The 72,089-nt window shown below is 35.9% G+C and overlaps 1 protein-coding gene across 1 annotated transcript; it reads left to right on the top strand.

The window, feature by feature from the left end:
* The first annotated feature begins 51,594 nt into the window (after positions 1-51,594).
* On the top strand, positions 51,595-65,814 carry LOC134385592 (sulfotransferase 1E1-like). Its single transcript, XM_063107289.1, has 7 exons — positions 51,595-51,742; positions 53,576-53,701; positions 54,484-54,581; positions 56,751-56,877; positions 58,487-58,581; positions 63,614-63,794; positions 65,702-65,814. The coding sequence occupies exons 1-7, from the start codon at positions 51,595-51,597 to the stop codon at positions 65,812-65,814; spliced, it is 888 nt and encodes a 295-aa protein (XP_062963359.1).
* Positions 65,815-72,089: the final 6,275 nt, after the last annotated feature.

Raw genomic sequence — 72,089 nt, 5'->3', positions numbered from 1 at the left:
AAGTCATCCAAATAAGAGAAGCTAGTGTTTAAACTCAAGGGTTGGTAGGGATGCAGATAACTGGACAGATTAAAGAGATTTTAGAAAGAAAAATACATGGAACTTTGTAAAAATTCTGACATGCAGGGTAAGGGAACTAATGCACACTGCATTAGTTCTCTAATGCATAGAGAACTCTGAGGAGAGGGTCATGGAAGTCTCACAGGCATCTCAAATTCAGCTTGTCTAAAAGGAACATACAACTTTCTGCCTTGTTTCCCTAGATCATCCCATGATTACTCATCCTGTGACTTGCTCACCATCCTTGACTCCTCTGTATCTCTTTCCTCAGCAGCCATTCTAGCATTAAATCTTTTTGAATCTATCTACAAAATGTCCCATTTCTAGTTAAGCCACGGACAACTTGCAACAACAGCCGAGTCCCTCACAGCTTTCACTGCCTCCAATATTGCTCCTAACTAACCTGTGTCCCACACTTCAGACCAAGCTTTTTCTCAAAAATGCACAGCTGGTGTGTTATTAGTTTTACTAAAGCACTTTTTTCCATTGGCTCCCCATTGCCTGTAGAATAATAGGCAAATGCCTAAACTCTCATAAATCCCTGCATGATAGGACCTTGCTTACTTCTTTAGACTCACTTCTTCATACCCTGTAGCATCCATCCCTTGTCAAGAATACAATCACAACGAACTTCTTTCAATTTCAAAAATGCATGAGATTTCTGTTTCTTCAGCCCTGTGCATGTGCTGTGCCTTTCTCCTAGAATATTCCTATTTTGTATTACTCCTTTCCACCTCTGCTCTTGCAGAGAAATAAAATAGATCTATTATTGCCTACCAAACCTTCTCAAGGCTATAGGGTCTGAAGGGAATTGTTAAGTCTCCCCCAAGTTTGTGTGTGTGTGTGTGTGTGTGTGTGTGTGTGTGTGTGTGTAACAGAGAGAGAGAGAGAGAGAGAGAGAGAGAGAGAGAGAGAGAGAGTGGAGGGGAAGACACATGGTACTTTGTAGTTTTCCTTAGTCCCTTCATTAACATTGCTTGGCCACTACAATTTTTCCCACATGCAAAATTCAAATATTCCATTAGGAATGGTCAGAAAACACATAACCTAGAAAACAAAACATTTTACTTTTGTAAGACTTGGAGTATGTCTGACAAATGTGTTTGGAATTAAAATAAATCTTAGAGTCTGGGTTTCCTCTTAGCCTTCAATGTTCTAGTTTGCTTCCTTTAAAACTCATTAGGTTTTGCCTCCTCCTGCTGGAACTAAAGAGAATATCACTTTTAACACCATCAACAATTTTAAAACATCAGCAATTCTTTTTTCTTTGAATATTTAATAACTTCTCCTATAAAATCATCTTGATCTGATATTTAGTTTTTGAAAATTAGCAAATTGCTTATTAAATTTCTTTGAAAGCTATAGTATTATTTGTTTATTAAATTATTAAAATTTATTAATGGTTATGGTATTATAGTATTCAATAATCATTAATGTAATTAAAGCAGTGTTTTTGATTCTTTTCTTGATATCATTGTGGATTAGGGTTTTGTTTTCTACAGGCATGTTAGTTTCATCTATTTTTTAATTTATTGGCAAAAAATGTGTTCATCAATGTTTTTTATTCTTTTCATTTTATCAATCACTTGTCATTTCTTTTTTTATTAATATTTTTTTTTACATTCTAGGATGTTGTTGTAAAGCAGTTGAGAGAGGGGGGGGAAAGGGGAAGGAAATGGGATGGAAGAAGGAGGAAGGAGGAGGGGAAGGATTGAAGCCTGTGGCAACCCCTCATTCCCACAGGGGAGACCAGGAGATTTCCAGTGGTGGCTTGGTCATTGCCGGGCTGGGTGCAGATGGCAGGAAGTGTGGCAAAAGCCTTCATCCCCCACCACCGCTGCTCAGGAACCCAGTTCCCTTCTTGCTGCAGCTCAGTGGTCATTGCTGGGCTGGTTATGGGTGTTGGGGGGAGCATGGCTGAGGCACTTGGACCCCAAAACCCTGGCTTGAGAGAGCCCAGGGTGCTTCCTGTGGCCGCTCAGTGGTCATTGCTGGGCTGATTGCAAGTGTTGGGGGGTATGGCTGGGGCCCTCAGCCCCCACCACCCTGGCTCAGGAGAGCCTGGGGCGCTTCCTACGGCAGCCCTGTGGTCGTTGCTGGGCTGGTTGTGTGTGTCAGGGGTGTGTGGCTGCAGGTGTCAGAGGGCATGGCTGAGGCCTCCAGCCCTCCAGCCTTTCTGGGTTGGTAGTCCAGGGGACTTCTGGTCATTCTACATGTTACAGGTATTCTTTGGTGAAATGAGACCTTTACTAGTTAATATCAAACTTTGTCTCTATTTGTGGGTACTTTGTTTTTTCTTTCAGTTCTGTGTTGGATTATTTGCTGTTCTCACCACTTAAACTCTGTGCTGGAACTAATTTGTTGTTCTTTGCTTACTTCTAAAATAGGGGGACTTCCTGGGAGGATCAGTACTTGAGCTCTGTGGTTGAGCTAAATTGCTGCTTTGCTGCTGATTCCCTGGGGAAGCCTTTTTGTGCAGCTCAGGTTTTGATGGTTGACTGTATAGGTACTTCTTGCTCTCTTGAGATCTGGTGCACCTGGATTATATAGAAACTCTGGTCTGGGTCTGAGATTTTCAGCAAACCACACCCCCTCCAGTTCTATATACCTGACCAGTCCCCTCTGAGTGGTCCTATGCTGATTGGGGGGGCAGATCAGCAGTCCTTGCTGTGCCCCAGTTTTTCCCTCGTGGGCCCATCTCCCCCATCGCTCATGCTCCAAACACTTCCCAAGGGGCAGGCTGTGCCCTGGTCCCTTGCAATGACTCACTGGCCTCTCAGTGGCTCCTTTTATGCAGTTGTTGTGGTTTCTCACTCCTATGTGGGTCCATGGGAAACCTATTAGTATCTTGCTGTCCTGGGGACCACCAAGGCCCTCTTCTCTCCTGCTGCCTCCAAGCAACTTCATCCAAAGGGCACAGTTGCGGCTTTTGCCAGCTCCTGCTCTGTGCACTCAGCAGCTCTAGCCTGGAAGCAGCTGGGGCTCGAAATGGTTGGAGCAGTTTTTTCTTTCTCTCATTGTGACTTCTCCCACCTTCATAAACTCCATATGTCTCTCCTCCTCTTCTCCTGATCTTTAGTGGCCCCAGCTTGGCTGTCATTGCTTTTTTATAGTTGTAAATAGGTTGATTTGTAGGAGACAGTGATGCTGGGGACCATCTATTCCACCATCTTGACTGGAAGTCTCATTTCTAATATTGCTTGTATGTGCCATAGTTTTTCCTTTAGTCTATTTTACCTAAATATCCTCAATTTTAACATTTTAAATTTTTTGTTATTTATTTCTAAATTATTTCTGTCATGTTTATGTTATACAAGATGATATTTTCATGCATATATACATTGTAGAATAGTTAAATCTAGCTAATTAACAAATTCATTACCTCACAAAGTTATCGTCAGAACTTTTCGATAATAAAATACGTCGTCATTAACTATAGTTGGCATGCCATACAATAGATATCCTGAACTTATTTCTCTTACGTAATTGAAATTAGTTATCCTTTGACCAACATCTACTCTTCCCTCCCTCTCTCAGACCATCCCAGTCTCTCTTAATCACCATTCTTCTCTCTACTTCTATGAGATTAACTTTTTTAGCTTCCACATGAGGGAGATCATGCTGTATTTGCCTTTCAAATATTAAAAGTAGAACTTCCATATGATCCAGAAATTTTAATTTTTACTTAAAAAAATATATAATGTTGTTTTTCTTCTCTAAGTGTTCTTTTAATTATTTTCTGCTCTTGTTTCTAATATTGAGTTCTGTATATTTTGAATTTATTCTGATATACTACTCTTTTTTCAAACTTTTAGATTGAATTATTATCTCATTATTTATTTTAATAGATTTTTAATTTTAGAATAGTTTTATATTTACAGAAAACTTGTGAAGATAAGACAGGAAGTTCCCACATACCATCCACATCCAGTTTTCCTATTATTAGCATCTTATATTGCATAGTAAACTTGTTACAATTAATGAACCAGTATTGATATACTATTAAATAAGTCCAAACTTAATTCAAATTTTCTTAGTGTTTACCTTATGTCCTTTTTCTGTTCTAGAATCCCATCTACAATATCACATTACATTTAGCCTCCACGTTTCCTGGGTTCCTCTTGGCTTTAACAGTTTTTCTTGTTTTCAATGACATTGATAGTTTTGAAGAATACTTGTCAGATATTTTGTAGAATGTCTCTTAATTATTTTTTTGGTTAACAAAAAGAAAATTACACAGTAAACATGTTAACTAAATGCCTGCAAAAATAATATAACCATATTTGCTAAAGTTAACCCCATTAATTGTTAATAAAAAAGTTTTATGAGTATTTATAAATAGCCAATTAGATGTGAAATCAGTAACAAGCAAAACTCTGGAAACTATACAAATACTTGAAAACTAAACAGGCTCCTGAATGACCTATCGGTCCAAGAAGAAATTAAACAGGAAATTAAAAAATTTCTTGAAACTAATGAAAATAAAGACACATCATACCAAAACCTGTGGGATTCTGCAAAAGCAGTACTAAAAGTGAACCTTATTGCAATAAATGCTTACTTCAAAAGAATAGAAAGACTTCAAATAAACGACCTAATGCTACACCTCAAGAACTAGAAAAACAAGAACTATCCAATCATAAAAGTAGTAGACAGAAAGACGTAATTTAGATCACGTTAATTACTGAATCTATTATATGAGAATGCAGATGGTTCCTGTCTTACAACTGTTTGACTTAACAATTTTTCAATTTTATGATGGGATTATCAAGGCAACCCAGTTAAAGAGCATCTGGGCTTATGATGATTAGACTTTCAACATTTTTTTATACCTTAGGATGTGTTCGTTGGGGTATTAAATGCATTTTCAACTTATGATATTTTCATCTAACAATGGGTTTATGGGTATGTAACCCATGGTAAGAAGAGGAACTTCGGAATCATAGACTGGTGGCCTTTCACATATTTCTCTTTGTTTTCCCCTACTATAATGCATTCATTTTCACTAAACGGACATTGATAGTAATAAACTTGGCCATATTATGAGGTTTAACATTACAATGTGACACGGAAAAATTGCAGCCAGAAATAAAATAGTACTTCCAAGATTTAAAAAAATGCACACACACATAAACATGCACACATAGGAAGAATATAACCCCATTACTCTGTTCTGTTTTCTCAAAACACTTGTCACCTTCTACCTACTTTATAATGTACTCTTTCAATAGGCCCATTGTTTACTGTCTCCCTCTGGCTGAAACTTAAGCTCCACGAGGGCAGAGATCTTTGTATTTTCACAGGTGTAATCCAAGCTCTTGGAATAGCGCCTATGCATAGTTAATATCTTTTTAAGGAATTTTAATTGACACATGATAATTATACATATTTATGGGGTACTGTGTGGTATTTTAATACCTGTATACATTGCATAATGATCAAATCAGGTTAGCATATACTTCATCTCAAACATTTTTCATTTCTTTCTGTTAGAAACATTCAAAATCCTCTCTTCTAACTAACTGAAAGTATACAATAAATTATTGTTGATTATACTCACTATAGAATGATATATACAACACTAGATCTTATTTCTCCTATTTAGCTATAATTTTGTACCTGTTAACCAGCCTCTCACTCTACCCCTTCCCGCCTTCCTTCCCAGCTTCTGGTAACCACTATTCTACCCTCTACTGCTATGCAATCACCTTTCTTTGCTTCCACAAAGAGTGAGAACATGTGATATTTCTCTTTCTGTTCCTGGCTCATATTACTTGGCACAATAGTCTCGCTGGATTATGTTAGTTCTATTTTTAGTTATTTTGAGGAACCCCCATACAGTTTTCCATAATGGCTGTACTAACTTACATTCCAACCAACAGTTTATAAGAATTCCCTTTTATTCACATCTTTTACTGCATTTTTTATATTCAGTCTTTTTGCTAATAGCCATTCTAACTGGAGTGAGATGATATCTCACTGTGGTTTAGAGTTGCATTTCCTTGATGATTAATGATGTCTCACCATTTTCTTTTTAATGTGCCTCTTGACCATTTATATTTCTTCTTTTCAGGAATGTTTGGTTTTTTATTGTTGAGTTGTTTAAGTTCCTTATGTATTCTAGATATTAATCCCTTGCTGGATTAATGGTTAGCAAATATTTTCTTTCATTCTGCAGGTTGTCTCTTCACTTTATTGATTGTTTATTTTGCTGTGCAGGACTTTTTTTAGTTTGATATATTTCCATTTGTCTAATCTTTTGATTTTGAGGTCTTCTACATAAAGTTTTGCCCAGGCCAATGTTCTGAAATATTTTCCCTGTATTTTCTTCTAGTAGTTTCATAGTTTCAGGTCTTAGATTTAAGTCTTTAATACATGTTGAGCTGTTTTTTGTATATGGTGAGAGATAGGGGTCTAGATTCATTCAACATTTTGTTTTCTGGATCTTTTGTACATTTTAGGCCTAATATTGATTATTTCTGCTCTAATATTTATTATTTATTTTTTCCTACTAATTTGGGTTTTGGTTTATTCTTGCTTTTCTAGTTCCTTGAGATACATTTTTAGGTTTTTTTATTTGAAATCTTTTTACTTTTATATTGCAGGCATTTATTGCTATAAATTTCCCTCTTAATACTGCTTTGGCTGTATTCCATAGGATTTGGTATGATGTGTTTTTGTTTCCATTTGTTTCAATAAATATTTTTAGTTTCCTTTTATATTTCTTCATTGACCCATTGATCATTTAGGAGCATGTTTTTTATTCTCCATGTATTTGTGCAGTTTCAAAAGATCTTGCTATTGATTTCTCATTTATTCCGTTGTGGTTAGAGAAGATATTTGACACGATCTTAATTTTTTAAGATTTGTGGAGACTTGTTTTATGACTTAACATATGGTCAATCTTAGAGAATGTTCCATATGCTGATGAGAAGAATGTGTATTCTACAGCTGTTGAATGGAATGCTCTGTAAATGTCTGTAAGGTCCATTTGGTGTTTAATGTAGTTTAAATCCAATGTTTCTTTGTTTATTTTTGTCTAGGTGATCTGTTCAATGTTGAGAAGGCGATGTTGAAGTCCCCAATTATTATTGTATTAGTGTCTCTCTCTCCCATTATATCTGATAATATTTACTTTATATATCTGGATGCTCCAATGTTGGGTGCATATGTATTTATACTTGCTATATTTTCTTGCTGCATTGATATCTTCATCATTATAAAACAACCTTCTTTGTCTCTTTTTATGGTTTTTTACTTAATGTCTGTCTTGTCAGATATAAAAGTATAGCTACTCCTGCTCACTTTTGGGTATCGTTTGCATGAAATATCTTTTTTCATCTCTTCACTTTCAGTTTATATGTGTCTTTACCAGTGACATGAATTTTTTGTAGTTGGCATATAGTTGGGTCATATTTTAATCCATTCAGCCTAATTATTTTTAGCAAAAAAAAGAAAAAAGAGTTTAGTTGGTTTACCTTCAAGGTTATTACTGATAGGTGGAGAATTATTTCTGTCATTTTGTTGTTTTCTCGTTGTTTTGTATATCCTTCATTTCTTTCTTCCTCTATTATTATTTATCATTGCAGTTTTGTGGTTCCACATTCCATAATACTCTGGGGCATGAACAGAATGCAGCCAAATTCTTTGCCAGTTCATAGTGAGGGTGATCTTCGACACAGTTTCCAATAAATCTCTTCTCATTTACATCTGAGATCTTCTCATAATAGCCTTTACCATCTATATTTCTATCAGCATTCTGCTCACCACCATTTACTGAATCTCTAAGTTCCAAACGTTCCCTGGTTTTTTTGTTTGTTTGTTTGTTTTGGGGGGTTTTTTGTCTTCTAACCTCCCACCAGTAGCTAGGTTTTTTTTTCTAGCCTGCTCTATTAAATTCTTCCAGCCTCTCCTCAACACCGAGTTCCAAATCTATGTCCATAATTTCAAGTACTTGTTATGAGAAACATTCCAATTCTCTGGTACCAATTTTCTGTGTTAGTCCATTACTGTCATTTATTACAAAACACCTGGGACTAGATAATTTATAAGAAAATGAAGTATATTGCTTCCGATTTCAGAGGCTGGGAAGTCCAAAGTCCACGGAACATATCTGGTGAGGGCATTCTTCGGTGGCAGCTTTAGAGCATGTGGGGGTCTCACATGGCAGAAAGTGGCAAGCAGAGAGAGAAAGACTCTCACATGCTCTCCTTTTAAAGACCTCAAAACCAAGCCCCTGACCACCATTATTAATCCATTCACTAGGGCATGGTCTTACAATCTAATCACCTCTTCAAGACCCCACCTTTCAATTACCACAGTAGGATTTCCCACTCTCAACACTTACAGTGGGGATTAAACTTCGGTGAGGAGGGAGGTCTCTCAATTTACAGCAGCTAATTATCATCTTTTCACTTCCAGATGTAGGACTCTGTTGAGTATTTCTTGTAAAGCCAGTCTAGTGCTGATGAAATCCCTCAGATTTACTTGTCCAAGAAAGACTATTTCACCCTCATTGCTGAAGGATAACTTTGCTGGGTATGCTGTTATTCACTGGCCATTTTTTTATTAAAGCAAGTTAAATACATTATCCCATTCTCTCCTGGCCTGTAAACTGTCTGCTGAGAATTCTGCTGTTAGACTAATGAAGAATCCCTTACATGTGACTTGACTCTTTTCTCTTGCTGTTTTTTAAATTCTCTCTTTGTCTTTGACTTTTGACAATTTAACTATAATATGCCTCAGAGAAGACCTTTTGGGGTTGAATCTGTTTGGGGACCTTTGAACCTCCTGGATCTGGATATGTATAATCTCTCACAAAACTTGTGAAGTTTCTGGCTATTAGTTTATTAAATAGTCTTTCTACACCTTCCCTCATCTCTTCTCCTTCTAGTACTCCCCAAATGCAAATATTTATTCACTCTTTTTTTTTTTTTTCTGACTGGTTAATTTCAAATGACCTTCTTTCCTTCCTTCCTTCCTTCCTTCCTTCCTTCCTTCCTTCCGTGACTGGTAAGGGGATCTCACCCCTTGACTTCGTGTTGTCAGCACCACCCTCTCCCAAGTGAGCTAACTGGCCATCCCTACATAGGGATCTGAACCCTTGGCCTTGGTGTTATCAGCACTATACTCTCCCAAGTGAGCCACAGGCTGGCCCTAAGGTCAGAGATTATTTCTAAGGCTTAATCTAGTCTGCTGTTGAAGCTCTCTATTGCATTTTTATTTTGTTTATTAAATTCTTAAACTGCAGGATTTCTGTTTGATTCTTTTTATAATATTCATCTCTTTGCTAAATATCTTGTTCCTGTCATGAATTGTTTTGCTTATTTCATTTACTTGTCTATCTTTATTCTGTTACAGCTCATTTAGTTTCCTCAAAATCATTATTTTGAATTTTTTTTTCTGGCAATTCAAAGATTTCCTTTCTTTGCAGTCTGTTACTGGACTGGAGAGTTATTACTTTCCTTTGGTGTTGTCATATTGTCTTGCTTTTTACGTTTTTGTGTTCCTGGTTAATTTCTATGCATAAGGTAGAATGATCACCTCTTTCAAACTCTACAACATTGCTTTCACAGAGAAAGTCTTTCACTTACAGATGGGTCTTAGTGTGCTTGTTAGGAAGGGTGTGGTAATTCTGGGTTTGCAGAGACAGTGGTATATTCTATGTGAAGCTTCTCCAGCTATGATAAATGTCAGTAATAACTGTGAGTGGTGCCTCAGTGACTTAGGATATAGAATTTTGTGTCAGTGGTGGCAGTATAGGTTGTTAAGATCTTCAGTGACAAGGGCTTTTGGGGTCCTCCTATTCTCATCTTCCCCACTATGGGGAGATTTTGCTGAGGGGATCCCTCTTGGTGTTGGGTCTGACATGACCTATAAGCAGCTTCAGTGGCCCTGGGTTCTTGGTGCATGTGCTCAGAGTAGTTGTAGAGCTGGGGTCCTGTGCTTAGGGTCTCACAAAACTATTGTATCTCCTATGTCTTAGGGTTCAGGTTCACTCTCTGTGGCAGGGTTGGATGTAGATTACCCACAGAGCCAGGTTCTGTGACTCTGAGCCACCCCTGGTAGCTCAAGTCCAGTATGCTGAACTGTAGCTGTAATTCTGACTTCGGGGGAGCAAGGCACAACATTAACCTACATCTGGGGGAAAAGTGGTGCTATGTAAATTTAGGTCCAAGGAACAGGGGACGGCTGTAATTCAAGGATTAGAGAAGCCATCCTCCTAGAAGCAGACAAGAGAGCACTCCCAGGATCCTAGGCAAAGAGCCAAGGGCCACAGCTTGCTCCACCTGGAAGCAGGCACGAAAGCATTCTCAGGATCCTAGGCATGGAGCCGTGGATTGCAGCCCCCTCCTTCCGGATGCAGGCAAGAGAGCATGCCTGGAGTCCTAGGTAAGAAGCCAAGAGCTGCAACCCCCCCGCCCCCACCCCAAAGCAAGCAAGACAGCACACCAAAAGATCATTTCTGCATGGGTAGCCCACCACAGTCATTGTCTTACGGCAACTGAAAAAGTGGCTTGATACAATAGCAGTAGCCACGGCCATTGTGCAGGTGGCCTGCCAGACACTCAACTGCATTGACACAAGGAGAACCCCCGGCAGAGACTGGAAAAGAAAAAAGATGTCTCTCTCCACAAAGCCTACTCCAGGTTAATAGAAGAAACAACTGTTCTACCAGATGACCAGAAATCAATATAGATATATTAGAAATATAAAAACTCAAGAAAATATGACACCACCAAAAGAGTACAGTAATTCTCAAATACCAGACCCTTTAGAACAGGAAACCCTTGAAATGACTGAAAAGAATTCCAAGCAACAATATTAAGGAAACTCACTGAGATATGAGAAGCCTAAGTTAGGCAATATAATGAAATGAGAAAAAACAAAAAACAAAAAACAAACAAACAAAAAAACCCAGGATGAGAAGGAGGAAAGTTACAAAGAGATTAATACCTTAAAAAAGAATGCAGCAGAACTCATGGAACTAAAAGATTCACTCAATGAAATAAAAAACCCAATCGAGAGCTTAAGCAGCAGGCTAGAATAAGTAGACAAAAGAATTTCTGATCTTAAAGATATTCTTTTCAAAATAACCCATGCAGGCATAAAAGGGCAAAAGAATTTTTAAAAATGAAGAAAATCTAATAGAGTTAGCCTATAATTGTAAGCATACAAACATTCAAATTATGGGTGTTTCAGAAGGAGAGGAGAAAGGAAAAAGCATGGAAAAACTATTCAACAAAAAATTAATGGAAAGCTTTCCAGATATCAGGAAAGACATGGACCTACAGATACACAAGGCTCAAAGATCCCAAAATAGATTCAGCCCAAAAAGATCCTCTTCAAGACACATTATAGTCAAAGGGGCAAAGTTCAAAGATAAAGAGAGAATCTTAAAAGAAGCAAAAGAAAAGTGTCGAGTCACCTATAAGGGAGCCCCTATCAGACTAACAGACTTCTCAACAGAAGCTCCACAGACCAGAAGAAAATGGGATGATATATTCAAAATACTAAAAGAAAAAAAACCTGCCAGCCAAGAACACTACACACAGCAACTTCTATACCTTCAGAAATGAGGGAGACATAGTGTATTTTCCAGACAAACAAAACTGTAGGAATTCACCACCACATGACCAGCCCTACATGAAATCCTCAAGGAAGTCCTGCATCTGGAATCTGAAGAAAAATAAAAATTATTACAAATACACAGGAAAGAACAAAACCCACTGGTAGAAAAAAATGCAAATGAGAAAGAGAAAGAAACTTAATCTTACCACCACAAAATGCCATAGTTATAATGTAATAATGCCCCTATTTTATTTCTGATTTAAGTAATTTCAGTCTTCTCTCTTTTTTCTTGGTCAGTCTAGAAAAAATTTGCAAGCTTTGTTGATCTTTTTAAAGAATCAACTTTTGGTTTTGTTAATTTTCTCTATTGTTTTCTAATTCCCTATTTCAGATATTTCTGTTGTACTCTTTGTTATTTCATATTTATAATTTCTTTTGGTTTAATTTGTTCTACTTTTCCTATTTTTCTTAAGGTAGAAGTTTACATTACTGATTTGAGATTTTTCTTATTTTTAATATAGGTATTTGCAAGTAAAAATTTTCCCCTAAGCTCTGCAAGAGCCCTGAATCTTATAAATTTTGATGTGTTGTTATTTGATCTCTTTCCCAAAGTACTCTATAATTTTTTTGTGATTTTTCTTTCTACCTATTTTTTATTTAGGAGAATGTTGTTTAATTTCCACACATTTGTGAGTTTTCTAAATTTCCTTCTGTTATTATGGTAACAGAACATATTGTCTACGATCTTATTCTTTAAAAAAAAAGGAAAAATTTAAACAAAAAAAGTTCATGAAAATATTTCCATTATTTTCAATTCTATTTTTCCACGAACTTTTTGAAGTTCCCTTCTGTTTATATTCCATTTTATTGATTTTTTTTTGTAATTTGTATTGGTAAACTTTGATATTTAATTTCTATTCTTGATTTCTTTTTATTAAGTGGAGTCAGATTTGCTTAGAAATTAATCTGCCTCTGAAAAGTTCATTCACTTTCTTCTGTTGAAATTAATTTGATATTCGTGTGCTTTTGGAAGACTTTGGAGAGCTATTTCAAATAATTGTAGAGATTATAAAATCAAATATGTAAATTTTAATGTTTTACATCTTCAGTTTTTGTGAAAAATTGAGGCCCTAATTTCTAGAGTATTTTGTTATTCATTTGTTATTCAGTTTATGTATTTATTATTTGAACAAATAAATGTGCATATCCTTAAAAAAAGACAACTCAAAAAAAAAACAGAAAAAAAAAAATCAAACGCAATGCCTTGTAAACAAAATGTGATTCATAAATTTTTTAAAAAAGGGAAATAAAAAAGAATCAGAGCATATAGGGCTCAGTGGTCACTCAGGTCCCAGGACATGACACATTGTATAGTGGTGGTTTATTATTTTCTTTTTAAAACATACAATATTTACCCCCTTATCAAAAGGGGGGGTAAATACACCAAATCATCATAAATATTTTCATGTTTGTGCCACCTTCCGTTTCAAATCTCACGTTATTTTAATGCTTTGATCCTACTCTTTATTCTAATTGATTCTTCCCTTTGTTCCTCACTCTCTTGTAAACAAACCAAATCTCATTATTTTCTTCCTCTAGATCCAGAACTGAAAATCAAAAATTTCAAGTGTACCACACTGAATTTTAAAACATTCTTAGTCTCAATCTTGAGAAACAGTCTTCCCCGGGTTACAAGTACCTTCATTTAGGACTGAAAATATAATAGCCTATCCTCAAATGTTTTTTTATGCTTGTAGATAATCTGTGGTTCAGAATACAAAGAATATGGCCTTTTTATATTATTATTCCCACCAATGGGCAAAGACTCTGTGATCCTGGTACCTGAGAAGAGCTTCTAGACAAATTTATAACTGGAAAGATTCAGCTGAAATATCAAGTTAATATCAGAGCTCTGGGAAAAATGTTTATAGAGGTTCAATTATGCCTTATGGATTAACAAATCTTTTAATGAATAGTGCTCAGTGCAGTTTACCGCTGAGGCTCTAACATAAGCTTAAACAAGACTGAGAGAGCATTCTAGGACATATAAAATCTCAAACACAGCCATAGAATCAGAAAAACTAAAGGCATATGTATAAATAAGAATATACCAAATTGGATGGAGCTAAGATTTTTGGAAAGTAAATTGAAAGTAAAGTTAAAGATTGAAACATGTTACAGAAAGAATTATATACCAATTGAAGAAGATTTGTTAGTTTACTGTGAAAATTTTAAATCATACGCAAAAGTAGAGAATACAACAAATCTCCATCTACCCATCACCCAGATTCAACGACATCAACATTTTTTGAAGCTTGTTTGATCTCTACCACTCCTGACCTCCATTCTCAATTTTCTTGGAGTATTTCAAAGCAAATCTCAGACATCACACCATTTTGTCACTAAACACTATAGTGTGAATCTCTAAAAACCATTTTTTGATATACCTACAATGTCTTATTTACACCTAGCAAAGAAAATAATAATTTATTAATACCATTTAATCTTAACTACCCATTCAAATACTGCTGATAACCTTTAAAAAATATTTTATGTGAATCAGGATTCCAATAAGGTTCATTTTTATTATTTCGTTATTTTCTCCTCTTGAGTCTTTTTTTTTTTCTAGAACAGTATCACCTACCCTTACTGTTTGTTGTTGAAACATGAAAAATTCACTTTTAATTATTAAATTTTTTTATTACAGACATAAGATTCAAGTTTTTTTCTTAAAAATATTATGAGGTTTCTTTCACTGATATCATGACAGAGATACTTATTTTTATGCTGAAATCTTCTTAAGATCTGATAATATTTAGCTATAGTGTAGCTCAGAAATAAAAAATACAAAAAATGGTTTCAGAAACCCTTGTAATTCCACCTGCTAATACATTTATAAATCACACAAAGATAACATTTATTTTAATATAAAGACATTGAAAATACGATCAGTTCAGCAGTGTTGTGGTGTAAATGTGTCCCTTCAAATTCACATGTTGAAACTTAATCTCCAATGTGATGTATTAAGAGGTGCAATCTTTTGGAGGTGATTAAGGACAGAGTCTTCATGAGTAGGACTAGTGGCCTTTAAAAAGAGGTGGAAGGGAGCATCCTAGGCCCATTCTTTTCCCTTCTTCCATGTGAGTACACAATATTTGCCCCCTGCAGAGGACACAACAACAAGGTGTCATCTTGGAAGCAGAGAGCATCCCTCACCAGACACTGGCACTTCCAGGTACTTTCCAGACTCTAGAATTGTGAGAAATAATTTTCTATTGTTTATAGATTACCCAGTCTAAGGATTTTTGTTTCTATAGCAACACAAATGTACTAACAACCACATTTTACCAAGACATTTTTATGGAAAAGTAAAAGTTGAAGCAGAAAAGTCATTTTCAACTTACATTTCTAATGCCTTAAAAATTACCTCAATTCTACAAATCACATTGTTCTTATGCCATATCTGCCATCCTTATAATAAAACATAGAAATGGCTCTAAGCACAATCAATGGAATTTTTTACATTTTAAAGCATTTTCTTAAAATCAAAAATAATAATCTAAATATTATTTTACATCTCTACATAAATTTGTATTGCATTAAAATTATTTTATTTGCAAGAATTAGTTGTATCATGGTATAATACCTCAGAAACATTCTTTGACGTCCATATATCTATACTAATGGATATTTTACAGTTCACTCAAATTAATCTTCTAGTATACACAAACCTTTTAACAACAAGATAAAAAAATTTCTTAATATCTGATAGCAAAGATCTTCATTATTTATTATTACTGTCTTTGGAAAATACATTAAATATCAAAAACAACATAATCACCTGTAGAAGCTGGTAGGAACATTTGAACAATACCTGAAAACTCATTATTTGTGGCTGAATCTCTACATGGCTACTTTGTTTGTTTTGTAGACTTAATTTTTTTAAAATAGTATTTTTAAGTTTACAGAAAAGTACAGAAAGTACAGAGTTCACAAAGTTCTCTCATATTCCTCCCCTCACAGTTTCCCCTATTATTAACATTGTGCCTTAGCATAATACATTTGTTACAACTGATAAACTAATACTAACACATTATTATTGTATTAGTCCATTTCTGTTGCTCATAATAAAATACCACAAATTGGGTGATTTGTAATAAAAGAAAATTTATTGCTCACAGTTGCAGAGGCTGAGAAGTCCAAGGTCCAGGGAACATGCCTGGTGAGGGTTGTCTTTGGCGGTGGCTTTACAGAAATGCTGGGGTCTCACATGGCAGAAAATGGTGGAATAGAGAGAGAGTGACTAACCTCCTCATTCACTCTAATTTTAAAGCCCTCAGAACCACACCCATGACCACCATTAAACCTTCAACTTAATCACCTCTTCAAGACCCCACCTCTCGATTACCACAATAAGATTCCTCACTCTCAACAGTCACAGTGTGAATTAAGATTTAATGACTTTGTGGGCCAATCAATCCACTGAAATTCTTAACTAAATTCATAGTTACATTAGGGTTTACTCTTTGCGTTGTATAATTCAATGGGTCTTGATAAATACATAACGCCATATATTCATCATTACAGTATTATACAGAATAGTTTTATTGTCCTAAAAATGTTCTCCACGTATTGTACTCTCCCTTGTCCCCCCAAACCTTGATCTTTTCACTGTCTCCATGGTTTTGCCTTTTCCCACATAGTTGGAATTATACGGGCTGCATTCATTTCAGACTGGCTTCTTTCCATTAGATATTCATTAAACATTAAGGAATCCTTTGTGATAATTCTAGTTATCAGGCATTTATGCATGAGAGCCCTTCCCTTCATGGCTTTCCCCAGCTCTACTCATCACTTTTTTTTTTTTTTAAACAAATGACTTCATTCTGATTCTGAAAACTTTCACAAAAAAAAAAAAAAAAAAAAAAAAGGAAAAGAAAAGAAAAGAAAAGAAATTAGTGTTTTCTGGGACCTGGTAATATTTAAAATTTTTCATTCAAATTTTTTTTAAAAAGCTTATTTTTACCTTTGGAAGTTTATTAAAGGGGGAAGAGAAATTCGTTTTTAGTCATGGTGGAAAAACTGCTTTGTAAGTACATGTTGTAAAAGCCACTGCTTATGAGGGAATGACATTAACATTATTAAGTGATAAACTAGAATATATAGTAATCTTTCTGGAATTCCTTGGTGTTCATAAACATACTTTATTCATTTCCCTCATGATAAAGTACTTCAGATTCTGGCAGAACAGTTCATAATTTCATTTGCCCACAATTTATGTCAAATTCATGGGGATATAATATGTCTGTACTATTGTTCCAAAAACATACTATCCAGAACAATTCCTGTATATGTGTGTTCCCCTTTCACCTGGACTGCTAGGTACCCTAACCATAGCAACAGAATATGCGCAGGTAATCGTTGCCATTCCTGCTGTGGATCTAGTTATTAATGTGTGCACATGACCAGTTCTGTAGCGGTCAACATTTTATAATGCTCAACGGCTACAAAGTAGATTGTGCTGTAAGAAAAGATTTGAATTACAATTGTGCTATTCCTTTTATACAACCCAAGGTCCTTCCTTTCTGTTGGGGAATAGCACACAATGCAGGAAACACCAGCGGGGAGCTCATTTGGTACATGCCTGTTGCATCACTGGAATGGGGTTGACTAGGGGTGGGGTGGGGCAGAGGGAACAGATACCTCTGCTACCATCAGGGTGCTTCAGTCACCAAGTCACAACCCAAGGCCTTGGCCCTGAGCAACTTGCCCTACTTTTCCAAGTCACTTATGTGCTGAAGAAACCCCTTCTTCCTGAATTTTGAAGATGCCTTGCATTCTGAATTTGGTAGTTTGCTTCTCGTGATGTTAATTCTTCCCTTATTTCTGGCATAGTTTGTAGACTGGAAGTTAGGTCTAAAGGTTAAGTTAAATACAGGTTTATGACTTTAAAAAAAATGTTCATAGATAATTCTATATCTTTCAAATTGCATCACATCAGAAGGCTATATTACATTTACTGATACTGATTGATAAACAGATTCAAGGAAGGACAGCCTATTGCTTTTATCTAATGGCATTGTTATCCTCTCAAAAATCTTTGCTTGAATCATTTGAGAAATAGTGATTATCTTATTCTACCATTCCTATTGCTTTTATTATGGGAAATTTCCTGTAGATCTGAACTTTCCCTCATGCACTAGATCTTTAAAAATCCTGAAATCCAGTATATACATAGGAAAAACAGGACAGTCAAGGGACTAAAACTGTTATTTCTGAGGTGCTCAGAATAATTTGGTAAAAATTGAGATCAAAGGCTGGAAGAAACATAGGAAAGTATTTGATTGACCTGTGAGTTAAAAGCCATCAATACTTTAAACCAAAGACAAATTAATCTTATTATCTTATACTGTTTATAAAATAGCTATAATTTTTAGGACACTGTGATCTTTTATTGAGTACCCATTGGGTAAGAGAAAAAGGAGCATGTACAGGAGGTACTGAGATAAGTGCGAGCAATCAGAGTCATGGTATTTTCTAACGTAGCTTGAAATCAAACTAAAAAAATCTTATCTACTCTTTTGGTAACATTTTTATGCTCTTTAATATAGAAAAATATTTATATAATTCACCTATATATGGTCATTTATTTATTTTTTATTCATTCAATTAATCATTGATTATGGTAAATTATAGTGCTAGGGGAAGGAAAGTTAAATAGAGGTGTCATGGATTATTTGTTGAACATCAGATGGTTTATAAAATATTCTTTAAGTATTCTTATTAAAACTCTAAATAAAACAGACACTAAAAGACAACAAGCCTAAAGATCATCACCTACCTTATTTTGTTTTTCCTCGTAGTGTGTTTTGGTTGCTGACATGACCATGTGAAAGGCTGGGGGAAGAAAAGAATGATTGTGGCATATTTTTCCTGCTCTATGGGTATATGTAAGAGGTGAAGGTAATTCTTAAAATGTGGGAAAATAAGACAGGAATCTGCAGAGGATTTTCCAAAAGTACTGCTAGCAACTGAATTAAATCTATACTACTTTGTAGAAAAATGGAATCTGAAGCCTGGATCTAATAGAAAATTGTCTGGAGAAGCGGTAGCTCTACAACTTATAGAATCTATGAATACTTTGAAGACAATTAAACACGCAACAGAGGGAAAGAGGTTTTAGGAAGCAAACATATTGCACACCTCCTACACTGTTGGTGGGACTGTAAGTTGGTGCAGCCATTATGGAAAACAGTACGGAGTTTCCTCGAAAAACTACAGATAGAACTGCTGTATGATCCAACAATTCCACTGCTGTGTATATACCCAAAGGAATGGAAATCATCATGTTGAAAGGGTACTTTAACTCTCATGTTTATTGAAGCTCTATTTACAATAGGCAAGAGTTAGAACCAATCAAAATGTCCATTAACAGATGACTGGATAAGGAGAATGTGGTATATTTACACAATGGAATACTACTGTGCCATCAAAAAGAATAAAATACTGCCATTCACAGCAACATGGATGAACTTAGAGAAAATTATGTCAAGTAAAATAAGCCAGACATAGAAAGAGAAATACTACATCTCCTCACAAATAAGAGGGAGCTAAAAAGAAAAAAAGAAAGAAGAAAAAAAAGAACAATAATCACAATAATATGGTGAACTTTCAAAAGCAGAGAACAGAACTGAGGTTACCAGAGGTGGGAAAGGGGAAGGTGGAGGAAGGTAAAGGAAGACTTGGTAAAGGGCCACGAAAATTGATTACATTGTGTAATGTTGATTATACTATTTATCCTGATTTGAGCATCACATATTGCATACAGATATTGATCTTCAATGCTGCACCCCCAGATATGTACAATCAACTATGTTCCAATCAAAAATAAATAAAAAATAAAGTTTAATCAGATGCTTGTGGGATTCAAAGTCTTAGAGGCACAGGACAAAAGGGCAAGTCTTCCAGTGGAAATTGAATCTAGCTGCATTATCGTCCTTTTCACAAGATTCTGTAACCAATAGGCTCCTTTCCAAGGCATTGACTCCAAGATTGAAGGTGTTTTCCCTCTGAAGTTCCATAGCTGGGGTAAAGCTTTCCATATGATTTATGTGGCTGGCTGTATTCCGATACATGCAGAATTTATACTGGGAAAGCTTCTGGGTGGATGGTGCGGAGTGAGGCAGTAGGAGTGAAAAACAGCTATTGATACAGTATGGTAAAAATGGTTTACTAAAATGCACAATATAGTTATTTTATTGACTCCCTAATGAATCTGGCTTTTTATCTATTTCTGTAGAAACTGAAGCATGGATTGTTAAAATCATTGCAGTTCCTAAAAAAGGACATTTCAAGCAAAATTATAAATAAAATTATTCATAACATTTCATTCAAAGTGATGAAGGACAATCTACAAACAAATTATGCAAAGCCAGATTCCTTTGCACTGGACCATAAAGTTTCCCCATTTATGAGAAAGCCTGAATCCAACCGTGTAGCATTTGTGCCATATAGAAAGTAGCAGTCTAGAAAAACTTCTTAATATCATGTAAATTATTGATAGAAGAAAGAATTAGGAACTTATTTTAATATTATTTTGTATTTATCTATATATATATACGTATATATATATATGTATATATATATATACACAATGCTATCCTTAAATCTAGTCATATTCAGTACTTTTTTTCAAAAACTGTGCGAGACACTCAGTCATAATTGAGGATGGACTTGAGTTCTGCTTCTCAGAATGAAGGAAAGTAGAAATATACACCTAAGACATAAGTAAATAATCTAAGTGTCTATTTTTTTTTAAGGAATCTGAGGAGTTTGGAAGAATCCCTTCACTGTTGCTCAAAATGAAAGATTTGACATGAATAATGTCAAAAAGATGACAAGATCCACACTGAAATTCTGAATAGATATTTAAAAATCATGCTTTCATATCTTCTTAATATTTAGGCCTATGTTTTTGCTTAATATAAAGCTTACTTTATTTCTATAGTTAAAGAGATTTTATGATTCTTTAGAACTCATTTTTTTCCCCTAAATTTGTTATGCTTACTCAGGATTTAAAAGACTTGAATACATGATTTTGAATCTGCTCTTTAAACTCTTGTTATTCAAAGTGCGGTTCATGAACCAGCAGTATTGGCTTTTTAGAAATGTAGGCCCCATTCCAGATCTGCTAAATCAAATAGAATCTGAACTTTAATAAGATCCCCAATGACGCATATGCCCATTAGCATTTGAAAAACACTGAAAAAAAAAAACCTTGAAATATATTAATTGGCTTCATAAAAAACAATCCTCACAATTTCAGTAACATAATTTTACATTCTCCACCAATTTATGTATCTGCTTAATAGACAGAGATATCAAGTAATCAAATATCTTTGTAATCCCTAGAAAATGATGTTTAAACAATCAGCACCCTTTTTATCCACAATTATTAAAGAAAGTTTTATGGTCAAAACCTTTCATTAAAAATATAGCTGCAACTTAAATTAGAGATTATAAACTTATGTATTCACATTTTCACAGCCAAAATAAATGTATGCATCTACATACTTACATTCCTGTTTGGGTCTTTTATTCTACTCTTTTTTCATTATCTTCTGAGCATAATGGTAATGCTAAGGAAGACTTTGAAATCAAGGTAATAAGTACCAACTTAGACTCATCTTAAAGATGTTACCTTTTGTAATAGGCAGCTTTTACTATTGTTACATAATGTTAGCAGTTTTATATCTATAATAATGTAAAAATATGGGCAAAGTTTCTAACTCATGTTATATAAGGGATATTTTTAATTTCCATTGGTGACAAAGTTTTCTGACTGCTGATACTACTGTGATTTGTTGTTACCTTTGCAATGAAAGAAAGTGCTAAATTTAATTCAGAGGTTAGTGAAAACTAAGAGGAAATTTCCCCCCTCATATGAGTTCACAGATTCCCTGAATTCTATTCACAGGTCCCAGATTAAGAACCTCAGAAGAAATGTTTCCTTTTACCATAGCAAAGGAAGAGAATGTGGGAGTAATGCTCTGTCATTTCATTTTGGGGTATAGTACCTTGTATTGAAAGTCTCATGATCCTGCTTAAGTCCAAGGTAGGTAAGAAACGTAGTCTTCCAAATGTCCAAGAAGGTGAAAAACACTAATTATTAGGAGCACTGGCATTTGTAATCTCTCACACAGAATACTCAGAAAATTTCCTCTGCTTAATAGCCCCCTAGGCTTTAGGAATTCTTACTTACAAATACACAAAAAATAAGTTGTTAAATTGTCTTAAATAAGTCAATGACAAACCATTCAGGTTTTAATTTACTAGTTAAATGAATAATTTAGTATCTAATAATGTTATAAACCTGGGTGGGTGTTGTGGGAAAGAAAATATAACTAATTACAGTTATTTTATCCCCAAATTACCAATACATAAAATATGCAAGCATTGAAATAAATATCATAAATGTCTTGATTCAGAAGTATTTATTTAGCAACGACCATGTACCCAGCAGTGACTGGAGAAACTGCAATTACTAATAAGTGCCTGGTTTTGAAGTCTATATAGATGGTCTCTGACTTATGATGGTTTGACTTAAGATTTTTTGACTTCCCAATGTTACCTGTACAATAACTCTGTTTTTCACTTTCAGTGCAGTATTCAATAAATTACATGGGCTATTCAACATTTTATTATAAAACAGACCTTGTATTAGATGATTTCCCCTATGCATAGGCTAATGCAAGTGTTCTGAGCATCTTTAAAGGTAGTCTAGGCTAAGCTATGATGTTGAGTAGATTAGGTGTATTAAAAGCATTTTTGACTTAAGGTACCTTCAATATCTGATAGGCTTATGAGGATGTAATCTCATCATAAGCTGAGGAGCATCCATATTTTATTCTGACGGAGAGAGAGAAAGAGAAAAAAAAAAAGAATAAAATAGATCACACAAATGTGAAATATCTCATGGGGAGATAAAACTTATGAATTAATACAACAAAGATTAAGGTTCTAAAGATTAGGGGAAAGTTGTTATTTGACATAAATTGATCAAGAAATGCCTCAGGAAGTTATACTTGAGCAGAAAACCGAATAAAAGCTGTACTTCATGAAGAACTGAATAAACTATCTATGAACTGTAGAAGTCTATGTAAGAAACAGAGTCATTCACTAACAGAAAACACCAGAAAATTAATAACATTGACTATTTTTAAACTTTTGTATTATCTTTGATTTCTTTGTGCTCCAAGCCAGAAACTAAAAATATGAAATAATGTTGCCTATTCAATCTAGCTGCATATATTGATGTGTACCACTAGAGAGCAGCAGCAGCCCGTACTGACAGCGTAGTCTAAAGCCTCAGAAACTTTTGGAGTTGATTAGGTGACATAAAATCTTCAATAGAAAATTACTCTACTGATTTATGTAGAAATATGCCATATGGATAAACAAATTTAAATAATTAAATAAATAATTTTTTTCCAGAAGGAGCTAATATATTTTATATTTACATAGCATGAATTTTGTTCAAATCTTTCCCAGACAGTGAGACTTAAACAAGAGTCTAAAAAATAAGTTGAACTTTTAGAAGTAGAGAGTAGAACAGAGGTTACTAGAGGCTGGGAAGTGGAGCGGGGAGCGGAGATAGTGAAAGATTGGTTAATGGACACAAAATAGCAGCTAGATAGGAAAAATGAGTTCTATTGGTGTACAGTAGTGAGTGCTAGGCATCTATAATTAATGATAACTTAGATGTTCTCTAATAGCTAGAAGAGAGGAGCTTATGTGTCCTTATCACAAAGAAATGATAAATTTTTGCAATGATGAATTTGTTACCTGCCCTGATTTGATCACTACACATTATATACATGTATTGAAATATAACTCTGTACCCCCAAAGTATGTACAATGAATGCAATTCAATTAAAAAAATTTTTAAAAACCTCAAGAGCCTAAATGTGCAGAGTTTGGAAGGACTTATATTTATTTATTCATATGCCTTCTTTCTCTACAAATATACTTGAGGTTACATAAAAAAAATTACATAGGCCATGAAAGAATAAAAATTAAGCGAATGATTATTTCTAGGAAGTGGAAAGAATGTTTACTTTTAATTTCATGTATTACAGTAATATTTTTGGTTCCTATGGAGTTTTTTTGGGGGGGTGCATTAACTATGTATGTCTTTTGTAATTAAAATGTAAATATGGGGAAAATAATTAAGACATTTTGGTATCACTTAGCTAGCGTTAGTTGAGATTGACCAAATCTGATAGGAAAGAAGCAAAAAGATGAAGTGCAGAAAGAGAACTCAGTGGTGGCCACTCAGTAACCTGAGTTCCTGAAGGTACAACATTCACTCTGAAATACAACTGCCAGTGCAAGAGTTATCAGTTAATCATGGAACCACCCGTTAAAACAGATGATGCAGAAAAATAAATTATTTGTAAAAGCAATACTAATAACAGCAAAGCAAAGATAAAAACCCTTTTCCATACAACTGGAATTATTTAAGACTTATATGAAAAAAAATCATGAAACCTACAGAAAGATGAAAACCAAGACTTGAGCAATTGAAAGACACTATGATTTTATATAGAAAGACACAAATTCAACAGAAAACTTTTTTTTCTAAGTTAGTAAAACAAAAGCAATAAAAACACAAAGCTTGTTTTATATTTTAATTAGACATGCTGATTATAAGGTCCCATAGAAAAGTCAACAGAACAGCCGTGTTAACCTCATTAGAGGAGGCTCCTACTTCAGCTCTCACCAGGTTCCAGTAACACCTTTTGTTCTTGTCCCTTCAGGCCAAGAGTGGTGCTAGCTTCCTCCTGAAGCCAGTCCCTGAGTGCCTAGGGTGCCTCGTCACTCCCCTTAACCTTGCCTGTGTCTCTGGAAATAGTTTCTTCATTAAACTGTCTTTAGCCAAACCCTGTTGAGTGAAATTGTATTTCTGCTGGGCTACAACACAGTTTTTTTTGTTTACATGTTTGTTTTTGTTTTTGGTAAACTTGGAAAGGCAAAGACTTTTCTATTTAAAACTCAAAATCAGACACCATGTAAAATAAACCTGATACATAAAATCAAAGCATGCTGCATTGAAAAAGAAACAGAGTCAAGAAATAAGTGACAAACAGGACAAAATATTTGCAACTCTCAAAATGGGCTAAGGAGTGATTCTTCTAGTACATAATACAGCTCCAAAATATCAGTTAGGAAAAGACCAACAACTGAATAGAAAACTGAACAAAGGATACGAAAAAGTTATTTAAAGAAAAAGGAATACAAATGACTTTTAAATACATGACTAGAAGCTTAATCTCACTCATGGTAAGAGAAATGATAATTAAAACTATGCTGGGTAGCAGTTTTTTTTCTATCAAAGTGGCAAAAATTCTAAACAAATGTAATACTTTATTTCAATTGATCAATATATAACAAAATTAAAATGAATATACCTTTTGTTCCACAATTCTAGTTGTGGAAAATTATCTTCTAGATACACCTAAAAATATGCAAAATAATACATGTACATGATTATTCAAATCAGCATTGTTTATATTAATCAAAGATCAGAAATAATCTAAAGGCAGTTAGTAAAGTCCAGTAAATACATTATGGTACAGATGCTTTTAAAAAATCAGGAAGCTTTATATGTATTGCTATGAAAACTCCTAAAATACTTTCATATGTAAAGAGCAAAATATAAAATAGGCATTATTCTGTTATTTGTATAAAAATTAAGAAGAACTACACATTTTAAAAACATTTGGAACAATACACTAGCACTAATAATAGCAGTTATCTAATGGGGTTGAAAAAATGGGAACTGGTCAGATGGGAGACAAGGACGAGAGAGATACTTTTCAGTATATTTTTTTACATTTCTTTTATTTTTTTTTTAGAAAATAAATTCTATTATCCCTTGAAAAGACTAAATTACAAACAAAAATTAGATATGGTAATCATAAGAAATGATGAGATAAAATATGCTCATAGAATATTGACTGACACATAATAAGTCCAGTGAAAGTTATTTTATTAGAGCAAAGGCTGGATTTCATGTGACTTACCTTAATACCCATATCATGCCTTCCTCTGCAGTTGATGATATGCACAAATGGACCTAAGCCCTCTTAATGTCCATATAGTATACATAATCTATTGGGACATGTGAATGTTTCCACTTTTTATTTACAAATATAAATGGTATAATGTTGCCACAGTTACTTGGGGAAGTGTATTGGAAGTCCAAATACACACACACACACACACACACACACACACACACACACACACATATTTTATGCATTCATTCAAGGAGTGTATTCTATTTATTAAACCAGTGTGACACTGTTTACTACTTCAGCAATTAAATACCTGCATTAGTCCATTTCTGTTGCTTATAACAGAATATATGAAACTGGGTAATGTTTTTTAAAGAAAGGTCTATTTCTTACAGTTTGGAGGCTCGGAAGTCCAAAATTCAGGGAACACATCTGGTGAGGGCTTTCCTCTTGGTAGTGACTCTATACAGGGTGTTACAATGGCGAGACAATGGCTTGAACAACAGAGAGCTAACCTTCTCACTTCCCCTCCTTACAAAGTCATCAGAACCACACCCATTACTCCATGAATGGATCAATCCATTCACAAGAGCAGGGTCTTCTCAATCCAATCACCTCTTGAAGGCCCCACCTTTCAAATACCATAACTGGATTTCCCACTCTTAACACTGCTGCAATGGAGATCAAGTTTCCAATACATGAACTTTTGTGGGACCCATTTGACCCATAGCAATACTTTAAATGAAAGTAAAGATACACTCAATTATTACTAAATGAAAATATTATCTTAATAGTTTTTGATTTGTTTTCATCCAGCATAACTCACCTACACAAGTTTAACTCTCAATTGAAAAGTCTCTAACTGCAAAAGTCCATGTATATTCTCTCCTTTACATTTAATCTTATTCTGATATACTTTGTAATTTTCTCTTCTAAAAGCAAAAAGAGAATATTTGTAATTCAAGTTTATGTCACAGAAATATACGCCTTCTGACACGAGATGAACAGTTGTCCCATGAAGTACTCTTTTATATAAAGGTGCAGCTTCAAGAAAGAACTGGAAACCCAAGAAAAAAGCTGTTGGGAACTTATCTTTTTCTCAGATCTGTTCTTTTCTTCTCTCCCTTTGTACCTCCCTCTAATCCTGAATTCACAGAGCAAATGGAATTTGACTATTCTGGAGCCCTAATTGATTTGCATGTTCAAGAGACCAGTCCAAAATGATATAAAACCACTAGCTACAGATTTCCCATTCATAATCTGATTAGCCCTAGCTGAGTGAATGTCTACTTCCTCCATCATCATCTGTGGCCAGAGGAAAAGGATCACTTTTACGAACTTGACTGTTGAGGTTCTAAGGTTGTAGAGTTCAGAACATCACTTCTAGCTGAAAATAAACACTCAAAGAGGCTTATTACCACTGGAAGTTGTGATAACCTTGAATATAGACTTTCAAATAATCTTCCAGAACCTCTATAAGGAAGTTCTCTTATGAACCCATTAACATATAGTGCTCAAGGGGGTTATATAAATTGTTCAAAGTTACAGCGATTACGTGACACAACTGGGATTCAAATTCAGATCTGCCCTAAGTCTAGAGTCAAAGAAGTAAACCTCTCCTCTATAGTCTCCGCTATAGTTTAGCTCAGTGGAAGTTTGTCTATGAGGAGATGCAACAATTCAGTCTAAATTCATAGCTCATAGCTCTCTGATAGCCTGGCTTAATCCAGGAGTAACATCTTAAATAACCAGAGGAACAGATCAAATCTACTTCCTTCAAACAACTGTCCAAAAACATTGCTTATCACCACCAGGCTTTTGATAAGTACTGGAAGAAGAGAATTTGAAGTTACTCTCTCTGGCAAGTTTAACCTGATTTGTTCTTCCCTAGTTGAGCAAGACGTGAAGGCAAGCATGGGGCAGAGGAAGCGGTCTGTTCTAACCAAGGAGCAAAGAGAGAACACGAAGCTCTCCCTGTCTCCTCACACCTCTGCACTCACTCACTTGTTTGGCCAGTGTTTATTTTACACATATTAGGATAACATGTGTAATGTTTTGCAGTCTACGAAGTATACCTACAAATATTTTGGTATCTGGCCCATTACACTTAGTGAGAGTAGATAAACATCATTATCTTTTATATTAGGAAATAGTACTTAAAATAATTACCTCAGTTCATGATAAACAAAGCAAGCACGCTCTGTACTCATTCACTGTCCTGTGTTGTTCAGTGTTCTGGGGAGGGCACTGTGAACTTCAAGGGAGCACTAGACTAACATTTGATTCCTCATCTCACTGTACTCACACCTTTGTGACATTACTGACAAAAAACAAATGTTGAATTTTACCTGAGCCTTGTGCTCCTGGTGTAGAGGTAGAGATAACCCCCAACCTTTTTGGTAAACAATACCAGATACTTAGGACTTTCTGTTACCAGGTGCTTGAGACTTTCCATCACGAGAAGATTAGGACTTTCCCCTGCCAGGGGGAAGGGACTTTCCAAAGAGCCCAAAGTTCACCCAGTTCCAGAAGGGGCCTAACCACAAAAGGGGTGGGCTATTAGTCAATTCCCCAGTTCCTCGTCTGTGTACCATCCCACTGAAGGCCACCAATGAAATTAAAAGTCACCCCAGATGGCCAATAAGCTGTGTACAACTCATCCTGTTGCCAAAGTCTGCCTACCAAACTGTATAAAAAATGCTTGAGTTAAGAGCTTGGGGTCACTTCTGTTCTGAAAACGGAGCAACCCCAGCATGCTGGAATAAAAACCTCTTGCTTGATTGCAGCGGTCTCAGTCTCATGGTCTTTGTGAGGTGAGCCATCCTGGTGTGTTTGGGATTTGTGCATGGTGCACGGGTCTTACATTTTTGGGGGCTCATCTGGGATCAAGCTCACTCTCTCCGGGACCAGAGACTAGAGAACGGAGGATTGCTCGAGTAGCAGGTACCGTGGTTGTCTCTGTCTGTCTGCTGTGTCTGTCTTAGAGTCTTCTTTGTTGTTTACTGTAATCTGGTTTCAGATTTTCTGAGGCTCCAAGGTGGAGCCATTGGTCTGTAGTGGCCATAGCGGCGGGTAGACGTACTGACACATCACGGCCACAGGAATCCTGGAGGACGCTTCAGATTCCTCTGTGGGAGACGAATAGGTTCGGCTCCACGGGAGATCTCTAGGAAGGAGACCCCTCCTGCTCTGATAATCAGGTTGTAGCGCCCGTGGCAGGGGTGTGTCAGTGTTTTGGTTTTTGTCTGTTTGCTTGTGTGTTGGGACTGATGACTTTCTGGGGCAACACGGGGCAGACTGTATCTACCCCTTTAAATCTGACTCTGAAATACTGGTCTGACGTGAAGGCCAGGGCTAATAATTTGTCTGTCTGTTTGTGTTTGAGTAACTAAGTTTGTGCCTTTTGGTCATTAAAGACCCGATGACTGAAAGAAATTATTTTTTTCTCAGTTTCTCCTGGCAAGCTTGAAAAACCGAACACTGTAATTAGCTAAGCCTCTGGACAAAATTTGTCTATCTGTGCACAGAGTTCTGCAAGTGTTATAAGAAAAACTCACTGTCTATGGCATTTCAGCCAAGATAAAGAAAAACCTGTTAGAAGAATCAAAGCCACTTGGAGATTCTGTTTTTCTTATACAACTCAGCCAGTTCTAGCTAAATGTTTTTAAACTAAAACTGAAGGGAAACAAAAGGGTAAAAAGGCTTTTTGAAAATCACACTGCTATGAGAAATGTTTTTGGAGTTATCTGCTTGGGTTTACTGGTCAAACAGGGTTACATTTGTCTTTGGTAGACGTTTTAAGGTTAAAGTTATAAGCCCAGCCTAAAACAGAATGATCTTTGATCATGGGATTTTTAGATAAATGAGGTTAATTTAGTATTGTTCATGAAAAAGGAAATCAGTATGCAGGAAAAGAGGATACTTCATTGTGAAAAAGCATCTTGTGTAGTGAACTTTTGTCCTAGAGCAAAATGACTGGTTATTTAGGAAGTGGGAAATATAGGACAAATGAAAAATCTAAAGCATGTCATCAAAGGTCCGAGTAAGTGGTAATAATGGTTTGTGAACAGCGAATTTATGAAATAATTTTGTGTATGATTAAAATGATTATAATTAAAAGGCAATTAGCTAAGTTTTTCTAAAGACTAAATTTAATATTAAGAAAACACTGATATAGAACTAAATTTCCCCTAAGTTAGAACAAGATTTTCTTAAAATATTAACCAGATGCTTAGTAAAATTGCAAAAGACTCTATCTAACAAGTACTCTTAAACACAAGTGTCAAATAACTGAGAACAATGGACAAAATAAAAGGTTTTCAAAACTCTAGTAAGAAATCTGATGAGTTTATAGAACTACTAATTAAGATCAAGTAAAGCAAAAATTAAGTATACAAAGTTAAGTAACTGATAAAAATGTTTTGTAACTTGCATTGTTTGTTCTTTACTTAAACGTTTTGTTTTAAGGAAACTTTTTCTCTAAGCTATCTATAACTTACAGCAATTTGGTAAAATGTACTTTATAAACAAAGATGAAAATATTTGCCTTTTTCCTCTTTGATTCCTCCAAAATTTGAAAACTATTTGTGAGTATCCTTCTGATTTTTATGGTAATATAGTTATTTAAATAAATATAATAAAAATTTGCTCTCTTTATATAACAGTATACAATTAAAAAGGTTAATTATAAAATAACATGTCTACCTGGGAATAAGTCTTCCCAGCACTGAGGCATCCATACAAAGAAAAGTTAAACCTTTTCAATCAGAAAATTGATCTTCAATGCTTCCATGAGGAATGTTTTGATCGAAAAAGGGGAAAAGATGTCTTGTCTACACAAGCAGTTCTCTAAAGTTTCATAAACTTGAAGGAAGAGACTCATGACTTGGATGAGACATCCTGTTCCTAAACAAAGGATTCATGTAAGTTCTTAAAATTCTTGATGTACCAATTAATGTATAGCTTGCTAACTCTGAGTAAGCCACCTGTTGTGAATCAACTGTTAAGACAATAGATAAACAAATGCCCTTGATCCTCTGCGCCACTCCAGCTGGGTAACAAGAGCTATGTCCTCCATCATGTCAAATAGTTCCATTCCACATTAACCCCTACTGCACCCTGAAAACAGCTTGAAGCAGTCAGATGAGTCGGTGGCCCATTCCATAAAAGTGGAAAGAACTATTGACAATGGGGAATTGTTGAGTGGGCAGGACTGAAGCCATTTTGGGACCTAAAGCAACCTGGGCTACGGGGGCGGGGAGGATTTTTTTAAAGGACAGGTTTTTTTTCCCTCTCTCTCTACTCTTGCTTCCCATCCCCTGACTTTCTTATCTCACTTACTAAGTAGAAAGGCGAGGCTGAGAAGCTGGTTGGTACTTTGCAGAGCTAACAGTTCTTTCTTTGAGTCTTGTAGGATTTTAAGAAATGATCAAGGCCAAACGACTGGAAGCTGACCTTGCGCACTAGCCAAGTACACTGGCACAAATCAAAATCTTGCAGGGTCCTGAGATAACAGCGAAGATGAGAACAGAAACCAGAGGAGGCCTTGGCAAGACCTTGTACCTGACTCACAAACACGGACTCCTCGTAGCTCATGTCTCCTGCCCCCCCCTTTTGCCCTTACACCAGGCCCCAGTGCCCAAGAACCCTTTATGGTCTATGTTCCCTTTACCATGAGTGACTTATATAATTAGAAAAACTAGAATCCCTCTTTCTCTAATGAGCCACAAGGCCTAATTTCTCTTTTGGAGTCTGTCTTTTATACCCACCAGCCTGCCTGGGATAACTGCCAGCAGCGCCTCCAGGTCCTGTTCACCACCGAGGAGAAACAACGAATCCTCCTGGAGGCTCAAAAGAATGTTCCAGGGGACGATGGATGACCTACTCTCCTCCCCGATGTCATAGATGCAGGATTCCCTTAGACCAGACCAAATTGGGATTTCAACTCAGCAGAAGGTAGGGAGCACCTGAAGGTCTATCACCAGGCTCTAATGGCAGGTCTCCAAGGGGCAGCAAAACACCCCACCAATTTGACTTAGGTAAGAGAGGTAATCCAGGGGCCCAATGAGTCTCCATCAGCATTTTTGGAGAGACTCATGAAGGCATTCCGTCAGTTTACCCCGTATGATCCTAGTAGTGAGGAGCACAAGGCTACAGTGACAGTTGCTTTTATTAACCAGTCTAGTAAAGACATCAGGAAGAAACTGCAGAAGCTTGAAGGGTTACAAGATAAGTCGTTGAGGGAATTAGTGCAGGTGGCTGAAAAGGTTTATCATAATAGATAGTCAGAAAAAGAACTAAAGAAAAAAAAAGCACCAGGAAAGAAATTTTCACAAAATTCTGGCCACTGTAGTCAGGGAAACCAAGGAACCTAGTAAGACAGTACCGGACAACAGGAAGGGACCCCTGGCAAAGGATCAATGTGCGTACTGCAAGGAGAAAGGACACTGGGCTCAAGAAAGCCCCAAGAAAAAAGAAAATGCCTCAGGCCCCCAAAGTCTTGGCCCTGCAGGAAGACAGTGATTAGAGGGGATGGGGATCGGACCCCCTCTCCGAACCCAGGGTAACCCTAAAAGTGGAGGGGAAGCCTATTCAGTTCATGGTAGACACTGGAGCTGAACATTCAGTGTTGCAACAGGCAGATGGAGCCCTCTTAAATAAAAAGAAGTCATGGGTACAAGGGGCTACAGGGAACAGACAGTACTCATTGACTACCCGAAAAACGGTGGACCTAGGCGTGGGCTGGGTATCCTACTTGTTCATTGTCATTCCTTAGTGTCCCTACCCACTACTGGGAAGAAACCTCCTCACCAAAATGGGTGCTCAAATTTTTTGACCCCGAGGGACCTCGGGTGCTAAATTGACAAGGAAAGCCTCTCCAGTTACTAACTCTCAGGTCGGAAGATGAATACCAGTTGTTTGAAAAACAAGGGAGGGAGACCGGACAGATGGACTGGCGGTTAGAAAACTACCCCCAGGCGTGGGCAGAAACCACAGGGATAAAGAAGGCTAAAAACCGGCCCCCTGTCCACGTAGAGCTGAAGGCTCAAGCCAGTCCTATAGCTGTTGGACAATACCCAATGTCCCGAGAGGCACACGAAGGCATCCGACCCCGCGTTGCCCGTTTGCTCCAGCTGGGGATCCTACGAAAATGCCAATCAACCTGGAACACACCCTTGATACCAGTCCGAAAACCTGGGACTAATGACTACCGACTGGTCCAAGACCTCCGGGAGGTAAACAAGCAGGTGGCCGACCTCCACTCCACAGCTACTAACCCCTATAATCTTTTAAGTTCTTTACCCTCAGACAGGACCTGGTACTCAGTACTGGATCTCAATCACATCATAGGGCTAAAACAACTGGCAGAACAAATAGTTAAAAATTGTGTACCGTGTCAAAAAGTAAATGTCTGTAAAAATACCATAGGACTTGGCAAGAAACTCAGGGGTGACTGACCAGGAGTATATTGCGAAGTAAACTTTACAGAGATCAAGCCAAGTAAATATGGTTACAAGTATCTCCTAGTTTTTGTAGACGCCTTCTCTGGATGGGTAGAAGCATTCCCAACAAAGCAGGAAACAGCCACCGTTGTGGTCAAGAAAATCCTGGAAGAAATCTTCCCATGCTTCGGGGTACCCAAGGTACCCTGCCTTCATTGCTAAGGTAAGCCAGGGAGTGGCCAGATACCTAGGGGTCAATTGGAAATTACATTGTATCTACAGACCCCAGAGTTCAGGACAGGTAGAAAGGATGAACAGAACTCTGAAAGAGACCCTGACTAAATTAACCATGGAGACTGATGTGGACTGGGTGGTGCTCCTTCCCTTGGCCCTGTTTAGAGCTAGGAACACCCCCTCCCAGTTCAACCTGACCCCATTTGAAATTCTCTATGGTGCCTCTGCCCCCTTGACTTTACTGCCCCACTTGCCACAGTAACAGTGACTTATATGCCAGGTTAAAAGGACTGCAAGTGGTGCAGAAGGAAGTTTGGACGCAGCTAGCGGCTGCCTATGAACCTGGGATCCCCAAAGTTTCTCACCAGTTCCAGGTTGGGGACACAGTCTCCATAAAATGACATCGCTCCCAGACTCTGGAATCCCGCTGGAAGGGAACCCATAACTGTCACACTCTCTATACTTTTGGGCTTAGGATTAGGAGTGGCTGGGGCAGCTACAGGAACTTCAGCTCTGGCTGTTCAACATCAGAATTACCGGGCCGAGCCCGTGGCGCACTTGGTAGAGTGCTGCGCTGGGAGTGCGGCGACGCTCCCGCCGCGGGTTCGGATCCTATATAGGACTGACCAGTGCACTCACTGGCTGAGTGCCGGTTATGAAAAAATGACAAAAAAAAAAAAAAAAAGAATTACCAAAGTTTGCAGGCAGCCATAGATGCTGATATTAAAGAAATAGAAAATTCAATTACTAAAATACAGGAGTCCCTCACCTCTCTTTCTGAGGTGGTCCTACAAAATAGAAGGGGACTAAGCCTCTTGTTCCTTCAGCAAGGGGGGGCTCTATGCTGCACTAAAAGAAAAATGTTGTTTTTACATCAGTCACTCAGGGGTAATTAAAAACTCCATGGCCGAAATCAGGGAAAGCCTAGCCAAAAGAAAAAAAGAAAGAGAACAAAATCAGGGCTGGTTTGAATCATGGTTCAACTCCTCCCCCTGGCTCACAACCCTCATGTCAACCCTGTTAGGACCACTAATTATTTTAATATTGCTTCTGACCTTTGGTCCCTGCATTTTAAATCTCTTGCTAGCTTTTGTTAGAGAACTTGTTAGTATTGTTCAAATTATGATGTTAAGACAACAATATCAGGAATTAAACCAACAGGAAACAGTATTTCATGATTGAAATATGCACAAGAAAAAAAAAGGGGGGAATGTAGAGGTAGAGATAACCCCCAACCTTTTTAGTAAACAATACCAGATACTTAGGACTTTCCGTTACCAGGTGCTTGAGACTTTCCTTCGCCAGAAGATTAGGACTTTCCACTGCCAGGGGGAAAGGACTTTCCAAAGAGCCCAAAGTTCACCCAGTTCCAGGAGGGGCCTAACCGCAAAAGGGGTGGGCTATTAGTCAATTCCCCAGTTCCTCGTCTGTGTACCATCCCACTGAAGGCCACCAATGAAATTAAAAGTCACCCCAGATGGCCAATAAGCTGTGTACAACTCATCCTGTTGCCAAAGTCTGCCTACCAAACTGTATAAAAAAATGCTTGAGTTAAGAGCTCGGGGCCACTTCTGTCCTGAAAACAGAGCGACCCCAGCATGCTGGAATAAAAACCTCTTGCTTGATTGCAGCGGTCTCAGTCTCATGGTCTTTGTGAGGTGAGCCATCCTGGTGTGTTTGGGATTTGTGTATGGTGCACGGGTCTTACACTGGCAAACAGAGAAGGTTAAAGAAACCCCTTTACCCTTTTCTGTTCTGTTCTCACGGCAAAGAACACCCTTCCGCATGTGACTTAGATAAGACTCACTTATCTAAGCCCCATTGTTTACCTAAGAAAAGGGCAGAGTCACAGCCTCCAAATTCCCATTCTTTGCCTTGTTAATGACTAACTGAACTGCTTGCATCTGTGGACCAATAGGATCAAAAGGCTTGCTAAATAAACTTTGATTAAGACTCTTTTTCCCAGGACCCTGAACTTTGGCCCACCCTCAGCTTGAACCATCCTTGAATGACCCCTCATTAATAGCCCATTCTGTAAATAAGCCAAAGGTCTGGGGGTGATTAGGGCAGGTGAGTAGAGACCTAAAGCAGTAGAAGAAGAGCCAGATGAAGGAGATAGTTGAGGAAGGAGATTGGTTGGCTTGAATTTGAAGAGCATACCATCAAGAGAAGGATTCCTGAAGAGAGGGCAGTATGATGAGGGAGGCAGAAGGCCAAGGTAAGGTGACTTAAGCCCTTTTTCCAGAATGTCCAGAACAAGCATGTCTGCCAAATGCTCGTAGGGCAGATGCTAAAGCATCATTTTTACAATAGCTAGAAACGTGGTTAACTTACTGTGTCTGTAGAACTGTTTGTTTTCAAAAAGTTCAAGTTCTTTGCTCAAAGCTCATATTCAAGGAATTAATGTTACCCACAAAAGGAGACATTTTCAAAACTTGTATTGCTTTGTCTGAGATTTTTCACAAAAGATAATATTACTTGCCTCCCTAAAACTCACATTTCTAATATCCCTTCTACTAGGATGACATGATTTAGCAAAGAAAAATTCAGAATTCCCAGTTAAATTTAAGTTTCAGGTAAGCAACAAGTAAATTTTTATTTTTATTTTTATTTTTATTTATTTTTTTTAAAATTTTTATTTTGTCGATATACATTGTGGCTGATTATTGCTCCCCATCACCAAAACCTCCCTCCCTTCTCCCTCTCCCCCCCCCAACAATGTCCTTTCTGTTTGCTTGTCATATCAACTTCAAGTAGTTGTGGTTGTTATATCTTCTTCCCCCCCGCCCCGGTTTGTGTGTGTGTGTGTGTGTGTGTGTGTGTGTGTGTGTGTGTGTGTGTGTGTGTGAATTTATATATTAATTTCTATCTCCCACCAATAAGTGAGAACATGTGGTATTTCTCTTTCTGTGCCTGACTTGTTTCACTTAATATAATTCTCTCAAGGTCCATCCATGTTGTAACAAGTAAATTTTTAAATATGAGTATGCTCCATGAAATATTTGGGAAATACTTATACTAAATCATTTTTTCTTGTTTATATGAAATTGATATGTAATTAGGTGTCCTGTATTTTAACAAGCAACACTACTGTGGATGCCTTCTCATTTCTCTTCATAAAGTGGAAAATTATTACTAAGCAACAAGAAATATATTCACGTGGGTTGCCTAGCTTTTCTTTGGTCTGTTGAGAAGAAATAGTTTAGTAAGTCAAGGCCACCACTGATTCATAGGACACCTTTGGGCAAAGTGAAAAAAGGCATCCCTTACTCAAGAAAATTTATTTCTTTCTCTTGGAAAATTACAATAATGTACTGATTTTTAAAAATAACAAAACACTTCACTGATCCACAAAATGGATGTAATAAATTATGTAGTAAATGTTCAAATCTATTATGTATATGATAGAAATGATGCCCTGTTAAATTCCTGTACTCTACCTGCACAACAGTACTAGAAACCTCACAGGATAAAAAATACACACACACACACACACACACACACACACATATGTGTATATATAAATATATTTTCTTTTTTATAAGTATGTGTGTGTATGCATGTGTGTGTGTAAGATTTGGAAGTACTCTAGAGGTTATTTAGTTTCATGTTCTGCCTAACACAGTATGGTAGCTAGTCTCCAAAGATGGCCCCATAATCAACTGCATCTCTGGGTAGCCATGCAGGCCTACAACTCATTTCTGGAAGATAGAATACAGAAGTGACAGTGCATGACTCCTGAGGCTAGTTCATATTAAGTGCAGAAGGTTCTGTCTGGGACTCTTGAAACTTTCACCCTAGGGAAGTCAATTTCCATGTAAAAATATCTGGCTACCTGAGCCTTTAAGGAAATGCCAACGAGGCACATGAAGAGGCTACGTGGATAGAGAATCATGCTGGCTAGCTCTCAGCTGTTCTTGTCATCTTAATCTAGAATCAAAAGTGAGAGTGAAGGAGGATCTTGATTTTTCCAGCGCTGGCAGACATAAGAACAACTAAAGTCCCAAATGTATTGCCCCCATCAAATACTGTCCCCATGGTTCCCAGCCATTTGAACCACCCCAGCAGTGGCCTCAGGTATGATGAAATAGAGACACATCATCCCTATCATACCCTGAATACATTACTAACTCAGAAATCGTGAGCATAATAAAATAGTTGCTGTTTTATTCCAATAAATATTGGAGTTGTTTATTAGATGGACAAATGAAATGGAGGAATATTGTTTACATCACTGTTGTTAATCGATGCTGTGGTCTTCTAATAACTATATTACAATTAATCTTTTTAGAAAGATTCATTCTTGTTAAGTGGCAACCAGCAGTCTTATAAATTTTGTCTTTTTGTCCTCATTATGCCTACTGAAATTACATGGAACAAATCTGTATATTCTCCATCTCAAACAAAAACAGGTAATGAAGTTAGCCACCTGCAGCAAGGTGGACTGGCCCGAGGAGAACAATCCAATCAAATTACCATGTTCTGCATGGCACAAGAAACCAACCACCTAGCCAAGCTTAGGTACAATTCAGGGAATCATCTGTGTCAGGAAATCTATATGGCTTCTTGGAACTCTGTAAGGAATTCTGAGCTAGTTTTAATTCGGAAATTGGGTAGGTTAGTTCGGACATATATAACCTTATTTCCCAGGACCCTTCTTTTGTAGTCAGCATTTACTGAAAGAACAGACTTGCAAAACATCAGTGACTTACAGTGAGAAACATTTGTTTCTTGCTCATGCTGCTATAGCCCAGCTGGGCTCTGCTGAACTTCATGTGTCTTATCATTCAAAGACTAAAGGTGAAAGAGTAGCTACTACCTGGGACATTCTGTTCTCTCGGTCAAGAATAGGAACAAGACTAATAGAGCTAAAACACAAAAGGCCTTGTGTTTAATCTTAGTTTTTGCTAAGATATGGACTATGCCATGTCTGCTTATATTCTATTGGACAAAGCAAGTTACATGGCCAATTGTAAGATAATTAGAGTAGGGAATTATACTCTACCTACAGGTAGCAAGGCCAGTGTATTAGTTTCCTAGGGCTGCCATAACAAAGTAGTGCATACTGGGAGGCTTAAAACAACAGATGTGCATTCTCGCACAGTTCTGGAATCTAGAAACCCCAAATCAAGTTGTCAGCAAAGCCGTGCTCCCTCTGAGACTGTGGGTAGAATCCTTCTTTTCCTCTTTCTAACTTCTGGTGGTGTCCATCAATCCTTGGCATTGCCTGGGTTGAGTCTGTGCAACTCCAATTTCAACCTCCATCTTCATGTGGCATTCTACCTTCATATCTTCATATAGTCTGTTCATAAAGGCATCATTCAGATTGGATTAAGAGCCCACCCTATTCTGGTATGATCTCATCTTAGCTAATTACATCTGCAATGATTTATTTCCAAATAAGGTCACATTCTGTACTAGGGGTTTGAACTTTAACATATCTATTTGGGGGCACATAATTTAATCCATAATAGGCAGAGAGGGATTTCATTCTTATTTTAAATATGATAAGTCTACCCCTATTATTTTTTTTACTTTTATCTTTGTCTTTGAACTTCCAAGGATAGAGACTACAAAATTTACATTAGAAATTAAAGTAGAGGAATGGATTAAGATTAAAGATGGAATCCTTTACTAGAAGATGGCTGAAATAACAGAAAGTGGGCTGACTACAGAGTAGAGATCAGAGAAGAAACCCACAGGTTGAGTGGACCAGCATAAGTGTGAGCTATTCTGTGGCTTCAGATTGTCAGGATTTGCCCCTGGGTGTATCAGTTCCCAGCTCTAGTTGGTTCTGAGAAGACTCCTGGGAGCAATTAATACACGGGGATTACACTTGAATCTCAATGCACGGAAGCAAAAGCCCTTAGGTGGATTAGAATGTTTCTGATAATTTGTCATGCTTTTTTCAGAATTGCCTGAAATCTGGCTATGTGATCTCAGAGACAGAACTACCGGGAGCTGGTGAAGAAAAAGATAAGGAAAATAAAATAATGCAGGAATTCACAGTCTCTGTATCTTTCCTCTACACCAGTATTAATTATTTGTTACACTAAGTTGGTCAAGCTGGAAAACAGAATCAAATCTATATCATTAAAAATTTATTGTTGAGGGCCGACCGCGTGGCGCACTCTGGAGAGTGCAGCACTGGGAGCGCAGCTGGCACTCCCGCCATGCAGGTTCGGATCCTACATAGGGATGGCTGGTGCGCTCACTGGCTGAGCGCAGTGCAGATGACACCAAGCCAAGGGTTGCGATCCCCTTACTGGTCACAAAAAGGACAAAAAAAAAAAAAAATTATTGTTGATAAAGCACTTTCATGTGCATTCATGTTAGCATCATAGTAAACAAACAAACAATAATGACAAAAAAAAACCCATGAGATAAATAGCGCATTATAGTATTACTTCCTAGATAAGGAAACTGAGTCTCAGAACAGTTTAGTAATTTGTACAAGAACTATAGGGCTACAAAGTAATAAGGACAAGTACTAACACCCAGCTGTCTGACATGTTTTTTTTTTTTTCTTTCCTGTTTTGTTTTGTTTTTTGGGGGTTTTTTTTAGTTCTCATTTCAGTTTACTTTACTGCTTCTCAAATCAACCCTCTTATTTACAATTTTAGGCTCATGACTTTTCACATTAACTGAGTAACCAGATGCTATCTGATCTGTTTCTTTATAATGGAATATTGAAATACGTTCCCATCATCCGGTCTTTTGATAACAGAGTAACTACTTAATTATTTATAGTACTTATTTGACTTATTGCCAGTACTATCTATAACATTAATAAAAGAATTGTTATCTCTCATTTATTTTCAAACCTTTTGAAGTGAGCACAACTTTTATCCTCAACTTACATCTGAGAATATTGAGGCTTAAGAAGGCTACATGATGTACCCAAAGTCACATATTAAGTAGATATTAGTGATAGGATTTAAGTCCTGGACATTTTCCACCCGGGCCCACATTTCTAACAATTATGCTAATCTGCAATAGACATCTGAGAGACTCCATATGTTTTTGTACTCTGTTTAACCTTTTAATTTGCCCCTGATGATTACTGCTTGTCTCATTTCCTATAACATTGTGTTGTACACCATCAGTTTTGCAGTTTTGACAGTTCTTATTTTATATTATTTTATTTTATTTTATTTTATTTTTTATTTATGGCAAGTGTCAATTCTGGCACAAGAATGATCTAACATGACAATATGGGGATTCTGTGCCCTGAGGATAAAACTACAGAGAACTCAAAGATACTCAGATTTTAACTCTCAAACTGAAAGTGGTTCCGCTGGCTCTGGCTGGGGGTGGAGGTAGGGGGAATAATAGCCACCTTTTTTGTGTGGCTACCTGCTGTGAGGATATTTGAGCCTTAGGGACCTAAAAGAATCCAGACATACTCTTCCTAGCTCCATGTGAAGTTGTATCTAATTTCCCCTTGGTAGTCTGGACAAATCACCTCAGCCAACATCATAACACTTCTTGGCCTGCTGACTCAGAGCACACAAGGCTGGGTAACAGCCTTAACTTCCAGTTCAAAGTAATCATTGTGTCATTTGGTAAAAGGTGAAAGATTTCTATGATCTGAAGAGAAACCAGGGTATGTTGTGTCATTTGATAGAAACATTTCTGCCTCTGGAAGTAAGACCTTCAGGACACAGGACATAAAGTTGTGGGAACAGGACACAGATATTCTGTTAGTTGGTCACTAGGGTTAATGGTAAGTAGTGCCACTCTCATTTCCACCCCTTTATTCCTGTACCTGTGAATCCTCACTATAAGAGAAACAATACCATATATTGGATGCTGATTCAGAGCATATACAGCTTTCTGAAGAACCTTGCCCTGGCTCTGCTAAGAATTACCACCTAGATGGCTTTGTAACTGATCTTCAAAAGGCCATTCCACAGTTCTACCAAGCCAGCTACTTCAGGATGGTTTGAAACATGATAAGACCAGTAAATCTCATGAGCATGGGCTCATCACCATACTTCTTTTCTTGTGAAGTGAGTTCCTAGATCAGAAACAATACATTGCATTCTGTAAGTCCATAGTTGGAAGTTTTGTCAGAAGCATTACATGCAGAATTTTATATTCAGAGTAAATGTCTATTCCATTAAGGACAAAATGCTGCTCCTTCTATCCTGGAAGTGATCTAACATAATCAACCTGCCGCCAGGTAGCTGGTTGATTACTCCTTAGAATGGTGCTGTATCAGGGGTTCAGTGTTGGTTTCTGTTGCTGGAATACTGGGCACTTAGCAATGGCTGTAACAGGGTAGACCTTGGTGAGTGGAGGTCCATGTTGCTGAGCCCATGCATAAGCTCCATCCTTACCACCATGGCCACTTTATTTATGAGTCTGTTGGGTGATGACAGGGGTGGCTGGGAAAAGAGGCTGGCTGGTTATCTCATCCACTTGATTACTAAAATCCTCCTTGGCTAAGACCACACTATGGGTAGCATTCACATTGCTACATTGGCTACAACCCATGAATTGGTATATAATTGCACATCTAGCCATTTTTCCTTCTAAGAAAAGTGCACAACCAGGTATACTGCCTAAATTCCTGCCTACTGGGAGGATTTCACTTTATCACTGTCCATCAAGGATGTCCCAGAAAGGGACCATAGTGCTACAGCTGTCCACTTTCAGGTGGTACTTGCACATATATCGTGCAGTTGCATCTATAAACCAGGTTCATGTCTTCTTTTCCTAGTCAACTCAGCACAGAAAAATCCCTCTGAGGCCATAGGTGCATGCTGGAAGAGAGAAGGTAGTATAGCAGGAGTGGGAACCATGGGCATTTGAGCCACTCTTTGTGTAACTTACTTGTGCCTTCAGAGCCTGTTCAGGCCTAATCACATGTATACTACTTCTATTTAATGATGGAGTGTTCCTGTGCATGCCCAAATTTATGGCTTAATGGGTCTGCTAACACTCATTTTTTGATAGGAAGTTCAGATTGCATGTTAACTTGGTGGCCCATGGTCAAGCATTCCGTTTCTATTAAGGCCCAGTGGCAGGCCAGAAACTCTCTCTTAAAAAGAGAGTATCTGCAAATGATGACAGGGCCTTGATTTCTTTTCTAATAAGACTTTCATGAGTAAGAGATGACTGTTTAGTTAGTTTTACTTTTTAGGCTTATGAGATATTAAATCTGAAGCTATACAGATGCACTAAAGTACAGTCAGACTTCCAGTTTCAGGTCTGACATATAAAGAGCATGTAAGTTTTCACTCCTGTCTTTACAATAAGAAAAGAGCTGAACAAACTGAAAATCAACAAATTTCTTAAGATCCTTCAGAGAACTGAGGTCACAAGGTGAACCACAGCACCCAAAACTGAAGAGACAGTAGAATACATAGAATGAGAACAAACAGCAGAAGCCATTGGAGCCAATAACCGGTAGGAACAATCAAACGGCAATTCATAAAACACTGGAAGCTATGTGTGAATTACCTTGAAAGTTAAAAACTCCCGGGAATCCAGTCCTAGAAAGTCCTCCCTTTTTTGTGAGCTTTACTTCCAGGAGCCTCATCGACTTACCACAGTGAAAAACAGAAAAAAATCTCCTTGTGTTTCAGGCAAGGGGGAGGAGTGAAAGCAACCATTTTGAAATAAACCTAGAGAGTTATCCACAACAAAGTCCTGCCCACTGAGAAAAAAGACCACCAGGACTTATCCAATTACAGGCTCCTCTAGCTTTTCCTGTTTCAGGAAGGTGGGAAGGTGGAACAGAGGAGATGAGAAGCACTTGTGAAGGTCACAGCCAAGAACACAGACTCATGAAAAGACTGAGACTTAATCACAAAATTATATTTTCCCCACCTCCCCACTCCCAGTACCTTTCCAATATTGCAAGAGTGCTTCTGTATAATACTAGTGGTGTACAGCTAAACTAACTTCAAGGATTACAGTGTATTTAACAAGTTTCTAGGGAAACCGAAAGACAACAGAGAAGTCAAAAACAAGGACACTAGAGAAACTTGAAGCCTGTGACGCTGCAGTTACAGCAAACATTAAACACAGACTAATACTCACTCAGATGATATCAAAAAATTTCACAATACCAAACACTGGCAAGGATATGGAGCAATGGGGATGCTTATTCATTGCTATTGGGAATGCAAAATGTCAACAAATTTAGAAGACAGTTTGGCAGCAGCAGCTTTTTACAAAGCTAAATATTGTCTTACCATACCATCCGGCAATCACACACCTAAGTATTCACCCAGGTGAAGTGAAAACTTATTTTCACACAGAAAACTGCATGTGAATATTTATAACCTTTCTATTCCTAATTGTCAAATATTGGAAGTAACAAATATGACCTCTAATAGGTGAATGATAAACTGTGGTACATCCATGCAATAGGATATCATTAAAGAATAAAAAGAAATGAGTTATCAAGTCACCAAAAGACACAGAGGAATCTTGAATGCATATGGTTAAGTAAAAGAAGCTAAGTAAAAGATCAGTGGTTGCTAGGTGTTCAGGTGAGGAGAGGCAGCATATGTAGATTGAGCACAAGGGATTTTTAGGGCAGTGAAACTATTCTACATGATACTGTAATGGTGGATGTATGACATTATGCATTTGTCAACACCCTTTGTTTGTATGTAACAAAGAGTGAAAGCTAATGTAAACTATGGACTTTAGTTAATACTAATGTATCATTATTAGTTCTTCAATTGTAACAAATGTACCTACACTAATGCAAGATGTTAATAATAGGGAAAACTATACAGGGTAGAAGGAACTGCATAAGGGAGAACTGTACAAGAACTCTGTGTACTATTTGCTCAAATTTTTAGTAAACATTAAACTGTCCTAAAACATAGTCTATTAATAATAATTTTCAAAACTCAGTTACAATGTCACTTATTTCTAAACTATCAGTATTAAAATCTTGTCATTCATACAACGGATTCTTGGGCCCTCAAAATTGATACAAATGAAGTAAATGTGTGACGCAGAAGGAGAAGAAAAAGCCCAATAGTCACAAATAAGGAACAGTTATTATCTTAAGAACATTTTTGTCATACAGATATGACAGCTCCATGTTTGTTTTCAGTGTTTCGGAGTATGACAGCAGTATTGTGACATATCTGCCAAACAAGGGTCCAGATAAACATTTTCAAGATTCTCTTTTAGATTGAGCGTACAAAGGAGGAAAGATCATATCATTGACCAACATTTTGTAATTCCCTTTGTACCAACCCTGTGTATCAATCTTTGTACCTGTACTGTGTAACATAGAGAAGAATAAATACATTTACAGGACCATCTTTCTTATTATTTTATTTTTATCAGCAAGTGAATCCTTATCATTCAGATGATTTTCTAAAACTAAATGTGTATTGAACCTCAGTGCTTATCAAATGAGTAAGATAATTTATAACATCCCCACAGCCAATCATTTATGAGCGAAGGAGAGATGGCTTGAAGGTTAAACCTGTTTGGATTAGCTTGTGTTCATATCTTACCTTTTAGGATTACATTTTCTTATACTAAACAATAAAGGAAACTTCATAGATCCTTATCATTAAAAAAATGAAAGTAAAGCTATGTCACAGAGTTAATAATTATGGTTTGTATTAAATTTGTGTATTTAATGATTAAGCATGTTTAAAATGCATTTTATTTAACTCAAATAAAATGACCAACTGCATAAAAGCAAATAATATCAAAATCTAAATTTTAGTCCCTGGTTACACTTTCTGTACTTTGATTTTCTATTATGAAAATCATATTTCTCAGAAACCACTTAACTCTTTTTACTTTGGGTAAGGCTGAATAATATTGCCTTCTATAACAACTATGGTTCCCTTAAGTTTTTCTTTTTCTTGAACACATCAGCCACTTTCATTCAGTAAATACATATTCAATATCTACCCTACTGGTCCTGTGCTAATTACAAAGGAAGACCCTATTATCAAGGTATTTTCAGTCTAATAAGGAAGCAGAACAAGTAAATCTTAATCACAGCACTAAGGAATAAGTGATCTTTAGGAGAATGTACAATGTTAGGAGGTCACTTGGAGAAACATCCAGTTTTGTAAGAGTCAAGCAAAGTCTCTCAAAGGAAGTACAATCTAATTAGAATTGAGAAGCAAATGAGTAATAACCATGGTTGGAACTAACTGGGTGGAAGGTATTGATGGGGATGGAGAGGTAAAAACAAGGGAGATTTTCCTTATCTGAAGAGAGAGAAGGGACAGAGACATGAAAAGAAAGGTGAAGGATTCATGGATTCCACAGGCCCTTGGCCATTATTTTTCTCAGTCTTCTGTCTGAATTTCAACAGTGTCAATAGCTATCTTTACTTGGAAATTCCTTTGGGAGTGGAGAGAAGTGAGGTTTCTAAAATAATAATCCAAAATTGAATGATGTTTTCATTCTCTCTTTAGCTGTAATCTTCAGCTGTGTGTTATTTTCAAGGCTGCTTAGAGTTAAAGGCAAAGATTTTTAAATAGAAGGTGTTTTCCAATTGACTTGTTAGGACACAACAAGTACTACAAAGCCTTCTTTGGTAGGTCTCAGTGTACTGAACTAGGTCTCCTGACCCAGCCTCCTCGCTGCCCTCTTAGTTCTGCCCTGTTATTACTTTCTCTCCTCTCACTCTTCTAAGTTTATTCTCTTGAAGATCAACCCACCCTTGCTATTATTTAGCAGTGAATGAGCAAGAGACTTCCCCTTTCCAATGTCTTTTGTGTTTCACTCTAGGCCTCTTCTCTCTCATCTTCTCCATTACTTTTTCTCTGTCCCTCTCCTCAACCCCCTGATGGCTATTGCCAAATTCAGGAATTTGATTATAAGCCAAAGAATAAAAAAATAACAGCAGAGGCTTTTCACATCTCTGCATAAATAAGCATGGTTTTGTGTGGCTAAACATATCTGAAGGTATGTATTCATATCTATGTTAATTCATTGCCTCACAGACTCCACAAAACCGAGCCACACAAATTAATCTCCGCCTCCTTCTCTGACATTCACAATAAAAACTCACCAGAATCATTCCAAATGCACAAGTGGTTCTCATCTTTTTTTCCAGCTTAAAACCTGCATTGGCATTTGAAGAGAACTAAACAAGATCATTCAATTTCTTTCACAGGATCATCTGGACAGGTTGTACCTTTTTATTATTGTCATTATTAATTGTATTTTAAATATAGAAAATATAGGATACAAATTAAATATCACAGATCTATTAAAAAAGGAAAATAAGGAGGATAAAGCCTTTATTGATATTTTAGTTAATTTATAACGTAAAGTATTTAAAGCCTTTTAAAATTACTTGTGTCCCATTAAAAATAATATCCGGCATTTACATAGTGTTTTGCTGTTTAAAGAGCTTTAACATAAAGTTATAGCATTGTAGCTGTCTTGTGAGTACTGTACACTGAAAGTGTTCTCCATTTTAATGATGATAAAATAAATCAAGCAGGGTAGAAACAGGTAGAATGGAGACTGACTTCTAGTCTTGTGTATGCTCCTGTGAAAGATATCAGAAACAGCCTATTATTATCAGACTTTGAAAATATTACTATTACTTTTATGTAAGAAACTTAGATAAATACAGTAGAAATCTAAAATCCTCAGTAAATCATTGACAGGTAGGTCATTGGTAGGATATTGCCTATTTTATCTAGTATTCTTTTGCAGAAACTACAGAGCCCAGAGAGACTTGATCTTTAATTATTTTAAATTTAACAAATATTTCTGAGTATCTACTTTGTGTCATAACACTGGGACCTGGAATAGAAAGATGTGTAAAAGGATAGCTTCTGTTTTCAGCCACTTTACCAAAATCCAAGTCTAGCAGGGTGAGGACTATGGAATTCAATGCATCTATACCCACCATAGTATTCCAGCATTTGCCACAGAGCCTCAGAACAGGTTAGGCATTCACACTTAGTATTTGCTGAATAAAAGGCAGGTTGGAGGATGGAGGAGAGAAGGATGAAGAAAGAGAGGAAGACAGTGAGAAAAGAAGGAAGAAAAAAAAAGAAAAGGAGAAAAAAAATCTTTCTGAATTTAATTGAATTCACATTTTTAACAATTTTTTTTTCTTGGTGTTTCTGATCAAAAACATCAACAAAAATTGCTAAAAACATGACCTACATACTCAGTTAGGAAATGAAATTGACAATTTCAAACTGATATATGTCTTTTGAGAATGAGAGAACAGCTAGAAAGGGAATCCATACATTGTGATATGAGACAATTTACCAAAATAAATGAAACAAGAAAAGATATTTTATTACATGCCACCTAGTCTACCTCTGAGTCAAAGATTAACCATTAAGGGGCAGTTAGAAGTCAGCAACCACTTCATGATAAATCAGCTACTCTCAATTGACTACTGACAATTCTTACAAAGTTGGCTTAACCCCAAGAAAGTAATTCATATGAATAAACAAATCAAGAGGCAGGGCAACTGGTGCCTTTTTACACATTTCTTTTAGTGAGAGATAGATTTCTAAGAGCAAGGACAAAGTTTGGGGAACAAGATGATTTACTGACAAGACTGATTTCTGTTTTGGGAATAGAAATCTCATAATTTTGGTGTGATTGCATCTGATATTCCTGAGAAGGAGGTTTTTAAAGAGTTGAGATTGCTTTCAGGGACTGGGATTTCCTTCCAGGTTGCAAAGAACATCCTTGACTAGTGTTGTTTTGTGGTTTCCAAAACACATGTTAAGCCATTCTTTGGTTAAAAACAAACATTTGCAGCAACGTGGATGAGCCTGGAGAAAATTATTCTAAGAGAAATACTGCACTTTCTCACTTATCACCGGGAGCTGAATCCATAAATAAACAACTGAACAATAAAGAGGGATAGAGAGAGAGAAAGAAAGAAACAACAATCACAGTAATACATTGAACTTTCAGAAAACTAGAGGTGGAAAAGGGGAGGGGAGGGGGGCTAATGAGGAATCGGTCAACGGACACAAAAAATGATTGTGTGTGGTAATGATGAATAAGCTAACTATGCTGATCTAACCACCGCACATTCTACACAATTATTGAAAATCAACATTGTATCCCACACGTACGTATAATAAAAACTAAAAACCAACAAACAAATGAAAAGCTCTTTCATTATGTCTCTCTTCTGGTGTGTAATCTGGGGTCAAATTGAAATGAATGTCGTATTGGGTTGTTCCAGAGAACTTTAGAGAAACACACAGTGGCAACAAGTTACATGGGATATCTATAAATTTTACCCTCTCCAGTGAGAAAACAGATTATTGACTATGAGTTTCTCTAGAAAATATTATTTTATGAAGTACATTCTTGAGAATTTTTGACAACACAGATTTTCTCCCTGCACTGTGTGCTGTTACTAACTGAAAGAGTCCAGAGTGTACAAGCTCATTCTTATTAAACATTACAATCGACCAGCCTTCTTCTCTCATTCAAATTCCAATAACTGTTATAGATAAGTATTATAATTCCTATATTCTGAAATTGTAGATGAAAAAATGAAGTACAGTATACCTAAAATAATTTGCCAAGATAATATGATTTCAACAGAAGAGGTAGGATTTAAACCAAGATGTTCTACTATAGAGCCCAATCTCTTAATATATTCTCTGCTATGTGCACATTAATCACCTGAATTAATAAAAAATGTATAAATTTTAATACGTATGTTTTTCTCATTATATAAGCACAGATAAACATTTAGGTAAATGCAAAATATAAAGAAAAAATCTGACACATTTGATGATATGAATAATAAACTTCTATACAATACCACTAGAAAGCTAAAAGAATTCCAATATGACAGAAAAATGACTGATTTTCTCAATAGATAAGTCAGTAATAAATTATTAGCTATAAATCAGTTAGAAAAAGGCAAAACTCCATATGAGCACAATGGACCAAAATGAATAAAATAAAAAATAAACATACAGAATATGAAATGTGAAAAATTAGAAGGTATGTATAAAATGCATATTTAAAACAATATTTCAAAACAATTTCAGATTCTGAAAGATTACAACAAATAATTTTAAATATTGGTGAGGATGTGAGAAGCAGACAATTTTATATGCTGTGCAAACTTGTACAATCTTTTAGTGATTTATCAAAAAAATTTATCAATATCTTACATGTGCATAACTTTTATTTCAGCAATTCCATGGCACTACAAAGATAAGTGTGCAAAGACATGCTCAAATGTTGCTTTGCCTCCCACGGATTTGTCATCCCTTTTCCCCTGGGTGCCAGAGCCACCAAAGATAACTCAAAGCCCATCTCTTCTGAGCAGTGAGAATCTCCGAAAAGAGGTTAATCTCCCGGAACCCTCAAGATAGAGGCATTCCTTCCATTTGGGAAATTAACCATGAATTGGGGTTCTCTTCCCACATTTATTCTCCAGACTAGGAAGTTTCAGGAAAAGAACATAGGTGGGGTTTTTGCTAAGTATAGTTTAACAAGTTTAACAACAGAAGCTGGTAACATTCAGTAAGACAGGCGAAGTTACATTCCATAATGCAATTTGCAACAAAAGCTTGATTTTTAGCAAACATTCTCTTCTTACAGAAATTTCCCAGTATCTTTACAGATCAATCAGTAACCCGTCTGTCTTTGAGCCAGCAACCTTGTTGTGTTACAATTCTTTATCTTACAACAGAGACTATAGCCTGAGGAAAATTTTCTGCTCTTTGCAAGGTCAATATTTGAAACTGCAAGGCTTTGGAAAACCAGGCCCTGTGAAGTACATTTGCTTTATGCGTACTCCACACTCAAAGACATTCATTGCAGCATTACTGATATAGAAAAATAATCGGAAAAAACAATACAATAAAAAATTGCATCAGCTGTGGGTGCATTCATACTATGAACTATGTGTCATTTATAGCAATAAAAACCGTATTTATGTATCAACACCAACATATATTCATATTGTACAGTTTGATGAAAAGATAGATTATGAAATGAATATAAAATATAATACAAATTAAGTTATATACATGTGTATAAATTTTACATGTTCTTAAGTATTTGGAAGTATGAATACAATACTATTTAGAGTAATTGTCATTCCTTGGGAGTAGAATAAGGAGGGCAATTTCATTTTTTCTATATTGTTTAATTTTTCAACAATCATGTGTTATTAGTTTAAAAATAATGATATTCATATGTACATGTTTACATGTATGCATAAATGCGTGCATATTTATCCTTCCTTGAGTAATACAAATATAATTTTTGCCTTCAAGGAATTGGTGCTGGACAAACTTAACCTGATTGATATGATGTCTGGTTTTTTTTAAAAATAGAATTTTGTGACATGTAAATATTATGGTAAGGTAAAACTTTCCAAGTCTGGTACAAACTGAATGACTAATAACTAACATCATTTTCCTTCTCCTTATGATTATAGAACGAGGAGGTACATTTTTTTCAGGAAGGCCAGCTAAAATGCTATTTTCATATTTGATCAATTAGAGCAGTGATCATATAGATGGAGAAGAGAGGAAGATAATGGAGATGGAACCAATGAGATTTAGTGCTAGGTGTTGTGAGGAAGTTTTAGGAGGTAACATCTGTGAGTTTTCATCTCTAATGTGTAGCCTAGAAATGTAATGGGGAAAACACTACCAGAAGAAACCTTCAATATAAGTCAGTGGTTTCATCACTTGGTTTGATTTCCAGGACATTTATCTTCTAAATTTTACCATGAGATATTTTGGATTAATCCACTTGTTACAGTATCTACTAATTTTATTTTCAGTTTACAATGCATCTCTCAAGGATTGAGATTTTCTATATTAAAGGAAATATATTAGGTATCTATAAGAATTACTTCCAAGAGACTACTCTTAGGTTTTTTACATGCCCCATCAATTTTGACAGAAACCAAACATTCTGTTGTTTTAATTCATTATAAAATGTACTATTTATATCCCACATTTTTACTTAGTTTTAAGCATTTTACTTTAAAATGCCTTGTAGTTTTTAAAAATTCTTTTATATGTTAGACTTATCTTCCTAATAGTAGTAGAAACTCTTCAAGCACCAAGACTATATCATATACAACTTTAGTGTGTTTTACCCCCAATGTGCAACAGATAAGAAGTGCTAGACACCTAGAGGGACCTTAATATACATAGTTATTGTTAATATTAAAACATTATAAAGTGTAAAACAGACCTTTTTTTTTCTTTTCAGTGTACCACTCTATGATGGATTCTTCCAAATACGATTATTGTGAAAACTTTGATAAAGTCCATGGAATCTTAATGTATAAAGATTTTGTCAAACATTGGGATGATGTGGAAACATTCCAGGCAAGACCAGATGATATTGTCATTGTCACCTATCCTAGATCTGGTAAGTCTCCTTTTTGAGTAGAAGTCGTTCCTTTTCACCTAGAAATGATAAGCCCACCTTGAATGGTAAATATTAAGCTGCTCATTTTTTTATATATATGCTCTCCATATTAAGTAAGGAAAGATGTAATAGTTTTGATATATAGAAAAAGTAATATATTATAGCTCTATTCCGTGACAACAATTGGTTCCTATAACTTCAACATTACATTGGAAAATGTTGTTAACCACATTAGAAACTTCTGTAATACAGATGGACAAATCTATATCTATCCCATAACAAAAATTTCAAACTAAAACTATGTTTACCTTATGTCATTAATGTTGTTGTACATACAAAAAATAAGCACTTTTTACAGATCTTTTAAAATTCTCTTTCAGCTAACCAGTTCCTCTTCTTTAAGTCTATCAAAAAAACATTTTTTTAAAGAAAGTCTTTTTTTTTTTTTTGAGATTACCTCAACTGTTAAGCATGGTTCTTGAGTCTTACAATCATAGATCTTTAGAAATCAGGACAGTCCAATCCACACTTCTCTTTCTAGTTGTTGCATGTAGTATATAAAAATAAATATGTCAAATAGTAACTTTGGCTACTTTGACTCCAAAATTGTTCTACCATTTTTCTTTCCTGTCTTGACCAAAGGCAGCATAATACCAGTCATCTGAAGAGGAAAACTGAGAGCTACTCTAGACTCAATTCCTCTTGCTTCTTCATTGCCCGTATGCAAACAATCAAAATATTTTGCGCATTTTGTCTCATAGATATGTGTCACAGTCAACCTCTTACAGGGTCTCTTGTTTCTCTCCTTATCGATGCCTTGCTTCATTACTGTTTATAATGCCACTAGAGGAATTCTTCTAAAGCACAATCCTGCTAATCTTGCTCTCTTGCTTAAGGAATGCCAATGCTTATTCATAGTGTTTCTAAAAACACAAGCTCTTTAGCATGAACTGCAAGACATTTTATGCTTGCCATCTGCTTGCCTTTTTGTAGTCCTGGCCCCATTCATCTATTCATGTAGACTTTTTGATTTAAGTTTTACAGTCTACTTCCAATTTTTTTCCTCACCTCTATACCATTCTTAAGTATCCAACCTTTATTTTAAAAAGAGAGCGAGAGACTATTCTTCTGCCTAGTAGGACTTTTCTGTACCTCCCACAACTGATGAATTTATATGAGTAATTTATTAAGGCTAAGTTCAATTATCACATCCTCTTGAAAGCAGTTCTTGTTAAAGCTTCATGACAGCAACAGCAACAGAAGCAGCAGCACACTGAGTTATATATTCCTCCTTTGCAATAATTTAAATCCTTGTGCTCACCTATATTATAGCATCTAAAGAAAAAAGAAGTGTAAAATGTTTCTAACTTTTCAAAGGGCCTTCAGTCACCATAGAACATGTAACAGATTTATCCTTTTCTACATTTTCTGAAGTAGGATCCAACCTGCAGAATATTCAGTTATCAGTAAAGTTTGTGGTCGAAAGCATGCTTGCATGCATTACCTATTATTCAAGCCTCCTTTCTTTTTAGATGTAAAAATTGAAGTCCAAAACTGTTATCAGTTTGCAAAATGTCACAATTAATTATGGGCAAATGGGACACATCTCCCAGGTGTGCCTTACTATAATATTTGCCCTTATTTATTAATTGTATGTTTTGGTCCTACAAGATAAAATATTAGAGGAAGTATTTTTTGAGACTTATGGCTATTCGGACACCCTTAAAATAATATTGCACAGGTATCTTCCTATTTTGTCCATCCATAAATCCAGCACTCTCATCGTCAGCCCTGAGTGGTCAGTGGGAATTCAGGTTTGTATAATTTTTACAGGTACTACGTGGGCTAGCGAAATTATATACCTGATCTGTAAAGATGGTGATGTGGAAAAGTGCAAAGAAGATGTAATTTTTAATCGAATACCTTTCCTGGAATGCAGAAAGGAAAAATTTGTGAATGGTAATGTTCAAATTGATTTTAAAAGCAATATGCATATATTCTAAGGTGTGAATATGTATGGTGCAAGCAAAGATATTGTAAGCAAGAGTAGTGATTAGTATTAAGTATTCTACATAGGAGAGCATATAAATTTAAAATTAAATTTTGGCAGGGTTTATAGTATAGCATGTGTCTAGAATAAAGTGATTAAGGAGAGTTCTTACATGCTTTTAGCAGTGCCTACCAATATGTGAGCATTTATTTCTCTGTGGTCTGAATGTGATACTCTAAATACTGAGAAAATACCCATAAAAATTTCAAGAGCATATACAAATCATCACAGATTCTTTATATATTGTGGAAAATTAGAAACAAATGTTAATCAGCAAAAGAAGAGTTAAAAGTTGCATAACACTATAAAATCATTAAAGATTTTTGGACGTGTTTGACTTTGCAGTTTGCATATAATATATTGAGTAGAAAAGTCAATTAGAAGATATCAAAATTTCCATGTGTGTGTGTGGTATTAAGATGGCTGTGAGTCTGAGCATGTACATATATTTATGAGGAAATTTGCTTACCAAAATGTTAACAATGATTTCTCCCAGGTGAAATCTTATTTGATCTTATTTTTTCCCTCTGTAATTTTTCCTATCTACATTTCTTTCATAGTAAGTTTGTGTTATTATTACGAACACAATATAGAATCTTAAAGTTACTTCTGTTTTTAAAATGTCTATACAAATCCATATAAGTATATATAATTTTGGAAATTGTCCAACCTTTAATTTTTTAAAAATCAGGAGTAAAACAATTAAATGAGATGGTATCTCCCAGAATATTGAAGACTCATCTGCCACGTGAACTTTTTCCAGCCTCATTTTGGGAAAAGAACTGTAAGGTAATCAGAATCAAGTGTTCTCAGAACTTTGTTCACCTCAAAGAAATTTTAGAATGATCAATTCAGATACATCTTATACATACTTGCTTATTTATTCTTTCATTAAATCCATAGACATTCCATAAATGTGGATTGTAATCAGTATCGTAAGAAAATCTAGATTTCAATTCCAACTCTGCCATTTGCCAGAAGTAACTCTGGAAAAAAACAGTTAAATTCTGTAAGCATCATCTGTAAAAGAAGGATAGTAATAGTATTTTTCTCATAGAGTTGTTATAAGGATTAAATGAAATAATATTTGTAAAGTTCTTGACATAGTGCCTAGCATATTTTAAACAGTAAATGGTAGATATTTTTGTATTTGTTGTTATTATTGATCATATTAAATATTCTCCTTTTGCAAAAAATTGTACTCTACACTGTGAGAGATGCAAATGATCTAAAAATAATAAACCAGACAAATATCATATAATAATTGTTTATTGAGTGCATGTCATGTGCTTGGAACCTACCAATAAAACACATGCAGTTCTTGTTTTCATGAATACACAGTCCATTGTAGGAAAGAGATAAATAAACAGACAATGTAGGAGGTACCATATGTCAAGCAAGAGAAGAATTTTAACGCAGACACTGGGGGCAGGAAAGGCATCTAGAAGTGAGTAACATCTCAGCTGATATTTGAAGGAAGCATAGGAGTTAGTCTATGTAAACTCAAAGGCAACCCAAGGGGAGATATAAAACAAGTTCAGTTTGGCTGGCTGGATGAGTGAAGATTGATAAGCTAGGACTTGATTATAAGACGTGCTAGAAACCAAGTTAAGAAGTTTGGACTCTACTTCAATAGTAATAAGGAGTTGTAGATCTATGAAACTGATGTATTGCATGATCAGTTTTGCTTTTTAGAAAGAATGTTATGTATAACCTCAAAGAACAGGCAAGACATGAAGTGTAGGATCACTGATACTGTTCCACAAAACCTTCGTAGCTTTATTAGGATACCATATGACCCATGCAAAACACATGAGATATTAAAAGTACAGTATGCAGTCATCACTAATAGAAAGGGGGATCTATCACAGTCATAAAACATTTCCATTTTGTACTCTGATGTTACATAGCATATTTGACATGCCCCCAAATTCCAAAGACAATATGCATCCTGCTGAAATCAATGCATACATAATGCATACACAATGCATACATAAGGGCATCATATTCAGTAAACAGTGGAAGGTCAAAAGCAGCCTTCTTCGATGGCATAGCTTATCTGCCTGAGGACAGAAATGGAAGACCTTAATGGAAAATCGCAATGCCAAGGATGTGGCTGTTTCTTCTTATTATTTATTTCAAATGGCAAATTCTTATTTAAGGAAATTGGAGTTTACTTTTACAGATCTTTTCCTGCAGAATTGAGTATCATACCTAGAGGACTCTGTGCCTATCTGACATAACTCACTTGTGGAGAGAAAATTTATGTCCAATATGATTGATGCTTTTTGTAAGAGGATAGAACTTCTTAGTGCCAGAACTAGCAAATAAAAGCTTCCTGATTACTAATTCACGGTGTTTCTTCTATATATAAAATAGAAATTCAACAAGATGTTGGGGGAGATTATATTTTCACTAAAATTAAAGTGCATCTAAGCTACATTTGTCCCCCACCCCCTTCAATATTGCAAGTGAGGAAACAGCAGGACTCTTTTTTTTCTTCAGGATGCAGAATGGTGGTTTGTAGAGTATAAAGACCAGAGGACTGCACTGTTGACTGAGTGATTTACCAAATTCTTTACTCTCATTGATTTGCTATCAATGATATATTCTCATTCAATTTCAGCTTAGTGTCTTTACTTACAAATTGTGGATAATAATAATCTAACCGGCACAATTTGTGGTGATAGAATTTGTGACACCCAAATGAGGCATTACATGTGAAAATCACATAAAAACAGAAGGTGAGAACAAACACTGAACAGCACTAAAAAATGCTGCTGTCACCTCAGGTTACTGAAGGGGTCATCTTTATAATTTTATATATTTTATACATTTTTTTGTAATGAATATATATTATGTTTTTAGTTGAAAACATAAATGCTTTCTTTTTAAATCTTGATGAGACTATGTTTGAAAAAATATTAAGTAATTTAACATACGATTTCATCCTCTTAGATCATCTACATTTGCCGAAATGCCAAGGATGTGGCCGTTTCTAATTATTATTTCTTTCAAATGATAAATTCTTATCCAGATCCTGGATCTTTTCCAGAGTTTGTGGAGGAATTCATGCAAGGAGAAGGTAGGAATGTATTCTGTTCTCTCAATTTTTCAGGGCAAGTGATACAAATAACATCTCCAAGCAAAAATTTTTATCTGTTCTGGTGTATTGCCTTTCCTGATCCTTAGTCAGAACACAGACGTTCTAAAAGCCCTTGAGGTTGAGAGCAACCACAGGGTTTCCAGATGTGAAAGGCAAATTGTGGAATCTTGTCCAATGCCTAAAAACAAATATATAGAAGTGTCTTCAGGTGTTGGAGGTGGCAATTTTTCCTAAGATTGAGACTCAGTGTCCAAATATCTGCTTTGTCTCTTTGTATTAGAAAAATATTTCACAACGTGTTATTACAACTCCATTGAACAAGGGATGGGGGAGGGAAGAGAGGAGAGGGAATGCCCATTTGTTTCCAAGAAAAATGCCTGGTGCTAAATGGAACCAGAATTTACAAAGAAGTCTGAATATCTACAAAACTTTAGCTCATTCTACCCAGTGCACAATCTGAATATTTCAATCAGATTTATCAGACAAGTACAGAGTTACTCAAGCAGATATACTTTTTAAATAAACACTTAGTCTAAAGCAACTAAATGTTTAGATTTAAGGGAAAAGTATGCAGGGTAGCTTAGTACTGAAGGAGGCCAATCTACTCCTGTAGTAATAATTGTAAAGAAAAATAATAATGTCATATTTATATCCATAGAAGATAACAAAAATAAGATATGTGTGTTTTGGGTTCAGTGCTACATTTTGGAAAACAATATGCTGGAGCATTGTGAATAAAACATATGCCTTGAGATTGTCAAGACCCACATTGCAGGGCAGAGAAAAATAATGTTGCATCTGTACAAAAGGGATGAATAAGATCATTATGAATATTATTTAAAACGTTTTCTGTAAAGAAAAATTGCCTAATAGAGTCAAAGAACAGAGAAAGTATACTATGACAATGCAAAACTGAACATTTCAACTCACACACCATTATATTATTTTGTCAGCTTTTAACTGTATAAAATACTTATATATAGGTAAGAGATGGGAAAGAGAAGGGAAGAGATACCATTGCATATCACAGTATCTTCAAAATCTTTAAATTTTCTGGAGTGAGAATGACACTAAAGGTCCTTAAGAGAACACCCCCTTATCATCTAAACTATTAGTAGGATGATAAATTCTCATAGTTATTAGATTCAGATGCCAAAGCTAGTTTGTTAATGGTAAATTTGACATCTGGACTGAACTCTTCTGACTATAAGACTATTGATTGTTCCACTAATTCAACTCTCTTTTCTAACAATCTGATTTCACACACACACACACACACACACACACACACACACACACACACACACACACACGTTTCAAAAATGTTCATATAAACTCTGAATCAAATTGATGAGAGGAGGACTTCCCTCGCTTTTTTCTGTGTCATAGAGCATGTCATAATGATAAAAGTTGACAATGTATTTCTGTACATGGATTATTCAATGTACGTTGGCTCTCTTGTTGCAGAGAAATTTGCTTAAGATGTAGGGCTGATCTACTAGTTCCCATTTCATGATCTTTATTTATACTTATTTATTGCTATTGTTGTTTGAACATGCATTTACATTGTTTTTCTCTCTAATTTCAGTTCCTTACGGCTCCTGGTTTAAACATGTAATATCTTGGTGGGAAGAGAGAAACAATCCATGTGTGCTGTTTATTTTGTATGAAGACATGAAAGAGGTGAGAAACTGAAAACATGTAAACAACTTAGGAATTTCTAAGATGTTAGAATTTAACAACACTCTGGATACAAAAATCTGCATTTATATAAATGATGGCAGCCACCTTCAAAAGTTTTAAAAGGAAAATACCACAGTAATCTAGATACTTTAGCACAGATTAGAAGCTAGTAAATAAAAATATTCCAAGTCTCAAAAAATTTCCAAAGATAAAATTTAAAAGAACTTGAGTTCATAGAACAATGACAATAATAACATACATCCAAACACACACACACACTCAAGAAATCACCATGGGCAAAGAGTCAAGTGTTCTTCAAATCTATAGATGTTGGAATTATCAGACAAGGACTATGAAATAACTATGCTTAATATGTTTAAAGAAATAAGGACATAATTTAAAAATTCACATAGAAACAAAAAGCTACTAAAATTGACACGTCAGATTTTAAAAGAAATAGCTAGTATCTACAGATTCAATATAATCCCCATTAAAATACCAGTGATGTTCTTCACAGAAATGGAAAGAAAATCTTACCTTTCACATGGAAAAACAAAAGACCCTGAATAGCCAAAGCAATCCTGAGCAAAAAAATAAAGCTGGAGGCATAACTCTGCCTGCCTTCAAATTATGCTAGAAAGCTGTTCTAACCAAAACAGCACAGTGCTGGTATAAAAATAGATGTTCAGAACAGTGGAGTAGAACAGAGAACCCAGAAATCACTCCTCAGGCTTATAGCCATCTAATATTGGACAAAGGCAACAAAAATTTACATTAGGGAAAAGATTGCCTCTTCTACAAGTAGTGCTGGGAAAACTGGATATCCATATGCACAAGAATGAAACTAGATATGTAGCTGTCACCATACACTAAAACCAACTCAAAATGAATTAAAGACCTAGGTATAAGACCCAAAACTGTAAAATTACTAAGGGAAAATATAGATGAAACACTTTACCAGTGAGGTCAGGGCATGGGCTTTATGAACATGAGCCTGAAAGCACAAGCAGAAAAAGAAAAAATAAACAAATGGGACTATGTCAAACTAAAATTCTTCTGCACAGCAAAGGAAACAATCAACAGAGTGAAAAGACAACCTACAGAGTGGGAGAAAATTTTAGCTAACTATGCATCTGACAAGGGATTAATATCTACAATACACATAGAACTCAAGCAATTACATAATAAAAAAACAGATGACCCAATTAAAAAGTGGGCAAAGGAGCTGAATAGACATTTTTCAAAGGAAGACATACAAATGACCAACAGATACATGAAAAAAAAATGTTCAACATCACTAGTCATCAGGGAAATGCAAATTAAAACCACATTGAGATACTACCTCACTCCAGTTAGACTGGCTATGATCAAAAGGACAGTGAATAACAAATGCTGGCAAGGGTGTGGAGAGAAGGGAACAGTACTGCACTGTTAGTGGGACTGTGTATTAGTAAAGCGACTATGGAAAACAGTATGGAAGTTTCTCAGACCACTACAGATAGATCTTCCATATGATCCAGCAATCCCTCTTCTGGGTATATATCCAGAGGAATGGAAATCAACATGTCGAAGAGCTACCTGAACTCCCATGTTCATCACGACTGTGTTTACAATAGCCAAGATATGGAACCAACCTAAATGTCCATCAATGGATGATTGGATAAGGTAACTGTGGTATATATACACTGTGGAATACTATTCTGCCATAAAAAGAATGAAATACTACCATTTGCAACAACACGGATGAACCCAGAGAAACTTATGTTGAGTGAAATAAGCAAAGCACAGAGGGATACATACCTCATGTGCTCACTCGTATGTGGGAGTTAAGAGAGAAAGGAAGGCAGGAAAGAAAGACCACAGTAGTGCCATGGTCTTACAGAGGGGGGGAAGATTCCTAGGGCTACAAAGTGGACTTGGGGGCAGAGAGGGAGGGGAAGGGAGGTTGGGGGAAAATTGGGTGGGGACAAGGTGTACAATAGTAATTTCTGGTAATGGGTATGCCTCCAATATGAATCTGGCCCTCACATCATGGGAAGGAGGGGTGACAATTAGTTTTGTATCTCATGAATATTCCTAATAAATTTTTAAGTAAATATTCCTAAGAAATAACTAAATAGAGTTTGTAAGGATATTAAAGATTTAAAAATAGAAAATTAAGAGATGGGTTAAATAACAGATCAGATATGGCTAAATATTGAATTGGTGAAGTGGAAGATAGAACTGAGGAAATTCCACAGAATGTAGCACAGTAAGATAAATAGAGTACTTAAAAAAGAATAATAGATTTATATGATAGAGTGATCAGGTTTCACATATATCAACTCAAACGTCTATAAAAAGAGAGTAAAGAGAATGATGAAATAGCAATATACAAAAGTATAATGGCCTTAAAATTTCCTCATAATCTAATTTTTATCTAGCTTTATTAATAATCAGGGTAATAAAAATTATTATGAGATGCCCATTTCACACCCATCAGACTGACAGCAATTAAAAAATCTGGCAATAACAAATATTAGTCAGGATGTGCATCAGTGAGAAGTAACACACAGCCAATAGAAGTTAAAAAAGATACAAACACTGTGGAAACAATTTGTCTTTAATTAGCAAAAGCAAACATGCACTTAAGACCCAGAAATTTCACTCTTGGCTGTATATTCTAGAGAAACTCTGGCTCATGTATAGTAGGTTGTATGCACAGTAATCTTCAAAGCAGTGTTCTTCATAACCATAAAAATTAAAAACAACTTAAATATACATATACCTAAGAATCAATACATAATGTGTTTTATTTTCTTATAATTAAATATTATATTGCAATGAAAGGAAATAAATGTCAAATACCCACATCAATTGAGTAAAGCCAAACTATGGGTTATCTAGGAACTCATACATACATTTGAAAACTATAAAGTAAGGCTGGCCACTTAGTTAGCTCAGTTGGTTAGAGTGTAGTGTTATAATACCAAGGTCAAGAGTTTGGATCTCTGTACTGGCCAGCCTGGCCAGCCACACACACACACACACACACACACACACACACACACACACACACACACACACACACACACACACAATTTTTTTTCTTTTGTTTTATGTGTGTATATGGGAGGGATTTGGTGTGGAGAGTGAAAGGAGTGCAAATGAAAAACTAAGAAAACTGTGAATGTTCTAGTCCATATGTTGGGTAATAGGTGATGGATGCTTCTTCGGTTTTATTTTTTAAAGAAGGTAATTAAATATCTCGTAATTTTAAAAAAATATAGAAAAAATGCTGGGTCTCTTTATGAAGTGCTGACAAATATCTTCTCTCATCCTTTACTAACACCAAGAAAGCAACAACATACATTCTTCTTCACATATTTGAACAATTATTAAAATCCTCTATAGTGTTGCAGTAGTTTTAGAGTTGCTTTGATGAGCACATATGTAAAAATAAAATCATGAATAATATTTTAGATATTGAAAGATTATTTTTTATAGAATTTAACACAACAAATTTGAATAAGAAAAGCAGTCATTTATATTATCTAATATTGTGTTCTTTAACTAGAATATTGAAGACATTTAATGAATTTGAAACTCAAACAAAATTTATTAGTTAATCCAATTCTCCTCCTCTACCCCAAATTGTCCATGTCCACTTACTACCTATTTTGGTCAATGGTGACCATGTTTAAAATTTGAATCAATCACCTAAGAATGAATAAATTACATTTTTCTTCTTTCTACACTGTATCAAATAGAAAGAGAACAAGATATAATAACATTATGGGTATAGGCATGATCTTTTGAGTGATATAAACAAATAAATACAAAAATACAAAAATACACATATGGTACAATAGATTTATATTAGGATTTTTGGAATCAAAAATAAGATCATCTAACTAAAATTGGGATAGTCAAGGATATTATCCTAAAGAAAGTTGTTTTTGTCAATTTCTGTGGATTACAACAAAGTACATGGAACTGGGTGATTTAAAAAGAAAACAAAATTTGTTGCTTACAATTTCTGAGGCTGGGAAATCCAAAGTCCATTTGGTGGTGGCAAAAGTGACCCAGGGGTCTCATTTTGCAAGATGGTGGAAGGAGAGAGCAGAGAGAGAGAGAGAGAGAGAGACACCCTTCATGCTCCCCTTTTAAAGCCCTCTAAACCATGCCCATGACCACCATTTTTAATCCATTCCCTATGGTGTGATCCTATAATCCAATCACCTCTTCAAGGCGCCACCTTTTAATTACCATAATAGGATTTTCCACCCTCTTAACAGCTACAATGGGGATTTAAACTTCAATGAGGTTGGGGGAGCATCCAGTATGTAGTAAAAGTAACAGGTAAGCTGAAGTTTGAAAGGCAGCTGTAATTTGTGAGTAGAGAATTGGAAACAGCATTGTGCACAGAGAGAAATACATGTGAGAATAAACATTGCAGTTGGTATTGCAAATAGTCGCATTGAGTGATTTAGCTGAATTATACGGTATGCTACAGAAATTTGTAGCTGTGGTGCATATACATCTGATGTTCCATGTGGAGTGTTTGATTTTTTAATGCCTTAATCATTTTTGTTCCTTTGCTTCTCCTTAATTACACCAATAAATTAGGAGAAAATTGAAAGTTGTCTGCATATTTTCATCCTCCAAACTTGATCTGTCACAGGGGACTGTAGTCTTAGAGAATTTGTATTCATTTTCATAGATAATATTTGTTGAGCTTGTACTTTGCATCAAAGACTACAGTAAGCATTTTACAAACATCATGTAATTTAGTTCTAACAATTTTTGAAGAATCTTTTATATCCATTTTATGAATGAGGAGAATTATGCTTAGAATTGTTTTTTAAAAAAGCCACTTCGGCAAGAAGTGTTTTTCCTCATTAGAAGTCTAATTCCAATATCAGCGGGGAATAAAAAAAAGAAAAAGAAAAAAGAAAGGTTTTCTGTCTTTTTTTCTTTAAATCCAAATAGCAATTTGTTTAATGTTAGCAATTTTAGCAATTTGGTCTTCAAATATTTTTTTTCTCCTTAGGATATCAGAAAAGAGGTGGTAAAATTGATCCGGTTCCTGGGAAGGAAGCCATCAGAGGAGCTTGTGGAAAAGATCGTACAACACACTTTATTCCAGGAGATGAAAAACAATCCATGTACCAATTATACAACAGTACCAGACGAAGTCATAAACCAAAAAGTGACACCCTTCATAAGAAAGGGTGAGGAAGTCATGTGGTTTACCTCTGGTGCTTTAGGAAGTCACAAGTTGACACCATTATAGGCAAAAAACTGTTGAGATCTATTAATACCTGTGGACCCAGATTATGTTTCTTTAGTGCTCTTTCACATTTAAGCACCCTCTGTATTGACTTACCAGTTCTGCAAAGGCACAAAACACTACTACTACTAACAGTGTTTATAATAAATTACTATTACTTGTTAATTATTTAATATATGCAACATATTATATTAGGAATGACCAGCAGACACCCCAACCTTAGCACCAGCAATAATACCACACTTCACTAACTATTATTTACTAAGTGTATGTGCCTTGGTGCTGCACACGTACCATACCTTATATGTATATTGTTTCTTTGAGTTCTAGCCAGAAATGCAGAATAAAGTGTCTATTGTCATCTTATTTTGAGATGAAGAAATAAGCTTAGACCAATTAGTCAGCTTTTTCTTAAGTGACAAACTTTTCAAAACAAAGCAGTAAAGGCAGGAATTCAAATACATCTCTGTTTAGCAAAACTATCAAAATACAATGATGTGAAATTCAGTTTGGGAGGAGACATAACCTGGTGAGATATAGTCAGATTGTAAGTGCAGAGGTACGTAGGAAGTGCAAAGTATCGAGACATCCTTTTTTACTGACATGCGAGGAAGCAGATACAGAATAGAGAAAATTTTGCTCTTCAGAGCAAATTGTCAGTGAGAGGATCAGGGAATTATTAAAATAACAGAAATAACAATTCTGCCACTGGGCAAAAAACACAGAGCCCTTGAAAAAAGAGTCAATTCTCAGGTTATATTTTAATTTTCTTTTTCCAAAATGTCTACATATATATTTAAGATAAAACACGGGATTTAAGATAATCGTCATGCTTGCAGAAGGATGCTTACTGCTATACTCTCAGACCCTACCTGGTTTTCAGGGTACACATTTTCTATCTTCTGCTCTATGGATTATTTCAGTGAAAAAGTTTAAAGCTCCTTGAGCAAGAGGGCAAGTGAACTACTGACTAATTTAAAAACTAATTTAGTATAAAAGGCGACTTTCTTCTTCAAAGGGAGCATTAAATATGTGATGAAAAGCAAAAGGGAAGAGCCTGCTAGACTAAGGTAATCACACAGGTGGGAAACCCCAAGGAGGTCCCCTAATTGGCAGGGGAAGCAGAAGTGGAGAGGAAGCAATGGATACAAAGTGAGTCTGAATATAAATAATGAATTAGATGTTTTGATCAAAGAGATAATGTCCACGTTAATGCTTTGGATACCTGGTGTTGCCATTAATCATGTTATGAAAAAGTACACAGAGAAAACACAATTTGGTGGGAAAGGAAATAAATTTATGGATCCCCATACGGGGCAGCCAAACACACACACACACACACACACACACACACACACACACACACACACACACACACACACACACAAATAAATAAATAAAACTTATTTTTGAACTAATTGAATTGAACTTGGGATACTTGCACAGCATCCAGGTGGCAACATCATGTAGGCAATTGGACACAGAAGCATAAGTGTGGATGGAGTGTTATCAGCATTGACCTTGGGAGTGGTAAAACATGGGTTTCATCCTGGGAGCACCAATATTTCAGGGGAAATTACAAGCAAAAAAAAAAAAAAATGAAGTGATTAAGTGAAGCAGCATGACAGAGAAGAATCAGAGAATGAAATTTGCTATTTTTAAAAACTGATCAGGACAAATTCATCTTTTTAAGCTCAAATAACTATTATTTTTGGTATACATTTTATTCTTAAAATTGAGGATTACAAGAATAAAATTTGCTCAGGTGTTAATGAAAATGGCAAATGTTAGAAAACTTCATGATTCTGGCTTGAAGACAATATTTACGTTTTTTCTTTTTTGTTATAGGGATTACAGGAGACTGGAAGAATCACTTTACAGTAGCCCTGAATGAAAGATTTGATCTTCACTATGAGCAGCAAATGAACGAGTGTACATTGAAGTTTAGAACTGAGATCTAAGAGTTTTCTTTTCTCACATATACCTAAAATTTTAAATTTCTTCTCATCATTCTTCACTTTTAAAATTTTAGATTGGTAGAGAAGGAGTCATGTGAAGGATAATGGGTCAGGTCCATATATTATTTCATATATTCATATAAAGGATTTTTTCTGTATTGTCTTTTAAATTTTATTTCTTTTTCTTTTTTCTTTTCCTCCCTCCCCTCCCTCATTCTGTTTTTTTTCCCCTCCTCTTCCTCTTCTCTTTCTTCTCCTCCCTCTTCACAGATATTACACAAAGGGAATATCTATGGGAATTTATCTATGGGAATGACGTACGAACATGCAGAGTTTGGTTTGTTACAGTTTCATTAAAAATAAACAAGCACTCCAAACTATTTTTTGGTTACCTTTTTTACATTTAGTAGGACATTTACTATATACATATATATGCATACTTATATATTAACGATTGCACATGAACTTTGAATACCCAGAAGGAAAGAATTAAGGAATAAATAAATTGGGGAGTATAACTATACCTATAATTTCCTTCCTGATTTTCTTTTACATTCTGCAAAAATTCTTGATTTGGAATTTACCTCAGTCTAGTGTAAATGTATGAGCATAACAGAACTGATTTCCAAATGTCTATAAATAATCCCAATGAGTGCTATTTATGCTTGAATGCCTTCAGCTACTTTGAAATAACTGTGCTTTAAAGTTTCTTTTGTCCTATATACAATTCAATGAATGTAAGATCTATAAAATAAAGTTTTAAAGAATGTGTTGTTTACCAGTAAAAATTTTTTTAAAAAGGGAAAAAAAAACCCTTCATTTTTTAAAATGTTGTTTTGGTTTATTTCTTCTATTTCTTTGTATACTAGGGATGATTTCTTTTTCTGTACTGTTTATTGTAACAGTCAATGAATGCTTCCTTTCTTTAAAACAGAAGACAAACAAGATCATGACAAATTCACTACCAGTTTTCAGTAGAACACTTACCTTCTTAATTTCTAAAATAAAAGGTCAAATCTAGGGAGAAATCTATTTGATTTATTTTCTTACTCCTTGGAGAGGGGAGGGTTTCTCAGTACCCTGTTTCATAGTTACAGTTTTTTAAAATCAAAGCCACTTAAAAATGTGACATTGTTACACATTATACAAAAATTGGGGAGTCTCAAAAAATATTAAGATCTTGTTGGGGGAAGGGGGAAGAGCAGGATCTCAATCTCTGTAGGCAACAATTGTTATTTGTTTTCTATATACCCATTGTCTTAGTCCATTTTCTGCTGCTGTAATAGAATCAAACAGACTGGGTGATTTATGAAAAATGACTGATGGTCTTGGAAGCTGGGAAGTCCAACAACACAGGGCTGGCATCCAGTGAGGGTCATTCTATGGCAGAAGCACAGAACGTGGAGGTGAGCATAGGATACAGAGAGAGAAAACTGAGATGAACTCATCCTTTTATCAGGAGCCCACCCCCCAAATAAGGGCTTTTATCCATTCAGGTGGGCACAGCACTCATGGCTTAACCACCACTTAAAGACCCCCACATCTTAATACTGTTATAATGGCAACTAAGTTTCCAACACATGAACTTTGGGGGGCATATTCAAGCCATACCACTCATTTTTTCATGATTTTTTTCATTTAACATTCTAGTGTATGATAACTGGGTTTTTAAAAATTATGTGCTTTGTAAAATTGATAGTTAATGTTGCCCACATCATAGTTGATGTAACTAACTGATAGTAAGCATGTTTCTCTCTTAAATCTGTCCTTAGTGGACCAACATAGTCCGAGTTGGCCAGATCGAAATTTGGACCAATCACATTTCTTCACAGCACGCCTAGAAATTTCATTGGCAAAAGAAGGAGGTTAGGATCTATCTTCAATTTCCAATAGAAACTTTAAATCTCCTTAGCTTCTTTGACTTCTTCCCTGAGCTGGAATTAAAGTCTGTGTAGGCTGGAGACAATGTGAACATTGGACAGCATTGTGTGGTAAAGTACAAAAGGGTGAACAAACACAGTTTTGCTTCTGTGCTTCCAGGAAAACTATAGACTTTTAGTAGATTTGTGATTTTTTTTAAATTTTAATTTAGAAAATTAAGATTTTCTAATAATTAGGTCTCTAGAGCTATGCCTTCGGGCCCAATTAGATACATAGAAGCACTTTAAAAAATATTTGTTGATTGCCTGATTGATTGACAGCACATTTACACAGAAAGTGCTCATTATGCATTTCTGAGGGTGGTGATTGCTCATAATTTGAGCTATGCTACAGAGTTACCATATATGATTAAAATACCTGGAAATTCAATTTGAGTAACAAATAAATAAGTAGTACTGGATTATAATTCACAGTATAAAATAAATACTCAGGAGTTCATGCTCATATAAATAAATGATTTAATAAATAATTAAATGGGGGGAAATAGATAAATATCTTATACAGAAGAATTCCAAGGGGCAGAATGCTATGGTTTGAATGTGGTGCCCAAAAAGTCTGTGTTGGAAGCATAATCCCCAATGTTACTGTAGAGGGGTGGGACTTAGTGGGAGGTGTTTAGGTCATGAGGTCTCCATCCTTATACATGGATTAGTGCCAGTTATAAAATGGCTTGAGGCTGTGAGTTCAATCTCTTGCTCTCTCACACTCTCTTGTCCTTCTATCTTCCTACCATGGGGTGACACAGCTCAAAGGCCCTCATCAGATGTGAGCCCCTCAATCTTGGACTTCCCAGCCTCCAGAACCATAAAAATCAAATCTTTGCTCTTTACAAATTACAAAGTCTCAGGTATTCTGTTAAAGCAGCACAAAATAAAGACACATTCCATACAGAAGAATTCCAATTAGTTGTGTACAACTTCCCATCCCATTCCTTAACTGTTGGATTCACACAGAGGCTTCCTTGTAAAGTGTACTAAAAGGGTAAGGTGTATGTGGAGGAAAGAGTAACCACACAGTGGAGAAGATTGACAAACCCCATCTCAGCCAGGTCATCCAGGTTAACGCCATCAGTGATAGACACATTGACAGTAGGTACCCTTGATATGTGATGAAAATAGCCTGTAATTCTGTGGTCTTTCTCCCAAAGGCTTTAATTATTGTCTAACCATGAGAAAAACATCAGACAAGACGAAATTAAAGGAGGTTATACAAAATACTTTCATGCTCAAATTATCCCTGACCTGGGCAGTGGGAGTCCCTTCAAACTGGCTTTGTGTCTTTCTGACATTACCTTATCAATTTTAAAGAATTTCCTTGTTTTCTGGCTTATTATGTATTTTCTTGCCCCGACCCTAAAACCTGCTGTTTTTTTTAAAGGAAATAGAGTTCATTTTAGAGGAGGATAACCTTCAGAAATCAATACCTGAATACTCTCTGTGCTCATTGTTACTAGGTCATCATCACTCTAGGCCATCTTAGTGGACATCTCCCTCTTTCTCTGCCTCTCTCTGTCTCTGCCTCTCACTGTCTTTTTTCTCTCTCTTATACATACACACACAACACACACACACACACACACACACACACTTAATTTCTTTGTCTCTCATATATGTACACACACACACATGTAATTTCTGAGTCTATCTATATATACTATAAAAATACAGGTTTAAATCAATACTTATAATTCCAATCCAACCCCAAACCCCAGTGTTTTTATCAAGCCTTGCCATTTTTATAATTTGCATATTTAATTTCCATTTAATATATTTAACATACTTACTTGTTTGCTTAATTTTCCCCTTGTATGTAACCATTTTCCTGATCATACTGAACACCTTCTCTGTCCTGCCACCTATTTGACATCTAGACTCACTGCCACTTTCACATCCCCTGTTGCTGTTGTCTGCTAGGCCCTGAAACTCCTTAGCCCCATGCTACCACTTCCAAAAGAAATAAAAGGAAAGAAAGAAGAAAAGAAAAAAAGAAAAAGAAAAAAAAAAAAAACCAAGAGGAATTTGCCCTTACTTCTCAGTCTAATGTCTTCAGGGCCCAATAAAAAATACAGGAGTCATAAAAGATCCCTTCATATCCTCAACCTATACTTTACTGGCACCTAGAATGCAACTTTTATCCTCCTAACCCCTCAAGGTTTTTAAAATCTCTGCTCTACTTCTTGGGCAATTTTTGGGAAATCCAAAAATGTCCCTATGGCAACAGTGAGATTCGACTCTCTAGATTTCTATATTTTCTGGATTTTGACCCAATATTTTTAAATTTTCTTATTAATTCACCGAAGTGAAGTAAGACCAAAATAAGCAGAAGAAAGAAAACAATAAAAATAAACACAGAAATAAATGAAACTGGATACAGAAACACAATAGAGAAAATTAATGAAACCAAAAGCTAGCTATCAAAAAATTAATAACATTAATAAACCCCTAGCAGACTGACAAAGATGAAAAGATAAAATATGTAATCACTAAAATCAGCAATGAAAGCAGGGGCTATAACCACAGATTCTGCAGCCAATAAAAGGATAATAAGGAAATGTTACAAGCAACTTCGTGCTTGTAAATTTGACCATTAAAAATGAAAAGGACTAACTTCTCAAAAACCACATACTACCAAACTTGTACAAGATGGAATATATAACTTGCATAGTTCCATGACAGTTAAACAAACTGAATTTATAATACTCATAATACTCTTGAAAAAGAAATCACCATGCCTAGATGGCTACTGTAGAGAATTTTACCAAATATTTAAAGAATATTGAAGATTAATTTTAAACAGTTTCTTTCAGAACATTAAAGAGGAGAGAACATTTTCCAGCTTACGTTATGAGTTGGATACCCTGTATTACTCTGATACCAAAATCAAACAGAGATAGTTCAAAGAATGAAAACCATAGACCAATATCTCTCATGAACTTAGACACAAAAAACTATCAGCAAAAATATTATCACACTAAATACAACAATATATTAAAAGAATTATACACTATGAGCAATTGGAATTTATTTCAGCTATGTAAGCCTGTTTCAGCATTTTTTTTTTATTTTTTATTTATTTTTTTTTTAAATTTTATTTTGTCGATATGCATTGTAGCTGATTATTGCTCCCCATCACCAAAACCTCCCTCCCTTCTCCCTCCCCCACTCCCCCCCAACAATGTCCTTTCTGTTTGCTTGTCGTATCAACTTCAAATAATTATGGTTGTTATATCTTCTTCCCCCCCCCTTGGTGTGTGTGTGTGTGTGTGTGTGTGTGTGTGTGTGTGTGAATTTATATATTAATTTTTAGCTCCCACCAATAAGTGAGAACATGTGGTATTTCTCTTTCTGTGCCTGACTTGTTTCACTTAATATAATTCTCTCAAGGTCCATCCATGTTGTTGCAAATGGCAGTATTTCATTCGTTTTTATAGCTGAGTAGTATTCCATTGTGTAGATGTACCACATTTTCCGTATCCACTCATCTGATGATGGGCATTTGGGCTGGTTCCAACTCTTGGCTATTGTAAAGAGTGCTGCGATGAACAGGTATACCTTCGACTTGATGATTTCCATTCCTCTGGGTATATTCCCAACAGTGGGATGGCTGGGTCGTATGGTAGATCTATTTGCAATTGTTTAAGGAACCTCCATACCATTTTCCATAGAGGCTGCACCATTTTGCAGTCCCACCAACAATGTATGAGAGTTCCTTTTTCTCCGCAGCCTCGCCAGCATTTATCGTTCATAGTCTTTTGGATTTTAGCCATCCTAACTGGGGTTAGATGGTATCTCAATGTGGTTTTGATTTGCATTTCCCGGATGCCTGTTTCAGCATTTGAAAATAGATCAGTGTTATTCATCCTATCTACAGGCTAAGGAATGATAATCATGTAATAATACTTGCTGATTTAAAAAGATTTGATAAAACCCAACATCCATGGATGATCAAAAAACTCTCAATAAGTTGGGAATAGAGGAAAGCTACATCAATTTGATATAGAGTACCTACAAAAATCTACAGCTAATATCTTACTGAATTGTGAAAGACAATCCTTTTCCATTAAGATCAGGAACAAGGCAGGAATGTCTGCTGTCATCACTTTTATTCAACCCAGTGCTACATGTTCTAGCCACTGTAGTAATGAAAGTAAAGTAAATGGAAAGCATGTGTTATAAAGGACGGAATAAAGCTTCTGTGTCATGCAAATACTCAGCAGCCCTATGGAGAGACCTTTGTGAAAAAGAAATGAGGTAATGTGGCAACAGCTAGCATGAAGCCCAGGCCTCCTGCCAACAGCCCTGCGAGTAAGGCATCTAAGGCATCGTGAAAGTGAATAC

The sequence above is a fragment of the Cynocephalus volans genome, chromosome 9 (genome assembly GCF_027409185.1).
Source record: "Cynocephalus volans isolate mCynVol1 chromosome 9, mCynVol1.pri, whole genome shotgun sequence".
NCBI classification, from domain to species: domain Eukaryota; kingdom Metazoa; phylum Chordata; class Mammalia; order Dermoptera; family Cynocephalidae; genus Cynocephalus; species Cynocephalus volans.
This window is presented reverse-complemented; position numbering and strand designations above follow the sequence as displayed.

Bases quoted from the DNA above. Each gene is read 5' to 3' on its own strand.
- LOC134385592 (XM_063107289.1), top strand. From the start codon at position 51,595: ATGGATTCTTCCAAATACGATTATTGTGAAAACTTTGATAAAGTCCAT. The intron at 51,743-53,575 runs GTAAGTCTCCTT...TAATTTTTACAG, and splicing joins TGTCACCTATCCTAGATCTG to GTACTACGTGGGCTAGCGAA. The intron at 53,702-54,483 runs GTAATGTTCAAA...TTTAAAAATCAG, and splicing joins AAAGGAAAAATTTGTGAATG to GAGTAAAACAATTAAATGAG.